The sequence below is a fragment of the Oryx dammah genome, unplaced genomic scaffold (assembly GCF_014754425.2).
Source record: "Oryx dammah isolate SB20612 unplaced genomic scaffold, SCBI_Odam_1.1 HiC_scaffold_22, whole genome shotgun sequence".
In the NCBI taxonomy this organism is placed as follows: Eukaryota; Metazoa; Chordata; class Mammalia; order Artiodactyla; family Bovidae; genus Oryx; species Oryx dammah.
In genome coordinates, this window is record NW_024070206.1 from 49,094,278 (window position 1) to 49,153,073 (window position 58,796).

The window sequence follows — 58,796 nt, forward strand, 5'->3', positions numbered from 1 at the left end:
ACTGACTTTCAAAGTGTTTACTGATGTAGTTGCATTAGTATCTACCATATTTGTTACTGTAGTTTATTTGTTGCTCTTCTACATCTAATTTTTTGACACTCTTCCTGCCTTTTGTGATTTTACCTGAGCATTTTGTATGATGTCATTTTCTCCCTTTTATTAGCACATCACTTAAATATTCAGTTCTACTTTTTTTAGCGGTTTCCCTAGAGTTTGCATCATACATTTACAGCTAACCATTGGCCACTTTAAAATAATGTTGTAATTCAAAGAATTGATGCTTTTGAACTGTGGTGTTGGAGAAGACTCTTGAGAGTCCCTTGGACTGCAAGGAGATCCAACCAGTCCATTCAGAAGGAGATCAGCCCTGGGATTTCTTTGGAAGGAATGATGATAAAGCTGAAACTCCAGTACTTTGGCCACCTCATGCGAAGAGTTGACTCATTGGAAAAGACTTTGATGCTGGGCGGGATTGGCGGCAGGAGGAGAAGGGGACAACCGAGGATGAGATGGCTGGATGGCATCACTGACTCTATGGACGTGAATCTGCGTGAACTCCGGTAGTTAGTGATGGACAGGGAGGCCTGGCATACTGCGATTCATGGGGTCACAAAGAGTTGGACACGACTGAGCAACCGAAATGAACTGAACTGAACTGATAAATACCTTAAAATAATAAAACAATCCTTGTCCCTTCAATCCCTCGAATCTTTGCTGTCAATTTTAAAATTTATATACAAGCATGTTTTTGTTGTTGTTTAGTCACTAAATCATATCCGACTATTTGTGACCCCATGGACTGTAGCCTGCTAGGCTCCTCTGTCCATGGGATTTCCCAGGCAAGAATACTGGAGCAGGTTGCCATTTCCTTCATCAGGGGATCTTCCTGACCCAGGGATCGAACCTACATCTCCTGCTTTGGCAGGCAGATTCTTTACTGCTGAGTCACCTGGGAAGCCCATATACAAGCATCAGTTCAGTTAAGTTCAGTCACTCAGTTGTGTCTGACTCTTTGCGACCCCATGAATCGCAGCACACCAGGCCTCCCTGTTCATCACCATCTCCCGGAGTTCACTCAGACTCACATTCATCGAGTCTGTGATGCTATCCAGCCATCTCATCCTGGGTCGTCCCCTTCTCCTCCTGCCCCCCAATCCCTCCCAGCATCAGAGTCTTTTCCAATGAGTCAACTCTTTTCATGAGGTGGCCAAAGTACTGGAGTTTCAGCTTCAGCACCATTCCTTCCAAAGAAATCCCAGGGCTGATCTCCTTCTGAATGGATTGGTTGGATCTCCTTGCAGTCCAAGGGACTCTCAAGAGTCTTCTCCAACACCACAGTTCAAAAGCATCAATTCTTTGGCACTCAGCCTTCTTCACAGTCCAACTCCCACATCCATACATGACCACAGGAAAAACCTTAGCCTTGATTAGATGGACCTTAGTCGGCAAAGTATTGTCTCTGCTTTTGAATATACTATCTAGGTTGGTCATAACTCTTCTTCCAAGGAGTAAGCGTCTTTTAATTTCATGGCTGCAGTCACCATCTGCAGTGATTCTGGAGCCCCCCAAAATAAAATCTGACACTGTTTCCACTGTTTCCCCATCTATTTCCCATGAAGTGATGGGACCGGATGCCATGATCTTCGTTTTCTGAATGTTGAGCTTTAAGCCAACTCTTTCACTCTACTCTTTCACTTTCATCAAGAGGCTTTTTATCTCCTCTTCACTTTCTGCCATAAGGGTGGTGTCATCTGCATATCTGAGGTTATTGATATTTCTCCCAGCGATCTTTATTCCAGCTTGTGCTTCTTCCAGTCCAGCGTTTCTCATGATGTACTCTGCATAGAAGTTAAATAAGCAGGGTGACAATATACAGCCTTGACGTACTCCTTTTCCTATTTGGAACCAGTCTGTTGTTCCATGTCCAGTTCTAACTGTTGCTTCCTGACCTGCATACAGATTTCTCAAGAGGCAGGTCAGGTGGTCTGGTAGTCCCATCTCTTTCAGAATTTTCCACAGTTTATTGTGATCCACACAGTCAAAGGCTTTGGCATAGTCAATAAAGCAGAAATAGATGTTTTTCTGGAACTCTCTTGCTTTTTCCATGATCCTGTGGATGTTGGCATGATCTCTGGTTCCTCTGCTTTTTCTAAAACCAGCTTGAACATCAGGGAGTTCACAGTTCACGTATTGCTGAAGCCTGGCTTGGAGAATTTTGAGCATTACTTTACTAGCATGTGAGATGAGTGCAATTGTGCAGTATACACAAGTATATATAAGTATATAATATATGCTCAGATAATTGAATATATTATTGGTAGTCTTATTTAACAAAATATTATCTGATAGATACATGAGAACTAAGAAAAATAAAAGTTTATTTTTGACTTCACTTATTCTTTCCTCAATGTTCTTTCTTCCTTTATGTAGGCCTGAGTTTCTGACGTTCTCTCTAAACAACTTTTTCCTTCTATCTAAACAATTTATTATTTTCCTTCTATCTAAACAATTTATTATTTTCCTTCTATCTAAATAATTTATTATTTTCCTTCTCTAAACAACTTACTTTTACCATTTCTGCCAAGGCAATGAATTCACTCAGTTTTTGTGTGTCTGAAAAAGTCTACACTTCTCCTTCATCTTTGATAGACAATTTTGCAGGATATAGAATTCTAAGTTGGTCATTTTTTTCTCAACACTAAATATTGGACTCTCTTCTTGCTTTCATGGATTCTGAGAAATGAAATGTAATCCTTAGCTTTGTTCCTCTAGGGTGTTAGAGAATGATTAAAGAAAATTCAGGAAATACAAACAAACTTTAACCCTTCATGAAGCAAAAAGTCTCCATTTGGAAAATTGCAAAATGCAGGAGAAGGCAAGAAGCTTTTCTAAGAAAGAATGAAGAACAAAATGGAGATGAATAGAAAATTTCTGATTGGCTGGGCAACATAGTTAATCTTGTTTAGATGAAAAGGAGAAGGTAATAAGTGTAGAGCCCAGAACTAGCTTGGCCTTTGGGGATTGACTGACTGGATATGCAGTGTTTCTGGTCAAGAGGAACATGTCCAGAGACACAAAAATCATGTAGTTTCAATTTGCTGCCATGGCACCCTAGGCAGGAGCAGCTCCACCTTGGACCTAGGAAGTTATTTCAGCACCAGACAAGTTGCTTTGTTTTTGTTTCCCCCGCTCTGGTGTCTCTCAGGATTTCTTGTTTGTCTTTGGTCTTATGTAGGTTGAGCATAAAATTCCAGCCAATATTGTTTCATAACCCTAAAAACGAGGATGTCATACAAATGCTGCACTCAGTGTGCCAGCAAATTTGGAAAATTCAGCAGTGGCCATAGAGGTGGAAAAGGTCAGCTTTCACTCAAATCCCAAAGAAAGGCAATGCCAAAGAATGTTCAAACTACTGGACAACTGTTTATTTCACATGCTAGCAAGCTAATCCTCAAACTCCTTCAAGCTGGGCTTCAGCAGTATGTAAACCAATAAATTCCAGATGTACAAGCTGAATTTAGAAAAGGCAGAGGAGCCAGAGGTCAAATTGTTAGCATCTATAGGATCATAGAAAAAGAAAGAGAATTCCAGAAAAACATCTACTTCTGTTTCATTAACTATGCTAAAGCCTTTGATTGTATGAATAATAACAAACTGTGGAAAGTTCTTGAAGAGATAGGAATATAAGACCATCTTACCTGCCTCCTGAGAGACTTTCATGCAGGTCAAGAAGCAGCAGTTAGAACCAGACATGAAACAGTGAACTGGTTCCTAATTGGGAAAGGAGTATATCAAGGCTGGATATTGTCACCCTAGTTATTTAACTTATATGCAGAGTACATCATGTGAAATGCTGTACTGGATGAGTCACAAACTGGAATTAAGATTACTAGGAGAAATATTAGCAGTCTCAGATATGCAGATGATACCATTCTAATGGCATAAAGCAAAGAGAAACTAAAGAGCATCTTGATGGAGAGTGAAAGAGAAGAATGAGAAAAGCTGGCTTAAAACTCAACATTCAAAACTCACCATTTCATGGTTACTGCACCTTGAAAATTAAAAGACATTTGCTCCTTGAAAGAAAAACTATGACAAAGCTAGCCAGTATATTAAAAAGTAGAGACATCTCTTTGCTGACAGGGCTGCATCTAGTCAAGCTATGGGTTTTCCAGTAGTTTTATATGGATGTGAGAGTTGGACCATAAAGAAGGCTGAGCACTGAATGAGTGATGCTTTCAAACTGTGGTGCTAGAGAAGACTCTTGAGAGTCCCTTGGACAGCAAACAGATCAAGCCAGTCAATCCTGAAGGAAATCAGCCTTGAGTATTCACTGGAAGGACTGATGCTGGAGCTCCAATACTTTGGTCACCTGATGCAAAGGGCCAGCTCATTAGAAAAGACCCTGATACTGGGAAAGATTGAAGGCAGGAGAAGAAGGGATAACAAAGGTGGTCGGATGGCATCAGTGACTGAGTGAACATGAGTTTGAGCAAGAGAAACTCCTGCACCATCCAGGAGACGGTGAAAGACAGGAAAGTTGTTGTCCATGGGATTCCAAAGAGTCAGACACGACTTAGTGACTGAACAATGATAAATTATTTCATATATTTCATTTGTTTCTTTCTCTCTGCTCCTTCGGTTCGGCTCTGATGATCCCCAGGTGGGTTAGGTTCTCATTCCTGCTGCTGCTGCTGCTGCTGCTAAGTCGCTTCAGTCACGTCCGACTCTGTGTGACCCCATAGAAGGCAGCCCACGAGGCTCCCCCGTCCCTGGGATTCTCCAGGCAAGAATACTGGAGTGGGTTGCCATTTCCATCTCCAATGCATGTAAGTGAAAAGTGAAAGTGAAGTCACTCAGTCGTGTCCAAATCTTAGCGACCCCATGGACTGCAGCCTACCAGGCTCCTCCGTCCATGGGTTTTTCCAGGCAAGAGTACTGGAGTGGGGTGCCATTGCCTTCTCCATCTCATTCCTAGGATTCCCCAAGTGCAGCCTTATTAAGAAGAACAGAGTGCTCTCTCTGTTGAAGCATAAAGAGTTTTCTCACTGATATTTTATGTGAGGAGCTGGTGACCTAGTTGAGCTCCTCAGGGAAAACCCTACAATCTTGTAAGTGTCACCCCCCATCATTACATCCCTTCTGGATATTTTAACACAGGTTGTCTCTCCTGAGCCTCTGGCAACTCATAAATTACAGTTAAGGCTTTCCTGCCCCAGCACTGGCTCCTGTGGTAATTTCCACTTGTGGAGTCTCCACTCCAGATGTTTTGTTCTCCCATGTGGGATGCAGGAGGGAAACAAAGGTGGGTAGTTCCGGGCCCAGGGCAGCTAGGCAGAGAGGAAACCTGAGCAGGTTAGCCTGCGTAAAGTGGTTTCTCTTGAGGTCAGGTATGGTGAAGGCTGCAGCATTGGGGAAAAATGACACTCAAACATAAAAGTGTCGTGAAGAAGTCCTTAGACCTTATAAGCAAAAGCAACATTCTTTAGTGCCAATAAAAGGTGCACAGTAGGTTTTGATTTGATTCACTGATGATTGATCCTTGAATTGAGAAGATCCCGTGGAAAATGGAATGGCTACCCACTCCAGTATTCTTTCCTGGAGAATTCCATGGATAGAGGAGCCTGGTGGGCTACTGTCCACGTAGTAGCAAAGAGTTGCACGATTAAAGTGACTGGCACACTTTTAGTTCTTATCCAGTATAATGGAGCAAGATATCACCAGTGACACATTTTCAATGTCATTTATATTATAATAACATTTAAAGTTTGTGATGGACAGGGAGGCCTGGTGTGCTGCGATTCATGGGGTTGCAAAGAGTTGGACATGACTGAGCAACTGAGCTGAACTGAAAGTTTTGAAAATGCAGTTTTGTTAGTCAGACTTCATCCTCTCTACACTCAGAAACCACACGTTGTAAGTATAAACTGGGAGGACATTTGTACGAGTAATTCGAGGAAGCTTGAGAACGTGACTGTGTTGGCAGGTTGTGATGAACTCCGTGTCAGACAAGTGTGTGACTTGCAGATGAGATATTCAAGGCCACATAGAAAGTCAGTTCAGACACTGTCTTGACCGAGGCCTTCCCAACAGGGTGATTCCTAAATGACAGACTCTGAAGAATAAGTAGTTTGTTCCTTGGAACCACAGGAACGTCTGTCTCCTCATCAGATGTTTGTTTACATAACAAATCGTTGCCTGAGATACTGAACCATCCTGAATCCTTGACATACTGTTTTGGTGCAATATAGAAACTCACAAGTGTTTTCTTATGTGACTGTACAAGCCACCTAAAATATTTTAGCAGGTTCAAGGCAAATTCTGCTTTCACCTGACTCATTCATTTTGGAGAGAGAGATCTGTTTTTAAGGTAAAGTTTGAATGGTGCATGAGACCAGAATCTCTGTTTGTTTTTTTTTTTTTTAATTTCTTGGAGTATACTTGCCTTACAGTGTTCTGTTCATTTCTACTGTATAGCAAACATAAAAATTTGCAGATTTCAAAAACAGAGGGGATTAAAAATTAAAAAAAAAAGATATAGTTATACATACAGCTGAATGTATATGTATAACTATATCCCCTCTTTGTTTGGATTTACTTCTCATTTAGGTCACCAAGGGGGACAGAGAGGTGGGATGATTTGGGAGATTTGGATTGGCATATACACACTACTGATGCTAAGAATAAAATAGATAATTAATGAGAACCTATAGTACAGTACAGAATCTTTTAAAAATTTTTCTTTATTTGTTTATGGCTGTGCTGGGTCTTCATTGCTGGGTGGGCTTTTTTTCTAGCTGTGGTGCATTGTGGCTTCTCTTGTCATGGCTCCAGGGCTCCAGAGCACCAGCTCAATAGTTGTGGCACTGGCTGAGTTGCTCTACAGCATGTGGGATCTTCCTGGACCAGGGATCGAACTCATATCTCCTACACTGGCAGGTGGATTCTTTACCACAGAGCCACCAGAAAGCCCCCAGGATTGCTCTAGAACACTCTTCTCTTGGCCTTTAACACACTCTGGCAATCAGATTGATAGACTGTTTAAATAAATTTGTTTCTTTTTCTTTGAGTAGGGAAAGTTGATACTGCTTCAAATATCTTCTGAAGTTAGGCTTTAAATTTCACATTCGTATAGCCCAGGAGGTAGCCAGGACTTTCCGATATATGACAGTAAGGGTCAATCACATTTAAAGTCATGCTTAATCATAACATGCTTACATTGTGGAAATTTGCATAAATTATTAATTATAGCTCATTAAAATTTTACAAATAGCAACCCACACCAGTAGTCTTGCCTGGAGGGCTACAGTCCATGGGTTTGCAAAGAGTCAAACAGGACTAAGCGACTACACTTTCACTTTCTCAACTTTTCTCAAGGCAAAAAAAAAAATCTAGTTGTATTTTCTCCATACTCTCATAAATTCGGAGTGTCTTGCTAAGATCTGTTGGGATGTACCTTGGTCTTCATGGTCTGAATTTCTGCAGCTTCTTCTCAAAATGCCTCCAGCTGTCACCAAAGCTACTCTTGGTCTCTACTCAAAACTTGCCTCCTCCAGTTTTAGCAGGAGTGAGCATACAGCTTTAAAGTTAAAGGGTCCAGAGACCTCAAGCCAGGCCCCTCAAGAAGTTTATAGCTGGTTTTTCGGGGGCCATAAACCTAATTCCAGAACACCAACAAAGATGACGACACATCCAGGAGACAACTTCTCCAGAAGACCCAGGAAGCAAGCTCCCAATATCAGAGGTGAGTTGTCCTATTCCAGTCTGCTCTCCCGAGTTCTCTGCTTGCACCCTCACTTTCTTCTGCATTTACTTAAGAATCTAGATTATTAACAGATGCTCAAACCTCTTATTTACAAAGTGTATGTGTTTCCCATCTTTAATTTTTCTGTAATGCTTTGAATCACTACTTTGTGTGTCTATTGATTAAGGTGCACATTCAGGATAATGTTTTTACTTGTGTTCCTTTCGATGACAACCAGGTTTATTTGATTCTAGTTCATTGCAGTAAGAAAGGTGGTTTCCTGTGTAATTGGAATCAAGCAATAAGTGCTTTGTAAATGACAAAACACTGGGTCAAGTGGCCAGAAAAATAAAACTCCCATCAAACCTAGACATGAAGATGTCTGCCTAAACAATAACAACACTTGGCAACTTTGTAGCCCATGTTTCACAGAAATAGAGCTTGGGAACCCTTCCAGTTCAGTTCAGTTCAGTTACTCAGTCGTGTCAGACTATTTGCAACCCCATGAATCGCAGCACGTCAGGCCTCCCTGTCCATCGCCATCTCCCAGAGTTCACTCAGACTCACGTCCATCGAGTCCATGATGCCATCCAGCCATCTCATCCTCTGTTGTCCCCTTCTCCTTCTGCCCCCAATCCAGCCCAGCATCAGAGTCTTTTCCAATGAGTTAACTCTTCGCATGAGGTGTCCAAAGTACTGGAGTTTCAGCTTTAGCATCATTCCTTCCAAAGAAATCCCAGGGTTGATCTCCTTCAGAATGGACTGGTTGGATCTCCTTACAGTCCAGGGAACTCTCAAGAGTCTTCTCCAACATCACAGTTCAAACGCATCAATTCTTCGGCGCTCAGCCTTCTTCACAGTCCAACTCTCACATCCATACATGACCACAGGAAAAACCATACATAGCCTTGACTAGACGGACTTTAGTCAGCAAAGTAATGTCTCTGCTTTTGAATATACTATCTAGGTTGGTCATAACTTTTCTTCCAAGGAGTAAGCGTCTTTTAATTTCACGGCTGCAGTCACCATCTGCAGTGATTTTGGAGACCAAACACATAAAGTCTGACACTGTTTCTACTGTTTCCCCATCTATTTTCCATGAAGTGATGGGACCAGATGCCATGATCTTTGTTTTCTGAATGTTGAGCTTTAAGCCAACTTTTTCATGCTCCTCTTTCACTTTCATCAAGAGGCTTTTTAGTTCCTCTTCAGTTTCTGCCATAAGGGTGGTGTCATCTGCATATCTGAGGTGATTGATATTTCTCCCGGCAGGCTTGATTTCAGCTTGTGTTTCTTCCAGTCCAGCATTTCTCATGATGTACTCTGCATATAAGTTAAATAAGCAGGGTGGCAATATACAGCCTTGATGTACTCCTTTTCCTATTTGGAACCAGTCTGTTGTTCCATGTCCAGTTCTAACTGCTGCTTCCTGACCTGCATATAGCTTTCTCAAGAGGCATTCCCATCTCTTTCAGAATTTTCCATAGTTTATTGTGGTCTGGTATTCCCATCTCTTTCAGAATTTTCCAAAGTTTCTTGTGATCCACACAGTCAAAGGCTTTGGCATAGTCAAGAAAGCAGAAATAGATGTTTATCTGGAACTCTTGCTTTTTCGATGATCCAGCGGATGTTGGCTATTTGATCTCTGGTTCCTCTGCCCTTTCTAAAACCAGTTTGAACATCAGGAAGTTCACAGTTTACGTATTGCTGAAGTCTGGCTTGGAGACTTTTGAACATTACTAGCATGTGAGATGAGTGCAATTGTGCAGTAGTTTGAGCATTCTGTGGCATTGCCTTTCTTTGGGATTGGAATGAAAACTGACCTTTTCCAGTCCTGTGGCCACTGCTGAGTTTTCCAAATTTGCTGGCATATTGAGTGCAGCACTTTCACAGCATCATCTTTCAGGATTTGAAACAGCTCAACTGGAATTGCATCACCTCCACTAGCTTTGTTCATTGTGATGCTTTCTAAGGCCCACTTGACTTCACATTCCAAGATGTCTGGCTCTAGATTAGTAATCACATCATCGTGATTAACTGGGTCGTGAAGATCTTTTTTGTACAGTTCTTCCGTGTATTCTTGCCACCTCTTCTGTGTATTCTTGCCACCTCTTCTTAATATCTTCTGCTTCTGTTAGGTCCATACAATTTCTGTCCTTTATCGAGCCCATCTTTGCATGAAATGTTCCCTTGGTATCCCTAATTTTCTTGAAGAGATCTCTAGTCTTTCCCATTCTGTTCTTTTCCTCTATCTCTTTGCATCGATTGCTGAAGAAGGCTTTCTTATCTCTTCTTGCTATTCTTTGGAACTCTGTATTCAGATGCTTATATCTTTCCTTTTCTCCTTTGCTTTTCACTTCCCTTCTTTTCACAGCTATTTGTAAGGCCTGTCTAGACAGCCATTTTGCTTTTTTGCATTTCTTTTCCATGGGGATGGTCTTGATCCCTGTCTCCTGTACAATGTCACAAACCTCATTCCATAGTTCATCAGGCACTCTATCTATCAGATCTAGATCCTTAAATCTATTTCTCACTTCCACTGTATAAATGGGCTTCCCTGGTGGCTCAGACGGTAAAGCGTCTGCCTGCAATGCGGGAGACCCAGGTTCAAATCCTGGGTCGGGAAGCTCCCCCGGAGAAGGAAATGGCAATCCACTCCAGCACTCTTGCCTGGAAAATCCCATGGACTGAGGAGCCTGATGGGCTACAGTCCATGGGGTCACAAAGAGTCGGACATGACTGAGTGACTTAAGACCTAAGACCACTGTATAATCATAAAGAATTTGATTTAGGTCATACCTGAATGGTCTAGCGGTTTTCCCTACTTTCTTCAATTTAAGTCTGAATTTGGCAATAAGGAGTTCATGATCTCAGCCACAGTCAGCTCCTGGTCTTGTTTTTGTTGACTGTATAGAGCTTCTCTATCTTTGGCTGCAGAGAATATAATCAATCTGATTTTGGTGTTGACCATCTGGTGATGTCCATGTGTAGAGTCTTCTCTTGTGTTGTTGGAAGAGGGTGTTTGCTATGACCAGTGCATTTTCTTGGCAAAACTCTATTAGTCTTTGCCCTGCTTCATTTAGCATTCCAAGGCCAAATTTGCCTGTTACTCCAGGTGTTTCTTGACTTCCTACTTTTGCATTCCAGTCCCCTATAATGAAAAGGACATCTTTTTTGGGTGTTAGTTCTAAAAGATCTTCTGGTCTTCATAAAACCATTGAACTTCAGTTTCTTCAGCGTTACTGGTTGGGGCATAGACTTGGATTACTGTGATATTGAATGGTTTGCCTTGGAGATGAACAGAGATCATTCTGTCATTTTTGAGATTGCATCCAAGTACTGCATTTTGGACTCTTCTGTTGACCATGATGGCTACTCCATTTCTTCTGAGGGATTCCTGCCTGCAGTAGTAGATGTAATGGTCATCTGAGTTAAATTCACCCATTCCAGTCCATTTTAGTTCGCTGATTCCTAGAATGTCGACATTCACCTTTGCCATCTCTTGTTTGACCACTTCCCATTTGCCTTGATTCATGGACCTGACATTCCAGGTTCCTATGCAATATTGCTCTTTACAGTATCCGACCTTGCTTCTATCACCAGTCACATCCACAACTGGGTATTGTTTTTGCTTTGGCTCCATCCCTTCATTCTTTCTGGAGTTATTTCTCCACTGATCTCCAGTAGCATATTGGGCACCTAATGACCTGGGGAGGTCCTCTTTTGGTATCCTATCATTTTGCCTTTTCCTACCGTTCATGGGGTTCTCAAGGCAAGAATACTGAAGTGGCTTGCCATTCCCTTTTCCAGTGGACCACATTCTGTCAGGCCTCTCCACCATGACCCACCCGTCTTGGGTTGCCCCGCAGGCATGGCTTGGTTTCATTGAGTTAGACAAGGCTGTGGTCCTAGTGTGATTAGATTGACTAGTTTTCTGTGAGTATGGTTTCAATGTGTCTGCTCTCTGATGCCCTCTTGCAACACTTACCATCTTACTTGGGTTTCTCTTACCTTGGCATGGGGTATCTCTTCACAGCTGCTCCAGCAAAGCACAGCCGCTGTTCCCTACCTTGGACGAGGGGTATCTCCTCACTGCCACCGTTCCTCACCTTCAATGTGGTATAGCTCCTCTAGGCCCTCCTTTGCCTGCCCAGCCACCACTCCTTGGGTTGCTCCTCCCAGCCACTGGCCCTGGCCTCCGGCGTGGGAGACTCCTCCCAGCTGCAGCCCCTGGCCTCGGGCTCCGGGTTGCTCCTCAACGTCACCAGCCCTGACCTTGGGCGCCAGGTGGCTTCTCCTGGCCGCCCCTGATCTTGGACGCGGGGTGTCTCCTCCTGGCCACCACTGGCCTCAGACGTGGGGTAGCTCCTCCTGGCCTCCACCCTGACCTCTGACACCGGGTGTCTCCTCCCGGCCGCCACTGACCTCAGACGCAGGGTAGCTCCTCTCAGCCGCCGCCCCTGACCTCAGACACAGGGTTGCTCCTCTTGGCCGTTCCTGCACCGTCGCAGCCTGGCACTCTAGGCCACTGCCCCTGACCTCGGACGTGGATTAGCTCCTCTCAGCCATGCTTAACTCCCAGAGTTTATCCAAACTCATGTCCATTGAGTCGGTGATGCCATCCAACCATCTCATCGTCTGTCGTCCCCTTCTCCTCCCGCCCTCAATCTTTCCTAGCATCGGGGTCTTTTCAAATGAATCAGCTCTTTGCATCAGGTCGCCAAACTATTGGAGTTTCAGCTTCAACATGAGTCCTTCCAATGAACACCCAGGACTGATCTCCTTTAGGATGGACTGGTTGGATCTCTTTGCAGTCCAAGGGACTCTCAAGAGTCTTCTTCAACACCAATTGTTCAAAAACCATTCTTCAGCACTCAGCTTTCTTCACAGTCCAACCCTCACATCCATACAAAGCTATTGGAAAAAGCATAGCTTTGACTAGACAGACTGTTAGGAGCCAAACTTCGGCCATGACAGGCTCAGCAAGGTATATTAGGCTCAAGACCTGAGTCATGTTTCCCTAACAGAGCATTCCTTGACCAAATTAGGAAAACTCCTCACACACCAACCAAAAAGAGACAGGATGTGTGTTCATCCTGCCTAGCCAATCATGGGACACCAGCTACCCCTGTAACTGAGACAAAGAACTGCCTGAATATAAACAGCCATGCTCCTTTGTTCGGGGCTCTTGTCGGATTCCACTGTGTGGGATGAGACTTGGGCCCTAGCGCGCTAGAAATAAATTCCCTTCTTGCCTTTGCATTACTGTGGTGGACTTGTTCTCTCGGTCAGTTTGGAGATACGGACGCGGTGCATAACACAGGCCTTTGTTGACAAAGTAATGTCTCTGCTTTTGAATATGCTATCTAGGTTGGTCATAACTTTCCTTCCAAAGAGTAAGTGTCTTTTAATTTCATGGCTACAATCACCATCCCCAGTAATTTGGACCCCCAAAAAACAAAGTCATCCACTGTTTCCCCATCTATTTGCCATGAAATGATGGAACCAGATGCCATGATCTTAGTTTGCTGAATGTTGAGCTTTAAGCCAACTTTTCACTCTCCTCTTGCACTTTCATCAAAAGGCTCTTTAGTTCCTCTTCACTTTCTGCCATAAGGGTGGTGTCATCTGCATATCTGAGGTGATTGATATTTCTCCCCGCAATCTGGATTTCAGGTTGTGCTTCTTCCAGTACAGTGTTTCTCATGATGTACTCTACATATAAGTTAAATAAGCAGGGTGACAATATACAGCCTTGACATACTCCTTTTCCTATTTGGAACCAGTCTGTTGTTCCATGTCCAGTTCTAACTGTTGCTTCCTGACCTGCATATAGGTTTCTCAAGAGGCAGGTCAGGTGGTCTGGTATTCCTATCTCTTTCAGAATTTTCCACAGTTTATTGTGATCCACACAGTCAAAGGCTTTGGCATAGTCAACAAAGCAGAAATAGATGTTTTTCTGGAACTCTGTTGCTTTTTCTGTGATCCAGCAAATGTTGGCAATTTGATCTCTGGTTCCTCTGCCTTTTCTAAAACATTTCAGTGTGATTTTATATTGGAATATAAGTGATTTCTGATTTTATGTGCGTTTCAGTTGTACAGGAACTTGATACATTTATAAATGAACATTTATCTATTCTCTTTCAAGTTCTTATTCCCATCTAGGTGATCACAGTGTGTTCAGTAAACTTCCACCTGCTATTCAGTACGTCGTTTTGGATCATCTATTGGATATATATGTGTGTCTACGTTAATTCAAATCTCTTCATTTACTTCACCTGTACTGAAGATTGAGGGCTCCTGCAGAGGGCAAGAGATACTCCAGGAACATTGTGGGATCATATTGCCTGCCACATCCTCCCAGAACCCTGAGCCCTAAAGCAATCAATCCAGCCTGGGACTCAAGCCTACCCAGTCTCCAGAGATATGATACCAGCCAAGGTAACTATGGGATGAGGGGAATAGAGTCAGCATATGTTTCTATATTTATTGTGTTTTTCTAGTTATTTGAACTTGAGTGTATAGGTGAATTACAAGCCAGTTTGTTTTTTTTAATTCGTAGTCACTTGATTCACTAACACATTGATGTCTATATGCTGTATTTCAGGGACTGGTCCTGTATAGATTATGACAGATAGTGGAGTATTATTCCTAGTGTTACCCAGTAGGTCTTTGGGGCTTATTTTCTAAACAGTAGTGTACACGTTAGACAAGTAGCGTATTTCTATATGCCCAACCCCTTTCTTCTCTGCTAACAGTAAGAGAGATGAGTTTTTTCTAAGTCTGTGAACTGTTTATCTTGGCTCAAAGAGCTCCTATGTATCCATTTTTAGATTCTACTTATAAGTGAGATCATGTTCTATTTGTCGCTCCCTGTCTCTCTTACTTCACTTGCTATGATCACCTCTACCTTCTTGCTGGTGCCTGAACATGGTATTGTTTCATTCTTCCTGTTTGCTGATTCCTATACCATTATGTGTATAGAACCCATTTTCTTTATTCATTTCTGTGTCCTTGTCCACTTAGGTTGCAGCTGTGGCCTTCCTTTGGAAACTGATCCAATGGGGATGGCATGGGTACCCTTGTCTTCGAAAACCTTTCTTTTTCCTGATTGTATGACCAGGTATGCAATTGCTGTTTCCTCAGGCACTTCCATGTTTCATCTTTTAAAGGTCCTCTATATTGTGCTTTCTAGTGGATGAACCAATGGAAATTTTTTAGTAATCCAATCCAAATTAATTTCTTGATGGGAGTTTCTATTCCTAAACTTTTCCCACTTTTATTTTTGCAAACCTTCACTCTTGATTATTTCTTGTATTTGTAGCCATCCATCCACTCTTTCTTTTTCAAATGAGGTACAGTTGATTCACATTACTCTATTTGCTTTGGGGTACAAGAGCATGATTCAATATTTTCATGGCTATATACTACTTAAAGTTACTGCAAAATCTTGGCTGTATTTCTCTCTGCTGCACGTGGTATTCTATTATTTTTCTTAAATTATATATAGTGATTTTTATTTCTTAATTTCTACTTCAATCTGGCAAGACAGCACAACCAAATCCCCATAGGCATCTTTTGTGTGTGTGTATGTTAGTCACTTAGTCATGTCTGACTCTGTGACCCCATGGAATGTAGTCCACCAGGCTCCTCTGTCCCTGGGATTCTCCAGTCAAGAATACTGGAGTGAATTGTCATTTCCTTCTCCAGGGTATCTTCCTTACCCAGGGATCGAACCTGAATTTCCCACACTGCAGGCAGAATCTTTACCATCTGAGATATAAGGAAGTCCACACACAGGCATCTGTTTGTTTCTGGATTTATGGGTCTCTCTCTTTCATAGATAAGTCCATTTGTGTCTTATTTTAGATGGAAATTAAATGTGATTTTCTATGGCAGTTTTCTCTGAGTTTCTGACAACTTCATAGACACTCTTGCCTCTTGCTGGGCCATGGGGGACCCTGGGGCACAGCCTTCTGCATGCCCCTTCAAGAGTAGGTACTCTGCCTCTTGCTGGGCCATGGGGGACCCTGGGGTCACTCCTCCCCCATGCCTCAGCAAGAGTAGTCAGTCATCATAATAAAAAAGCACCATTTTCAATTGTGTAAATTTAAAGGAATTTCCTATTAGATCAGGTGCAAGACAATGAAGTCCATTCTCACCATTTTGTTTCAGAAGAGTTTTGGAAGTTCTAGTCATGGCAATCAGAGAAGAAAAAGGAATAAAAAGAGTCCAAATTGAAAAATAATAAGTAAAACTATCACTGTATGTAAATGACATGATATTATACATGTGTGTATACTAGATCACTTCAGTCATGTCTGACTTTTTATGACCCCGTGGACTGTATCCCGCCAGTCTCCCACATCCATGGGATTCTCCAAGCAAAATATTGGTGTGGATTACTAAACCCTTCTCCAAGGGATGTTCCCAACATAGGTACTGAACCATCTCTCTTATATCACCTACACTGGCAGGCAGGCTCTTTAGCACTAGCACCACAGGGGAAACTTAATACCATACGTAGAAAATTCTAAAGACACTTTCATAAAACTAAAAGAGCTAATCAATGAATTTAGTAAAGTTTCAGGATACAGAATTAATACAAAGATTTTTCTTGCATTCCTATCCACTAAAAATGAAAAATCAGAACAAAATTAAGGTAACTATTCTATTTGCTATCACATCCAAAAGAAAAAAAAATACCTAGGAAAACCTTATCTAATGAGGCAAAAGATTGATACTCAGAAAATTCTAAGATACTGATGAAAGAAATCAAAAATGATACAGATGGAAAAATATAACATGATTTTTAATTAGAAGAATCAATACTGTCAAAATGATTGTACTACCCAAAGTAATCTACAGATTCAAAGAGATCTCTACCAAATTACTAATGAGATTTTTTTTCAAAACTAGAACAAATTTTTTTAACAATTTGTTTTAAAATAAAAAAGACCTCAAGTAAACAAATCAATATTGAGAGAGAAAAATGGGCTGAAGGAATCAAGCTTGCTGACTTCCAACTATGCTACAAAGCCAGAGTAATCAAAACTATATAACACTGGCACAAAAACAAACATATAGATCAATAACACAGGATGGGAACCCAGAAATAAACCCACATACTTATTGCCAATTAATCTATGACAAAGAAGGCAAGACTATACAGTGGATAAAAGACAGTATCATCAACAAGTGGTGCTGGGAAAACTGGACAACTGTATGTAAAAGAAAAAAATTAGAATATTCTCTAATATCATATATAAAAATAAATTCAAATTAGATCAAAGATCTATGTATAAGGCTATATACAATAAAGCTCTTAGAGTAAAACATAGGTAGAATATACATTGCAGCAATATATACATTTATATATGTCTCCTAGAGTAATGAAAATAAAAGAAAAAAGAAAACAGGCAAATGGGACCTAATTAAATTTAAAATCTTTTGCAAAGCAAAGGAAATCATAAACAAATTGAAAAAACAAACCAGAGAGTGCTAGAAAATATTTGTAAATAAAGTGATTGATAAGATATTAATTTCTAACACATACAAAGAGTACATGTAGGGCAAAAAAGGACTGATGATCTAAATAAACATTCCTCAAAAGAAGACATATAGATGGCCACTAAAAATATGTAAAGATGCTCAATATCACTAATTTTTCAACAGTTCAGTTGCTCAGTCAGGTCCAACTCTTTGCGACCCCAGGGACTGCAGCAAGCCAGGCTTCCCTGTCCATCACCAACTCTCAGAGCTTGCTGAAACTCATGTCCTTCGAGGCAGTGATGCCATCCAACCGTCTCATTCTCCGTCATCCCCTTCTCCTTCAGTCTTCAATCTTTCCCAACATCAAGTTCTCTTACAATGAGTCAGTTCTTCGCATCAGGTGGCCAAAGTACTGGAGCCTCAGCTTCGGCATCAGTCCTTCCCATGAATGTTCAGAGTTGATTTCCTTTAGGATTGACTTGTTTTATCATACAGTCCAAGGGACTCTCAGGAGTCTTCTCCAACATTACAGTTCAAAAGCATCCATTCTTCAACACTCAGGCTTCTTTATCATCCAGTTCTGACATCCACACATGACTACTGGTAAAAGCATAGCTTTGACTATATGAACCTTTATAAGCCACATATGTCTTTGCTTTTTAATATGCTGTCTAGGTTTGTCAGAGCTTTTCTTTCAAGGAGCAAGTTTTCTTTTAAGTTCATGGCTGCAGTCAATACCTGCAGTGATTTTGGAACCCAAGGAGATAAAGTCTGTCACTATTTCCATTGTTTCTGATCTATTTGCAGTGATGTGATGGTGTGTATGCCATGATCTTCATTTTTAGAATGTTAAGTTTTAAGCCAAATTTTTCACTCATCTCTTTCACCTTCATTAAGAGGCTCCTTAGTACCTCTTTTCTTTTCACCATAAGGGTGGTTTCATCTGCATATATAAGGTTATTGATATTTCTCCCAGAAAAATTCTAGCGTTGACTGTACGGAACTTTGTTGGCAAAGAGATGTCTCTGTTTATTAATATGCTGTCTACATTCCTCATAGCTTTCGTTCATGGAAACATTTTTTAAATTTAATGTCAGCATTTTTAATGTTGTTAGGCTTTTGCCCAGCTGTTTCACTCCTTGTGGAGCTAAAAGTAATTGCCCTCTGCTCTTCCCAAGTAGTATATTGGACACTATCTGATCTGAGGGACTCGTCTTCCAGTGTCATATATTTTTGCTTTTTCATACTGCTTATGGGGTTCTGGCAGCAAGATTGCTACTGCTACTGCTGCTAAGTCACTTCAGTTGTGTCTGACTCTGTGTGACCCCATAGACAACAGCCTACCAGGCTCCCACATCCCTGGGATTCTCCAGGCAAGAACAGTAGAGTGGGTTGCCATTTCCTTCTCCAATGCATGAAAGTGGAAAGTGAAAAGTGAAAGTGAAGTTGCTCAGTCATGTCCAACTCTTCGAGACCCTATGGACTGCAGCCCACCAGGCTCCTCCGTGCATGGGATTTGCCAGGCAAGCGTACTGTAGTGGGCTGCCATCGCCTTCTCCATTGGCATGGTTTCCCATTTCCTCCTTCAGTGGGTCACATTTTGCCAGAACATTTCAAATGACCTGTCCATTTTGGGTGGCCCTGCATGTCGTGGCTCATAGTTCCACTAAGTTATGCAAGACCCATTTCCACGACAAGGCTATGACCCATGAAGGGGCAGGAAGGCCTTAGAATTACCTTCTTTTTAATGCATTCTATTTATTCCCCTCAGCTAAATTCTAAGTGTAATTTGTCTTTTTTTATTCACTGATATATTTTGTACATGTAGAATAGCGACTTTTATTTCTAAAAGATTCACAATAATTCTTTATATATTGTCTTTTATATAATAAATATTTACTATATAAAGAATTTAATATTTATTTATATAATATTATTTATATATATTTATAAATAAATAATTCCTTTATATATTGATATGATATATCATGTCTAAATCATTATGACAGTGATGATTTTTTAATAATTTTCAGAATTCACAAAATGACTAATTATTTACTGTAGAGTACTTATAATTAAAAGAAATATCTGCCAATTATGTTCTTTATGATCTCCTCAACTTTCTGTCTATGGTAATTCCAGAAAAGTGCAAAATTTTATCTCAGCATTTCATATTACATTTCTTCCTTGTGTATAAGTCAATAATATGTGAACTCAGCCAACTACACAAACTGTTCAGTCATCCAAGTACTTATCAGGTGCCCGATACTGCAGTAGGCCTGATGGAACACAACATATGTGCATCACACAGCAACACACTAAATATTTCTGATACACATAAAAGGAATGAATTGAAAAATATTGATATAAAGGAAATGGTAAATTTTTGAAATTTATAAAAGATTTTGCATTATCAAATATAGATGTCAGTTTCTATAAGCTCCACATATAAAAATGAAGAACAGTAGGCTACAGAGAGAAGAAATATATAAACATTAAAATCATCTAATGAATGTTATCTGGCATTATAAAAAAATACCTCCTGGGCACTAAAGCAATATGCTCACTTTTCATAAACTCCTAAAAATTAAAAGCTTAAACAGAATTCACAAACGTTAAACCAGACTAATCAAAACAAACAAAAAAAAAAAAATGGAGGAGGGCCCATAGAATATAATCAGTAATGGAAGAGGAGAAGGTAAAACAGATTACACAGAAATTCAGTGGACTATAGAGACCACTGCAATGAACTACACACCAATCAAATAGAAAGTCTAGAAGAAATGGAAAAATTCTTAGAAATGTGTAATACCCCAGTACTAAAGCAATAAGAAATAGAAAACATGAACAGACAAATTACCAGTAAGGAAACTGAATCAATAATTTTAAAACTCCCCCAAAAATAAAAGTCCAGGGCAAGTTGGTTTCATAGGTGAATTCTACCAATTTAGAGAAGAGTTAATACCAATATTTCTGAAATGACTCCAAAAATTTGCCATTGAAGGGATACTTCCAAACTCAATCTAAATGCCACCATCACCTTGATATCAAAATTGCAGAAGTTACCCCCTAAAAGAAATTACAGTCTAATAACTGTGATGAACATAAACACAGAAACCTCAACAAAATACTAGAAAACCAAATCCAACAATACATTAAAAGGAACAGACACCATGATCAAGTGGTCTTTATCTTAGGGACACAAGGCTTTTTCTCTACCTACAAATCAAACATTGTGATACAACACATTAACAAATTGAAGGATAAAAGCAGTGTGATTATCTGAGTAGATGAGAAAAAAAGAGCTTTTTGACAACATTCAGCAACCTTTTAAGATAAAAACAGAACAGAACAAACTGCTCCAATAAGTGGACATAGATAGAACTTACCTAAACATGATTAAGCTCATATACAACAAACTCAAAGCAAGCATCATTCTCAATGGTGAAAATTTAAAGGAATTTCCTTTAAGATCAGAAACAGGACAATGATGTCCATTCTCACCATTTTTATTCAGCATAGTTTTGGAAGATCTAGTCATGGCAATCAGAGAAGAAAAAGAAATAAAAAGAAACTAAATTGAAAAATCATAAGTAAAACTATCACTGTTTGTAGATGATATGATTTTATGCATGTGTGTGTACTAGGTCACTTCAGTTCAGTCGCTCAGTCGTGTCCGACTCTTTGCAACCCCATGGATCACAGCACACCAGGCCTCCCTGTCCATCACCAACTCCCGGAGTTCACCCAAACTCATGTGCATTGAGTCGGTGATGCCATCCAGCCATCTCGTCCTCTGTCCTCCCCTTCTCCTGCTGCCCCCAATCCCTCCCAGCATCAGATTCAACTTGCATGAGGTGGCCAAAGTACTGGAGTTTCAGCTTTAGCATCATTCCTTCCAAAGAACACCCAGGGCTGATCTCCTTCAGAATGGACTGGTTGGATCTCGTTGCAGTCCAAGGGACCCACAAGAGTCTTCTCCAACACCACAGTTCAAAAGCATTAATTCTTCTGTGCTCAGCTTTCTTTATAGTCCTACTCTCACATCCATACATGACCACTGGAAAAACCATAGCCTTGACTAGACGGACCTTTGTTGGCAAAGTAATGTCTCTGCTTTTTAATATGCTGTCTAGGTTGGTCATAACTTTCCTTCCAAGGAGCAAGCATCTTTTAATTTCCTGGCTGCAGTCACCATCTGCAGTGATTTTGGAGCCCCAAAAATAAAGTCTGACACTGTTTCCACTGTTTCCCCATCTATTTCTCATGAAGCGATGGGACCAGATGCCATGATCTTCGTTTTCTGAATGTTGAGCTTTAAGCTAACTTTTCACTCTCCTCTTTCACTTTCATCAAGAGGCTTTTTAGTTTCTCTTCACTTTCTGCCATAAGGGTGGTGTCATCTGCATATCTGAGGTGATTGATATTTCTCCCTGCAATCTTGATTCCAGCTTGTGCTTCTTCCAGCCCAGCGTTTCTCATGATGTACTCTGCATATAAGTTAAATAAGCAGGGTGACAATATACAGCCTTGACGTATTCCTTTTCCTGTTTGGAACCAGTCTGTTGTTCCATGTCCAGTTCTAACTGTTGCTTCCTGACCTGCATATAGGTTTCTCAAGAGGCAGGTCAGGTGGTCTGGTAGTCCCATCTCTTTCAGAATTTTCCACAGTTTATTGTGATCCACACAGTCAAAGGCTTTGGCATAGTCAATAAAGCAGAAATAGATGTTTTTCTGGAACTCTGTTGCTTTTTCTGTGATCCAGCAGATGTTGGCAATTTGATCTCTGGTTCCTCTGCCTTTTCTAAAACCAGCTTGAATATCTGGAAGTTCATGGTTCATGTATTGCTGAAGCCTGGCATGGAGAATTTTGAGCATTACTTTACCAGCGTGTGAGATGAGTGCGATTGTGTGGCAGGTCACTTCAGTCATGTCTAAAGCATTATGACTCTATGGACTTTAAATTGTATACTTTATTGTTTACTTTAAATTAGATAATGCTTGCAAATTGCTTTGTACAGTGAACACACATGGTAGATACTCAACAACTGTCACTATGGTGTTATTATTGTTGTTAATTGAATCAAACCTTGTGCTCTTTTTACTGAAAAAAGTTACTGTCTCTATATAAGTACAAAACTAGGGGAGCACATTTGAGGTGGTTACAATGGCCCAGCATTGTTGGAAGAGGGCTGCAGGCATAGGGAGGAGGAAGGAAGAAATGAAACAGTTCCTAGAGGGTGCACAGAGAAGGTGCTGGAATGGAGGTGCAAAAATTGTGGAGGATAGCTTTGCGTAGTTGGAGGGCTTGAGTCAGTATGTTGAAAAATAACTCCATGGAATTGAATTCACTCAGCATTCACTGAAGGACTGCTTAACTCAAAGCAAAGATAAATCTGATTTTACGGTAAGGTCATTGCCCAGAGAACAAGACATGTAAATTATACCTGTTTGAATTTGGAGTGAAGAATCCAGGTGTGTGTGGTGAGGAGTTAGGGGACACTCTCATCCCAGGAAGTGGTATAAAATATCAAAATGAAGCAGCGGGAAGAACTAGAAGTCAGGTGGGACAATCTGTATATATAAAATAAATAAATAAAACATTAAAAGTGAAATTTAAGAATTGCCAGAGCAAACAAAGGGTAAAAACAAGTATGAAAACTGGAATATGGAACCAGAAACTGGGAATGTGGGAGGTATAAATATGTTTAAACAAGTTGGGAGGAACTGGGTGGGGTGGGATAGGGAGAGGCAAATATTTTGCACAGTTCTTTGTGCTCATAGAAGAACTTTATGACAAATAGCATCACACTTTTTAATTAATACAATGTACCTTTTCATTATAAGTTGACTTTTAAATTTATGTTTTTTTATTGAATAAAGTGGATAAATTTGATGAAAGATTTATTACTGAATGATTGTTCACAATCTCCCACCCCTGCTTCCTTCTCTTTCTTTGCTTCTGTTATGTGGGGAGGTTTCCTGCTTCTTGGAATGTCTTCCAGGTAGGGAAAGTTGACTAATGCATATCACAAAGAGGAAATGACAAGAAGCCAAAGGGTAAATTAACTGATACAATCAAGGGCTAAGAAAAGGGAGGGAGAGAGAAAGCAAGATGAATTGCAGAGTGAGGAGTTCCAAAGTCTGAGAGGGGTGTGAGTAGAGAGAGACTGGGAACAGATGAGCAAAGTCCAGAGTGAGAGGGAGATGCTGAGGGTAGGGTTGGGTTCCCAACTGGAAACCCTTTAGTGTTCTTCCAAGAGACAAAAGTAAAATATGGAATTGCTTTTTGATTATTTCTGGTTGCTGCCTGTCTGGACAAAAATACACTATAGGCTACGTGTGTCTTTTATACATATAGAACTCAGGTGGGCTTTATCTGCGTGATACTGATAAATGGAATAGTTCCTACCGTGAGTTCAGTCGCTCAGTTGTGTCCAACTCTTTGCAACCCCATGGACTTCAGTACACCAGGCTTACCTGTCCATGACCAACTCCCAGAGCTTGCTCAAATGCTTGTCCATTGAGTTGGTGATGCCATCCAACCATCTCTTATCAGTAAACAAAGTATATCACAATCATCAGTGATTGTAGCTACCAGGGAAGGTGCGCTGGTGCCGGCAACTCGGGGATGAGAAAATACAGAATTCTGGCCCCAAACAGCTGAGACGCATATCAAATAAATGATTTCAGTGAGCCCAGGCTCTTGCATCTTCCCACATACAGAAAAGTGCTAAACTCCTTAACTTGGGATATATAGTTTTCTTTAATTTACCGTAATCTTTTAGCATTCAAACTACCTTTTGTTGCAAAACCTCTATATAATCTGTACCCCCTGCCGCCCGGGGGGGGCGCCCCCCCGCCCCCCCCCCCCCCCCCCGCCCCCGCCGCCGCCCCTGGTCCCATGCCTCCTCACCTCCTCAGAGCAGTTCTTCCTGGGTTACTTAAGATGCTGCCTCCCCGGCTCGAAGTCCTAAAAATTCCTGACTAATAAAAAGTAACTGTCAACTTTTATGTTGTGAATACTCTTTTAATTTCACAATACCATTCACTTTTACTTCCATTTCTTCTTTTGCTATGCAATCATTTAAAGGAACCATAAAAAAAAAAAAAAGACGTGTTAGACATTTTCTTCAAAATGGTCTGTGTCAAATAGCTTTCCTTAGAATGAGTATGCTTCCTACCACGTACACATTTGCTGGGCCTGCATTCCAAAAATGTTGCAAGAATACGTGCACAGCTGGGTTGCCCCATGACACAGCAGCTGCCTGATGTGTTGCCATTATGAATCTGCAGGAAATGGGCTTTGCATGTGGAGTGGTCTTCCTGTCTTTCCTCGTGAGCAGAAACATATCATTAGGGAGGAGCTGCTGGGTCAGCACTCAGGGTGGATGTGGTGATGACTAGAGGTTCTGGAGCTCTTTTCCTGGAGCAGGGCTGGAGGGTGGGAGCAAAGGTACAGGGGTGCCAACAACTAAGTCTTCAGCACAGATCTCTGTTAAAGGAGTGGGGTCTGGGGACATATGGTGCTGAGCCTTTTGTACCTCCAGAGATCCTCAACTAGTGTTTGTTTGGTTGGAGGTGAGCAGCTAGAGGGCTAGCCCTGCTCAGGCAGATATTTATATAACAGGGAAGAGCCAATTCTGACTCCTTGTTTGATCTGTTTCTTTGACTTTAAACGTTGCTTTTTGTTGCTTTTGTTATTATAATCATACATAATGGCCTGAAGCATCAAAGAATTGATGCATTCAAACTGTGTTGCTGAAGAAGACTCTTAAAATCCCTTGGACTGCAAGGAGATCAAACCAGTCAATCCTAAAGAAAATCAACCCTAAATCAACTGAATTATTTTGTCCACCTGATGTGAAGAGCCTATGCATTGGAAAAGTCCCTGAAGCTTGGGAAGATTGAGGGCAGGAGAGAAGGGGGCGACAGAGGATGAGATGGTTGGATGGCATCACTAACTCAATGGACATGAGTTGGGGCAAACTGTGGGAAATAGTTAAGATCAGAGAAGACTGGCGTGTGGCAGTCTACAGGGTCACAAAGAGTCAGACATGACTTAGAGACTGAGCAACAACAAATAATGGCCTTTCTCAGGGAACCCTGCCCCTCTGCCTGACTGCGGCTTTGTTCAGCTCACACAGAGACAATCTCATTCTGTCCACCTGTGAATGACTGCAGGAAAGAAGATATTAACACATCCTCTCCTAGTTTACAAAATAAACGGCCTTTATACTTTGTTTCCTCACCTCCTTTCCCCTCCCATCTCTGTTCTATAAAAGAAACTGGCATCCAGACCCTGATAAGATGGTTATTTTGAGACGTGGGTCTGCTGTCTTATGGGTCTGCCAGCTTTCAGAATTATTCCAATAAGTCTGTAGACTTAATGGCCTGATGTACGATGAGCAGAGCAAACTTGGACTTGGTAGCGTTCAGGCATGCTGAGGGAGGGCTCAGGTTTTGCCCTGACTGCATCATCAAAAATTTAGGTAAGGTTTTTAGGGGCTTCCCTGGTGGCTCAGTCGTAAAGAATCTACCTGCCAATGCAAGAGACATGGGTTCAGTCCTTGATTCTGGAAGATCCCACATGCCATGGACCAACTAAACCTGTGTAAGACAAATATTGAGCCTGTGCCCTAAAGCCTGGTAGCTGCAACTACTGAGCCCACATGCCATAGAGCCTGTGCTCTGCAAGGGAGAAGCCCCTGTAGTGAGAAGCCCACACACGGCAACTAGAGAGTAGCCCCTTGCCTGCAACTAAAGAAAAGTCCATGTAGCAGCAAAGACCCAACGCAGCTGAAAAATACATAAATCAATAACATTATTTTTTTAATTAGATTAGGTTTTTACATCAAGTCTACCAAGAAATTTGATTCAATCAGCCTGTAAATGGAAGAGGAAATGTGAAAAACTGGACTTTACTGGAGAGGAGGTTAGGGGTTTCCTTATAAGATAGCAGGTCCTATTTTCTAGAGGAAGGTGAACCAGCTAAGGCTGAGCTGAAGGATGGAGGCTGGATCTCTTAATTTGAAAATTTCCTGCTATAATCCTTCTCTGCTTAGGTTTCATTAGAGTTTAAGAACTATGGAGAAAGCCACCTGCATTATTAATAGGTTGCATGCGTGCATGCTAAGTCACTTCAGTTGAGTCCAACTCTTTGCAACCCTATGGACTGTAGCCTGTCAGGTTCCTCTATCCATGGGATTTTCCAGGCAAGAATACTGGAGTGGGTTGCCACGCCTTCCTCCAAGGGATCTTCCCATTCAGTTCAGTTCAGTTCAGTCACTCAGTTCAGTTTGAGACACCGTGGACTGCAGCACGGCAGGCCTCCCTATCCATCACCAACTCCCAGAGTTTACTCAAACTCATGTCCATTGAGTCAATGATGCCATCCAACCATCTCATTCCCTGTTGTCTCCTTCTTCTCCCTCCTTCAATCTTTCCCAGCATCAGGGTCTTTTCAAATGAGTCAGTTCTTCATATCAGGTGGCCAAAATACTGGAGTTTCAGCTTCAACATCAGTCTTTCCAATGAATATTTAGGACTGATTTCCTTTAGGATGGACTGGTTGTATCTCCTTGCAGTCCAAGGGACTCTGAAGGGTCTTCTCCAACATCTCGGTTCAAAAGTATCAATTCTTTGGCATTTAGCTTTCTTTTTACAGTCCAACTCTTACATCCATACACGACTACTGGAAAAGCCATAGCTTTAACTAGAGGAACCTTTGTTGGCAAAGAAATATCTCTCCTTTTTAATGTGCTGTCTATCTTGGTCATAACTTTTCTTCCCAGGAGTAACCGTCTTTTAATTTCCTGGCTGCAGTCATCATCTGCACTGATTTTGAGCCCCCAAAATAAAGTTTGCCACTGTTTCCATTATTTCCCCATCTATTTGCCATGAAGTGATGGGACCAGATGCCATGATCTTCGTTTTCTGAATGTTGAGCTTTAAGCCAAGTCTGAATTTGGCAGTAAGGAGTTCATGATCTGAGCCACAGTCAGCTCCCAGTCTTGTTTTTGCTGACTGTATAGAGCTTCTCCATCTCTGGCTACAAAGAATATAGTCAATCTGATATCCATATTAACCATCTGGTGATGTCCATGTGTAGAGTCTTCTCTCGTGTTGTTGGAAGAGGGTGTTTGCTGTGATCAACATGTTCTCTTGGAGAAACTCTGTTAGCCTTTGACCTGCTTCCTTTTTTACTCCAAGGCGAAATTTGTCTGTTACTCCAGGAAGCTCTTTACTTCCTACTTTTGCATTCCAGTCCCCTATAATGAAGAAGACATCTTTTTTGGTTGTTAATTCTAAAAGGTCTTCACAGAGCCATTCAGTTTCTTCAGCATTACTGGTTGGGGCATAGACTTGGATTACTGTGATATTGAATGGTTTGCCTTGAATGGTTTGCGATCATTCTGTAGTTTTTGAGATTTCATCCAACTATTGCATTTTGGACCCTTTTGTTGACTATGAGAGCTACTCCATTTTTTCTAAGGGATTCTTGCCCATAGTAGTAGATATAATGGTCATCTGAGTTAAATTTACCCATTCCAGTTCATTCTAGTTCACTAATTCCTAAAATGTCTATGTTCCCTCTTACCATCTACTGTTTGACAACTTCCAATTTGCCTTTATTCATGGACCTAACATTCCAGGTTTCTATGCAATATTGCTCTTAACAGCATAGGACTTTACTTCCATCACCCATCACATCCACAACTGGATGTTGTTTTTGCTTTGGCACCATTTCTTCATTCTTTCTGGAGTTATTGCTCCAATCTTCTCCAGTAGCATATTAGGCACCTACTGACCTGGGGAGTTCATCTTACAGTGTCATATCTTTTTTCCTTTTCATACTGTTCATGAGGTTCTCAAGGCAAGAATTCTGAAGTGGTTTGTCATTCCCTTTTCTAGTGGATCACATCTTGTCAGAACTCTCTGCCATGACCCATCCATCTTGAGTGGCCCTACGTGGCATGGCTCATAGTCTTATTGAGCTAGACCAACCAGACTGTGGTCCATGTGATCAGTTTTATTAGTTTTCTGTGATTGTGGTTTTCATTCTGTCTGCCCTCTGATGGATAAGAATAAGAGGGTTATGGAAGTTTTCTGACAGCATCTAATGTAGAGCTACTCCAGCCATATGTAGGTTAGGATGTTAGATAATGCATTGCCAGAGGTCACTTATCCTGGGAGTGTCCAGTTTAACCTATTGATTGAAGACTTCTCATTTGCTAATGACTTTGCCAGGTTCTGGGGAGGTCAAGAAAGAATACTACATTGTCTGATGCTGGTGGTCCTGATAGCTCCTTAAATAATCACAGAAATATAGACTCATACATTTCAAAAGTGGAAAGAGCATTGACCTAAAACATTTAGATTTAATTTAATTTTGACCATTCATTAACTATGAGGCACATCCTTTGACTGCTCTTTTATCCTGTTTCCTCAGCTGTAAAGCAATGATTTATCCTGGTTAAACAGTCATTGAACATATTTAATAAGACAATGTGTATTAATGGGACTTCCTCGGTGGCCCAGATGGTAAAGAAGCTGTGTGTAATGTGGAGACCCAGGTTCTATCCCTGGAAGGGGAAGTTTCCCTGGAGAAGAAATTGGCAATACCATTTCAGTATTCTTGCCAGGAGAGTTCCATGGACAGAGAAGCCTAGTGGGCTACAATCCATGGAGTTGCAAAGAGTCAGGCACAACTGAGCAACTAACACAATGTACCTTAAAATATTTTTTAGTTTGTATGGGACCACCACAATGTGGAAGAGACAGCCTAAAATGACACAGCCAACTATTATCAGATGTCAATATAATGCTCAAGTGTTATCATTAAGAGATAATTATATCTTAATTATATCTCTTAATATCTTAAGAGATAATTACTAATAATACTCTAATAATAATAATGTGCTCAGTTGCAGCCAACTCTTTGAAACTCTGTAGCCCACCAGGCTCCTCTGTTCATGGAATTTTCCAGGCAACAATACTGGAGTGGGTTGCCATTTCCTTCTCCAATAATAAAAATATTGAGTGCTTATTATGATTAGACATTCTGTTCATGCTTCACCTGCATAATTTCATTTATAACAACAGTAGTTTTGAATACAGAACATGCAACTATTTTCAAATTGCTCCTACTTTATAACTTTATCCAAAGCTGTTAGAACTCCCGAGTATTATCATATTTTAGATAGCTGTATCAAATATTGCAAATGCAGGATACGTGGGCAAATTTTCACACTGATATGATAAGAAGGAAGAGGATCTTGTTTCAAGTTTATGATGCCATAAACCTATAATACTTAAATTATACTCATGAGGTCCATATTAGAAAGTCATGCAAAATGATTTCAATATGAGTCATAGATTCAGGCTAAGAAGTCATGACTGTCTGACAATTATGATGACCAAAGGTTCTTCCTTGATGGTGGAGTTCTCCAAAAACTTCTTATAATCCGCTTTAGTTACAAACTCTTATTCCATAACCCATTTCTGTTTGCCTGGGCAAGTCTAAGAATTGGTTATGAAATAAGAGTTTGTAACTACTATAGAAAAGTTAAATTATTATAGTCAATCTCATGTCCTGCCAAAGTGTGGACAGATAAACCAACACTTTCAAACAGGTTTGGCCAAGAATTTGGCTTGTGTTTTTCCATAACCCAAACGTACTTCTTGGCAAACTCAATATTAAGGCAACAAGCTTGTGGGACAAATATGGAAATTACCAAGAAATAGGATTAAAATAGTGTTGGAAGGGTGATAAGAGCAAAATTCACTGAGACACAATATACTTTGGGGAATATTCATTCCTTTGATTCAGACTTCAGATCAGTCAGAGCTCCAAATGAATAGATTATATAACTAGAAGCAAATGTCAGGGGGAAAAAAAAAGTTATCACAAGTCCAGACCTGATGGAAATCTGAGATGTTCTGATCTTTGTATGATTTCATTAGCTTATTCACTTCAGTGTCATTCACATAAATCATTTATTTCTTTCAGTGAGACTAATAGTCTTGCCAATCTCACATAATCTATAACCTAAAAAGTGGTGTTTAGCAACATCTTTAAAAATTCCTTTTTCAATTAAAAGTTTTACTCACTTCTGTTTGGAGTCAAGTGTCCAAAACTAAACTTGGAAAATGAAGGCAGATGGAGTAATCTTCTTCCCCTGTAAAGTCCACTTTCTGTGGCTGTGACCCTTATCATCTTTTAGTTCTTTGCCTCTTTCCTTAGTACTTATACTTCCTCACTGCTTAGAACTCTTGGGGTCCCAGCTTCACTCAAACTCTGGAGTAGAGGAGATGATTCCCCTTCCACAGTCCTGATACCCTCCATGCTTGGTGTCCAAGATGAATGGGGTCTGTTCCTTTGCCTACCTGCCCCTGAATTTCCCTGAGCTCCCAGACCCAGAATCCCAGCATTCACCTCATATCCAGTTCATGGGACCCACTCTTAACTATTCTCTGTCCTGGAAGGTTGGGTTTTTGAGAAATGGAGTATTTGCTGCCATATCAGTTAAAAAAAAAAAAAAGGACATCACAGTCATCAGAGATTGCAGTCACCACAAATGGTGAGCTGGTGAGCCCTGAGGAAACTCGGGATGTGAAAACAGAATCCGGGCCCTAGACAGCTGAGGTACATTCCAAAGGAATGATTTCAGTTAGCCCAGACTTTTGCATCTTCCCACATATCGAAAAGCGTTAAATTCCTTAACTGGGGATACTGATTTTCTTTAATTTACAATAATATTTTGACATTCAAACTATCTCCCTTTTGTTGCAAAACTTCTATATAACTTGGCTTTCCCCCATCACCTTGTTTGGAACAGTTCTCTCAGGGTTACTTTAGATGCTGCCTCCTGGGAAATTCCCACCAAATAAAATGCAACTCTCAACTTTTAGGTTGTGGGTTTTTTTCTTTTCTTTTTTTTTTTTTTTTTTTTCAGTTGACATTTTCTATCCTCATAGAGAAGGGGAAAGAAGAAAAAACCACATTCTGGGTAATTCAGTAATTCTACAGAAGATCAGCATTGAGACACAAAAGTTCACTTTCAGTTTAGTTCAAAAAACAGTAAGTAGGTATCCACAATGAGCACATATTATACCAAATTACAAAATGATACATCCAATTTCTTCCCTGAAAGAGACTTGGGGGGAAACAAATATGCAAAGATAGCACTTTGGTATAATTTCTAAGTATATAATAGAGGTGATAGTAATCAGTGAATGATTAATCAATGAATGTAATAGTAATCATTAATTTTGAGTACTTACTATGTGCCAGCTATTGGGTTTCCATAATATGTTATGGAAAACCAAAAAAACCTTTTGACCAACTCAATATTATGCTAAAAACTTATCTAGAAGTCTTTAATGTGATTGGAGAGGAAGGAATGGGCTAGATAATAAATGGTCTTGGACTCATGTAAACCCAGTTAGGACTTTGAGTGTGTGTGTGCTTAGTTGTGTCTGATTCTTTGTGACAGTTTTGGACTGTAGACCACTAGATTCTTTTTTCTATGGGATTTCCCAGGCAACAGTGTTGGAGTGGGTTGCATTTCCTTCTTCAGGGGATCTTCCCAACCCAGGGATCAAAGCCATATGCCCTGTGTCTCCTGCATTTCAGGTATATTCTTTACCACCTGAGCCACCAGGGAAGCCTTACTTGACAGGTAGCATAATGGAGACTCATTGAAGAATTTGAAGAAGAGTCAAGGTGGGTCAGATTTACACTGTAAATACAACAAGCTGTGGCTTAAAGGACAAGACATGGAAGACAGATCAGGGCAGAGATGATTAAGATCTGAGCCAGGGCAATAGTTTAAGAGGAAAAAAAAAGAGAAGCTTGTCAACTCAACATATCTTAAAACTAAAATTAGTGAGATCTGTTAAATGATAGATGTGACAGTAGATAAAAATAAAGGCATCAAGGATGTGGCTTTGATTTTGGCTTCTTAGTAGATGGGGAGTATATGAGGAGAAACATGTCTGGGAGAATGATGGGGAGATGACGTGTCCAGTTTTGGACACGCTGAATCCAGAGTGGCCATGGTCAAACAGTGGAGATGTCCGTAAGAAGTTGGATTTGGCATTTCAAGGTCTGGGAGAGGCAAAGGCTGGAGATTGACTTGTAAAAGTCTATGTTGTTTCCTTTCCCTCCTCCTCCTAGTCATCCACGCATCGCACTCACAACCCCATATTGCTGTCGATAATTGTGACTAATGGACAGGAAGAACTGAGCAACAGTTTCCTCCCCCTCCTCCTCATTTGACACAAGCCTAAATAAGGCTATCATAATTTGAAGATAACCTGGATTCTCTGGTTCAATCCTGTGATAAAACACATCCCTGCCTCACACTTCATCTAACTTTTCTCTGCCATGTCCTTCCTTCCCCCTAATCATTTCGTATGAGATCAAATCTGAATCTGTATGTGAATCAGGCATGTAACTTAGTAGTGAATGTCAATTGGTCTCAGGTCTTTTATCTACTGAAAGGAAAAAGAAATACAGAAATTCATAGAAGTGTAAAACAAAAGTATTGATACCTCCATTTGGAGTACCTTAAATGATTATTTAAACACCTTAAATAATTAAGTGATTATTTATCATCTATGTATGTTTTATGAAGGTTGAAACTAAAATGTGTTCCTTTTACTAGGCATACACCATTGACTGAGATGTAGTAGGAACACACTAGATAAGAGAGAGAGTAAATTAAGGCATGTTACGTGATATAATAATCCATTTATAGGAAAATGATCACAAGGGTAATAGAGGGTTGAGTGATGCATGCAACTGTGGCTACAGGAGTCCAAGAATATATCACTAGATCCTTGAAGGAAATGCATCATTGTAAGTGCAGAGTTTCACCTGGGGTGTATGGTGAGTGAATTCGTGATTCATGATGCATTCTGAGGCTGCTTTGAAAAAGGAGTCTCTTTGCATGCTTTTGTCATGACAAGTTTTAGGAAGGTTGTTGACTTTCTCAAACAGCTGAGCCACAGAACCCTGGATATATGTTCCCACAGTCTTCCAACCACAGCCTCCATGTTGGGTTTATCACTTGGCAACAAGATAAATACTCTGATGAGGTGTTACACTCCCTAACAAAGCTCGTTTCATGTACAAACTTTCTCACACTCATGGCTAGCCCAGGGCAACTTCTCAAAATAGCTGAGGTTTGCTTTCTGTTGTCCTGGATTCTGGAACTGTCACTCTCTGTGGCCTAGCCTCAATCTCATTAAAAACCTTCTCATTCTCTTGCTTATCTTCTTCACACACCCCGAAACTCCTTCCCTGACCGTGTCTCCTTCCACTCCATCAAAATCCTCTCTGCAGGAATTTGAAAACATGTATTATCTCTCCAGGAGACATTAACATGTTATATTTTATTTTTATTGCTAATTGTAAAAGGAGATGTTTATTCTCTTGTAAAGATACTTCAGGGAAAGTATGTTGGAGGATGTTTTAGTCAAGGTGACCCCAAATTCACACTACAGGGCTAACTACTTTCATATACACTTGGTCCTGCTCCCAGAAACAACTATTTAAATTTCTAGAGTGACTCATGCTATTTAAATACACAGGTTAATTTGTTCTAATGATCTTTGTTATAAAAACAGTGTTGTAATATATTTAACTGAAAGTCTTTTATAAAATAAGATTACTATATGGAGTTTTGTGTGTTTTTTTTAACAATTTATTCTCCTTACAATGTTATGGGTTGTCTGGATTTTTTTCTTTTTTCATTTTGTTCCAGTGATATTTGTTGGAATAATCTGATATTTGTTGGAAATGTCTGAGTTCAGCTGGTATTTAAGTTGGGGTGTTCTCCATAGCTTTTCTCTCTCTTGATGATGTCTTATCTTTAAGGGCTGTTTTATTTTTTTGGCTATCCCTTGCATGAGGGATCTTATTTCCTGGACCAGGGATCAAGCCTGTGCCCTCTAAAGTGGAAGTTCAGAGTCCTAACCACTGGATTACCAAGGAAGTCCCACTATATGGACTTTTGTGTCAAACGGGACTTCCTTTTTGACCTACATTTACATTATCTTTTGGATAACTTCATTAATGACATTACTGCTGGAGGAGATACATCTTTCTAAATTGTACAGTCCCCAATTACCAGCAAATCACATGGAAAGGGTAATTAGGAAGAGTTAGTGTTTGTTCACTCAGCATGGAGAGAACAGAAAGACATCACAATGTGTTGAGGATGAATAAGTCATTTAACAAGCATTTAGTGGGAAACAATCTGAGCCAAGTGTCTATCCTGGCCATCAGGAAAGATGATTGTGGTTGTGGAACTCATGATGTTTACCCATCTGGCAGGAAGACAGACACTGAATAGTTAACTACAAGTGCCATTCAATCAAAGTTGAATGTGTATTTTGAAAAAAAGGACACTGTATGTCATCTCTAAATTAGAATATTAGAACCTTATTCATAAAGTTGTTTTCTAATTTGGGGTATTATTTCTATGTATTTTTCTACTTTATGCACAATTATAGTGCTACTGGAAAGAAAATGAACACTTCAATATACTATGATAATATATTTCTGATTTTGAAATAAATGCATACCAATTATAGTACATGTGAAAATTTCTGAAATAAATGAAAAAATGACAAATATCTATAAAGCCATAACCCAGAGAGATCACTGTTTACATTTTGACATATTTCCTTCAAATCATATTTCTGCACATATTAAAAATATATATAGTTGATGTCATACTGTATATTTAATTTTATATCCTTCCTTTTTCCACTTAAGATAACTGCATATACATTTCCTAGAAGATAAGAAAATAAGGTGAAAGATATTATGCTCATTTTATTCTTCACTTCTATAGAAATGATCTGTCCTATAACTGTTACATGTACTATTTCAGGGTCACTAATCTTACCATAAGACCTAATTAAACATATTTTACAACAGTAAGGAACACTTTGTAGAAGTTGTACTTTTCAAACTGGTATCCTAAGATGTGTCTCATCCTTTGGGTTCTTTCTCCTCCAGACTTCTCAGATTTTTCTTGGTAAAACACCACTTTTTACAAGTTACTTCCCCTCTCCAGGGTGTGCAGTAGGCTGCCTTTAGATTGGGTTTCTCTGGTGACTTAGTAGTAAAGAAACTGCCTGCCAATGCAAGACACATAGGAGATGAGGGTTTGATCCCTAGGTCAGGAAGATTCCCTGGAGAAGGAAACAGCAATCCACTCCAGTTTTCTTGCCTAGAAAATTCTGTGGACAGATGAGCATGGTGGACTATAGTCCATGGAGTTGCAAACAGCTGGACAAGACTTAGCAACTGAGCACCCAAGCATACCTTTAGATTAGCTCTCAACTCCATCTAGCTTTAAAGGGCCCTCTGTAAGATGCTGTCTTCTTTCCTCTCTCCAGCTCCTGGACACTGACTGCTCCAGGCAGACCTCAGTCAGCCAGTCAGTGTGCTCCCCACTTTGTAGTTTTAGTGTCTTTCTTTTTCCATCTCCATTTTTAAAAATTTATCTCAACTGTTTCCTTGAGGTCCTCACACACAGTTTTAATGCTTTCCTCTCCTCCCTATAACACTTCCTACCTTTGACCCTATTCAATTTGGCTCTGAATCATATATTGCTTTTTACAACTTTCTCTAATTGCTTGATTTGTGAATGTCTTTTTTTCGGATGTTGAGCTTATCAAATTGCTTTAATCTAGGCAGGGAGGCGACTTCCACACCTGGACACCATCAATCACTCTGTTATACCAGCTAACACCATGAGGCACTTGCCATGTGAAGAATAATATGTTAAGTACTTGACAGACAGTAACTCATTCATTCTTCACAAAAGTCTGTGTCTTTAGGAATGCTTTTGGCTGCTAATGAGGACCTGAGCTGGCTCACAATGCCTAAACAATACAGATTTATTTATAATCTATTATGACAGTAACAACAAGAACAAAAATTGAATGTAGGTGGTTTCCAGCATTGGCTAGGAACTCTGATGTCAGGGTTCTGGTTTGGCATCTCTACAAGTCTTTCCAGCTTCCCGTGGTTGCGATATGGCTATAGCATTTCCCCATATCATATCTTCACACAAGTCTGCTCAAGGTTGGGCAGGAGGTGTGATGTAGGGCAGGGGGTTCTCTTTGCATATCTCCCTCTTATCAGGAGAGAAAAATTTCCCCAGATTTTCCCCAGCAGACTTCTCCCACATCTCATTGACTAGAACTGGGTTGTCTCTCCACCCTCTAGATGGGCAACTAGGTCCTTCTTCCCAAGATCAAGAAAGCTCTGAATAATACTGAAAATCAGGAAGAAAGATGTGAAAAATGAACTGCTCTTGCATTGGCAATGAAATGCTCCAGCTGTGGAGCATGTTAGGAAATGTAAGCTTAGAGAACCTGAGGTATTTGCACAAGATTACCCACTCCAGTATTCTTGCCTGGAGAATCCCTATGGATAGAGGAGCCTGATGGGCTACAGTCCATGGAGGTGCAAAGAGTCAAATGCAACGAAGCGACTAAGCACAATGATAGGACATACAACTAGTAAATAGCATCCTTGTTGTTGTTTAGTTACTAAGTCGTGTCCGATTCTTTTGTAACCCCATTGACTGTAGCCCACCAGGCTCCTCCATCGATGGGCTTTCCCGGGCAAGAATACTGAAGTGGGTTGCTATTTGTTACTCCAGGGGATCATCCTGATCCAGGAATCAAACCCGCTTCTCCTGCACAGGAAGGTGGATTCTTTACTGTCTGAGCTACCAGGGCTTCCCACTAAATGGCATGAAGATGTTTCAAATCAGACTTTTGGAGTCTCTCAAAATCCACATCTTTGCTCACCACACTATAAGGTCTTTCTAGAGAGTTTTAGCATCTTATTCAGTTCATCAAAAAAAATTCAGTGTCCATTTGATGCTCAGCACTGTTCTTACTGCTGAAAAGGAATGAAGTATATAACCTAGTTAGTGACAGAATCTCAACCCAGGTGAAACAGCTGGAACACACAAGGTTAATTAATTAATAATCATACATTTTTATGTTGCAAGTTCAACTTGAAAGGGTATGGTTCTATATCGCAGGAATTCACCGAGTTTGGTAGAAGTCAGACTGGACACTATGGAGTGTGAATCAAATCATACAGATTTGATTCAGTGGGAATAAATTGGCTTAGGAGACTGTTGTGCTGCCTATGTGTGGTTAAAAAACAGTTGAACAAATTGAAAGAGGAGAGACCTAGACCACTAAGCAATAGCACCCACTAAAAGTTCACTGAGGCAGAGAAGTGGCTGTGAAATTTTATGAAAGGGTCAGTGGTTGCCTGCAAGTTTTCTGTGGTCTAATGGAGAAACCGAGGATTTGAAAGATCACTCTGGAAGTGAAATTTCAGCTCTTTTTCTTTATGTGACTTGACATCTTCCAGAAATTATTAAACCGAATAATTTGGCTTTTGATGGCCAGATACAGATTCTGAAGAACACACCTATCTCATTGTCCCTTTAATAATAACGAGGGGTTTGAGTTAATTCTGGTGGTTCAGGTGGTAAAGAATCATCCTGCAGTGCAGGGAACCTGGGTTCGATCCCTGGGTGGGAAAATCCCCTGAGAAGGGAATGGCTCTCCTCTCCAGTATTCTTGCCTGGAGAATCCCATATACAGAGAAACCTGGAGGTCTACAGTCCATAGGGTCACAAAGAGTCGGACACAACTGAGCGACTAACACTTTGGGTTAAGTCAACCTCCTCCTTTTTGACCAGAGACTCACATTAGCAAGAAGAGCTAAAGATAAGTCTGGCTCTGTGGACCACAGTCAAGCTAAGAAGCTCACACTAGGCTCAAACTCACAGGCTTGGTTTCGAGGACACCCCAGATTGTCAACTCAGCTCTTCAAGTGGAGATATGGGGCTTGCTACACCAGCAGAGAAGAAGCAAGGTGCTTTTACTTCTTTTCATCCCTATTGCTTTGGGGATTTCCTATGCATAAAAGTTAAGTGTGCCACTAGAGATTATCTTACTAGGTGAGGTAGATCAGAAAGAGAAGGACAAATATGTAATATCACTTATATGTAGAATCTAAAATGTGAAGTGAGTGAACATCTGTGGAACAGATTGAGACCTAGTGATCAGACTTGTAGTTGGCAAGGGGGAGAGAGGAGAGGAAGTGGGATAGACTGGGATTTGGGGGCTGGTAGATGCAAACTATTCCATTTAGAATAGGTATATAACCAGGCCTTACTGTATAGCACAGAGAAAGTATATCCAATCTCCTGGGATAAGCCATAATGGTGTTTGTGTATGCTCAGTCATCTCTGACTCTTTGTGGTCCTATGGACTGTAGCCTACCTGGTTCCTCTGTCCACAGGATTTTCCAGGCAAGAATACTGGAGTAGAGTGCAATTTCCTACTCCAGGGGATCTTTCTGATCCAGGGATCGAGTCTGCCTCTCTTAGTCTCCTGCATTGGCAGGAGGATTCTTTACCTCTAGTGACATCTGGGAAGCCCATGATAGCAGAATATAAAAAAACAAACAAAAAAACTATTTATATTTGTAAAGCTGAGTCACTTTGCTGTGAAGTTTAAATCAACTATGCTTCAATAAAGAAACAAAGTGAAGAGAAGAAAAGCTATCTTTACAATGTGTTGTAAACACTTTTCAATAAGCTCTAACAATATGAACATTTTAAAACTCAGCTTCTCTTTCATTACGCATATCTTTTATCTATTTTTACTCTTCGGATTCCTTTGGTTGTATCTAAAAATCTAGTAATTTTCAGAATCATATTTTCGACATCACAAATTCCAATTAACACCTTAAAATAATTTACCCACTTAAAAGTTAACTTAAAGTGCACAGTGGATTTTCACTGTTTAGTTAAAGATAAGATTTATGTTCTAAAAAATGGCAAATGAAACATTCTTTGGGTGTGGTTTGTGACAGGAGATTAGGGTGGAACCCAGAATTATTTCAGAAATTATAGCTTGAGAAAATGTAAGAGGGTTTAAAATAGAGAATTTATAAGGAAGAAAAGTGTTTTTGTTTTTTGTTTTTTTTTTCTGTTCCCAAAGAATTGCTTGTGGGCTGTCTAGATTCAAAAGACAAAGGATTCCATTACTTTTAAGTATTGCAAAACGCTCCCAGGCCATTCTTGTCAAAAGATAGAAGAGATATTATAGAATTTCTTACTAGGAGAGCAAGTTATAGCGGGGACTGTTGAAACTAGGGCTGACAGATTTTAGCTAATTTTAACAGGCATGTGTAAGTATTGCCAAATTCTTAAGTTTCTGAATGATGTCATCTTTCCAACAAATTTCTTAAATGATGCCTTAGCAAACAAGCATTTCTATTCTAATGATGTCTGAGTAAAATGTTGAATCACTCAAAGGATACAGATAGAGAGAAAAAAAAATGCCATGTGGGAGGGGCAGAGCTTTATAAAACCAGTCATTGCCATGTCTGAACTCTAACAACACTCAGAACACCGTTTCCTGTCAGCCAGAGAAGAACCAGGTATTTCAGTCATTTCTTTATCTCTGCCTATGAAATAGGGTTTTATTTTGCATACTCGTATTATTAATATAATGAAAATTAAACTGTGGGATGTTTTTAGAGGATGAGTAAAAATTTAATGGTGTTTTCTTGTTTAGTTGCTTGTTTGAGAATATTTTGGTTCAAGATTTGAATTAAATTAACTTAGACCTGATCTTAAATCTCAGAGACCAGCAAATGCCTATGTAACATTCATCAAACCAAAATGTATGTTCTGGTTGTGATGTCAGTTTTACCAAATAGCTCAGAATGTGTGTATCCTTTACTAGTTAGTATTTGGCACTGAATTTAATGAAAATAGCCAGACCAATTAAAAAGGATTATTTTAGTAACTGAAAGTAATTTATAAATTGTGTATAAATATGATAAAGACAAAAAAAGGACTCAGTTTTCATCTTAACCAGGAATTAAGCAAAATCTGGGTGGTTCAATTCAATACCAGAATATACTTACTGAATTTAGTTTGATAATTGGTCTGTTTAGTGAAAGAGAAAGAACAGCCCAGTTAGTTGCTGGATCGGACTGAAGTAATAGTTCAATAAATAATTTAATATCCCATAAACAAATAACTTCATTATGAACAGAATCAAATACAGAAAAGGTTTTTAATTTTGTGAGGGCAAAAGTTGGTAATTTGGAATAGGAAATTTCCTTGAAGTATTGTTTCTTCTGTGTCATTAATTTTTCTGGTCAATTTCAAAATATTTACACTGTGTTACTGCAAAAAAATTCATTTAAAAATACTACAGCAAACTCAAATCTAACATTCGATGCCAGTGAGCAGAAGGACTGTGGTTGTGGGTCTGAGCTCTTTGTCGTCTGTGCCAAGTTTCATTGGCACGTCTGTCAACTTGTGCTGCAGGAAGTGACACAAACATCATAGAGACCAGCCCCACAAATGCTTTTCATCTGTTTATTCCTCTAAAGATGATATTAAACGTTAGTTAGGAGCATAATCTCTAGAAATTGTTGAAGTTGTGTAGCTCACTCTAGTGTTAAGAAATTCACAACAGGTGTTTCCTGTTCTGAGAGATTCTGATGTCACTCAGTGACTTCGATTTTACATGGTCTTAGGCAGATTCCCAATTAAATGCAGGGTGGATGTGTGGTAGAGTCAGAAGACACACACACACACACACACACACGTTATGTATATATATGGAGAATCCCAGGGACAGAGGAGCCTGGTGGGCTGCCATCTATGGGGTCGCACAGAGTCAGACACGACTGAAGCGACTTAGCAGCAGCAGTAGCAGCTTATAAAATATATTCATAGATTTCTACAAATATAAACTTCTCAAACATTTGAAACATCTGTAGGAACAGCACTAGAGCTGGGATCAGAAGCTAGTCTAGGCTTTGAAACTAGCTGTGATATGGACATCATATTCTCACTGGTATAACAGGAATTACTAGCTTTATCAGACAAGTAATTATGCAAGTTAAATAAAACAGTAAGGCTGAAGGAATTTGGTAACTGTGATATAGACATAACACATTATTTTTTATGTTAAATGCAGTTAATTGCACCTATCTTTAAATGTTTTTAAAACAAGTAAATATATCTGGGGTGATTTAATTTTGTCCTTACTCATTTTTTAATTTTTTATAAAAATAGTCACAGTCAACTGAAATTCTAACTTGGCATTAAAAGCCCTTACTGTTTTGACACTTAAATTTTGTTAGTGTCAAAGTGACTGACTATTCAGGTCATTATAAAGAATTGGGTATAGGAGGGGCCTACATTAATTAATTAATTAATTAATTAGTCACACGGTGCAGACTGTGAGATCTTAGTTCACTGACCAAGGATTGAGCCCATGCCCTCAGCAATGAAAGTTCAGAGTTTTAGCCACTGCACCATTAGGGAATTCCCAGGCTTAAATTTATTTTTCTAGCTCTGATTCTTTATTTTTTCATACACAATAGAGCAATATTTATACTATTAATTCTCTGTTTCTGAAATGTTTTTGAGACAATTTGCAAAAAAAGATCTACCCAGGAATAATTCATTATAAAGATGATTTAAAATGTAGAAGGCAGAGGAAACAAATTTCTGTCACCCAGGTTAATCCGATCTCAGTGACGAAGCAAGCAAAAAAGAAACTGACTTTTAATAACCTTAATAGACCTTCTAGAAGTATCAAAAACTGGCTTCCTTCCTCTTTTTATTTCCTTTTTCTAGCATTTCTCAAACCAGTAACTGGGTGAAACTCTTACACATAGTAATTAAACTTCAGCAGGTAAAGTGTAAGTGACATTGGATAGAGTGGGTTTCTGAAGCTTGAATCCCTGCACCATTACATACAAACTCTGTGAACTTTTATAAGTTACTTAACCTCTCTGGGCATCAGGATGTAACCTCTACATACCTCACGCTGATCCTGTGAATATCAAATATTAAAGGAGACAAGACATGAGGGAGTTTCAGTGACAAATTTTATTGAATTTACTATTTTGTCTTGATAAAATACAATTGGGTGGTAACTCACATGAGAAATTTTGATACAAATGGCAATCACTTTTTTCACAAGAAATGTTCATGAACCAAATGTTCACATAAGACACCCATGGACTAGGGAGCCAGGAGCCTGGAGACCCTCCTGAGGGAGCCCAGGGCTATAGAGCACCTCCTACAGAGCTGCTCCCAGCAGCTCTCCCACCGTCCCCAGAAGGCTTCCTGTGGAGTGAGGAGTGTCAGCGTCACTTGGTATATTTATAGATTTTGGTAAGTACAGGGTGTGTTTGAAGCCATTATGAAAACATAAGATACAATCTGTTGGCTAGAACCAGCAGGTACCCACCCACACCCAGGTGTGTCCAAGCATTTGACTGCATGTGAGTCTTAGGTCATGGAAATGTATCTGTCATTTATCTTCAGATGGTGGATGGTGTGTGTGTGTGAGTTCCATATATCCAGGACCACCCTTGAAGGGGGACCTGGTGTTGACTGCCCTGCTAGGGGTGGTGGGAGGAGGGGGCCTTTCCAGCACTCCCAGTAATGAACTGCTCAGCACAGAGGAGCTTTGGAGGGGCTGTGGTGTGTGAGTGAGGGAGGGGGCCCAGGAATGGGAGATAGGGTGATGTGAAATGCCCACTCTTGAACGGTGAGTCTAGGTCACTTCTAGAAAGGAGTTTGACCATCTCCACTGGGGGCAACAAGAGCATGAGTGCACGTGGCATGCATTTAAATATGTGTGTATTTGCCTCTAGTGTGTATGATGGTGATGGTTTAGTCACTAAGTCGTGTCCACAGACTCTTGTGACCCTGTGGACTGTAGCCTACTAGGCTTCTCTGTCCATGAGATTTCCCAGGCAAGAACACTGGAGTGGGTTGCTATTTCCTTCTCCAGGGGATCTTCCCAACCTGGGCATCGAATCTGAGTTTCCTGCATTGCAGATGGTGTTCTGCATTTCAGGTGGATTCTTCACTAACTGAGCCACCAGGGAAGGCCCTCGTGTGTGTATCTGTGTGTCTGTATGTGTGATGTGTGTTTGTAGGTACAACACTGAGGTTGAGAGTATGACCCTGGAGGTACCCACCCACCTTCAATATCCAGGCCTGTCCCTTATAGTTGAGTGACATGGGTCACTTTTCTGATTCTCTCTGGGCCGTAGATTTTTCCTTTGTAAGCACAAGAATAGCAGTGCCTTTCTCACAGGGCTTGTGTAAGGATTACCTGGTTAGTACAGGTGAAATGTTGAACACAGCATCTGTTGTACAGTTAAGAATTCAATCAGGGCTATTTATTGTTATTGCTGTTATTAGCATTATTATGAGGTGGAGGGTCACCACGCATCAAAGGACTGTTCCCTCTATCTCAGGATCAGCTGTGTAATTTGCAGGATCCAGTGCAAAAGGGAAATGTGGGCAGGATCCTTTGTATAAAATCCTTAAGGAATTGCCAGGTTGTGACAGCAGCTCATTGCACAGAGAGTGGAACATTTTGTGGCTGCACAGGTCCCAGGGTCACGAAGCTGCTGACCCTACTCAGTGAAGGAAGAACAGAGAGGGAACCCCTGCCCTGTGCAGAGTACAGCCTGTACTATGCTGCTGACATCCCTCAAAATGTTGACTCATCTTTTAGAGCTGTTGCTTTTCCTCGTTTTCTTTCCAGATTGAGACAATGGAAGAACTTAATGTGGCAAATACAATCTTTGCCCTCAATTTCTTCAAGCACCTGGCAAATACAAGCGCCAACACCCAGAATATCTTCTTCTGTCCCTGGAGCATCTCCTCCACCATGGCCATGGTCTACCTGGGCGCCCGGGGAAATACTGCAGACCAGATAGCCCAAGTAAGTTTCTGTTCAAGTTCCCAATTGGGACTGAAGGATTCCTGAACTGAATTGCAGAACTGATCTGATTATATGCTTGTGGTATCTGGACTAAAACAAAGTCAGTGGCTTGTGGAATCTTACTTCCTCCACAAGGGATTGAACCAATGTCATCAGCAATCATCACAAACCATGACAGCATGTGTTACTTAGATTCAAATCTATAAAAGAGCCAAACCACAAAAACCCTCAATGGTTGATATAGCAGGAGGATTATCAGAGTTTCCTACAATGTTAGAAATAGTTAATAGTGACCATATCTGACATCTGATAATGTTTATATTTTTCAAAGGATTTGTGTGCTTTATCTCTTATGGGTTTTAAGACAAGTGTCACTGACGGATGAGCAGTGGGACTGAAGCACCTTTCCCAGGGGTTCCTCTGGTTTCTGTTCTGTCATCTCAGGCTCCTTCCATTTATGTAAAGAATTCCTCTTAGTGGTTTTGAGAGTTCTATGAAGAGGAAAAAAAAACTGTCCCAGAGCTCGGTCTCTGCACTCTGAGGGAGGCACAGAGAGCACCATGACTTCAGAGGGCCTCAGCCAACATTCTCCACCCTGTGAGCTCATGTCAACAAAATGGGGCTGACGGGATGGCCAATCCTCAATGTCAAGGTGGTCAGGGGTGGGACAGCACTGTGGTGGATTTCTGTCAGGGCCACTGGCCTCCTTCCTTGGTGAACAGACACCAGGTCAGTCAGGAGACCCTTTCACTGAGTCTGGGACTGTGGAAACACGTTGAACTAGTTTGCCTGTACACAGCAATCCACCTATGGGATGAATGCAGGGCTATTAAAATTCACATGATCCTTCATGTCAATGTAGGGCAAAAGCCACTACAATATTCTTAAGTAATTAGCCTTCAATTAAAATAAATAAATTAATTAAAAATAATTCACAGGATCCTGTCTTCCCTGGGTCCATGACCAGACAAGGTAATTATACCATTAAAATTCTTTCCTAGTCCCGTTTATATAGACATTAGCACTGAATGCTATGAGTACAAGCTCTGGTTTCCCACAAGCAGGGATGCTGCTTTCAGTCACACCAGAATGCCACTGGCTACTGTTGAGTTTCTCGTAAGAATCGCACCCAAGTGTGTGAATACAGATAGTTGGATACAGTCATCCAGGTACATGGTGACCCATTTAAAGCAGGACTTGTTTGGTGTGGCTCACACAGAGTGTTAGCCGATCTCACCGCAGGAGGAAAAAGGATGGGAGCTTTGCTCTCTGTGTTTGTGGCAGTTTAAACATGAAGACTTAAGACAAAGCCCCATTGCTCAACTCTCTGATACCAGCCAGATTTTGTAAAACACCTTTCCCTTTATTTTCTTTGCCTTGAAAAAAAATAAATAAAGGCAGTGAACTCCATTAAAAACTTTAGAAAACATCAAGGACTTCATTTTTTATTTAGTTTTTGGCCATACTGTGAGGCATGTGGAATGTTAGTTCCCTGCCCAGGGCTCGAACCCATGCCCCCTGCATTGGAAGCATGGAGTCTTAACCACTGGACCACCAGGGAAATCTTTTACAAAGTGCTCTAGGTGCTACAAGTAAAAACCTTGATTTTGATACCAGAGGAAAAGTAACTTATTGGTCACTCAGGTACAACACAGTTTTTCTGTGTTTGGAAAGTATTTTCTACACATGGAACAAGGATTTTATATGCAATAGTTTTCTTGTAACTCTGCTACATGGGAAGAAGGTGAAAGCCTGGACTTTGGGGACAGACCTGCCTGTCTTTGGTTGATGGCTTTGCTACTTACTAGGTGTGTAAGTGAAGACATTTAAACGCTCTGAGCCTCAGCTTTCTTATTATTTTATTTTATTTTTTAAGAACAGCTTTGCTGATTTATAATTCACATTTCATAAAATTCACCCATTTAAAGTTTATAATTCAGTAGTTCTTAGTATATTCACAAGAATTGTACAGCCATCATCGCAATCTAATTTTAGAATATCTTCATCTCCCCTAAAAGAAACTCTGTACGGTCTATGCCTATACCACCCTGGACCTTCCTGATCTTGGATGCTAAACAGGGCTGGGCCTGGTTAGTACTTGGATGGAAGACTTTCTGTACCTATGAACTATATTAATTTGATCATACGTAATGTGGATGATTAACCACATATTTTGTACATTGGTTACAGACCTCTCAAACACCATTTGATAACTTAGAAGAGTCTAGTGGTAACTGTCTTATTTTTAAAATGTAAGTGAAAATGTGTATTGGGCAAGATGGGTATGAAGATTACAGTTAACTGGAGAGGTACATGGTGGAGCTAATTGTTTTCTTAGCTGATACTTACAATGTCCCATCCAGGCATCTGAATGTTTTAGGAATTTATCCACAGAATACAAAATCCTATGAGGTAGGTGCTCTGATTACCATACTCACTTTACAGATGAGAAAATCAGGGCAGGAAGAAGCCACACAAAGTTTGGAACAGGTGTAGTTGGTAAGGCTGGAGCAGTTGTAATGGAAAAAAAGGGTAAATAGAATAAATATATACCCTCTTACAGAGCACAATGTGAGATTTGCAGGAGTATTTTTACCCAGCTCTTATCTTTAGGATAAGACCATAGACCGGCCCAGGGCAGGCCACCTCTCTGGGCAGGGTGCCTGCCTCAGCCTGGCTCAGGATCATTTCACATGCCCCACCTGCAAGGACTCTTGCCGTGACTCTAAAGGGCTTCAGTGCTGCCCAGAGACCCTGACTTATGGGTCAACTTCCTTAAAAGGTAGGCCAACCAGAGAAGCTCTTACACAAAATAGTCCCCCTTGTGCAGCGGCAGTCAGACCGCTTCTTTTCAGAGAGTATTAGGTAGGAACTTATAACATATGATCTGAAGAGCAGAGAAAGATCCCAGAAATCCTAACACCTCTCCTTCCAGACTAGAAATTCACCCACCATCTGCTGGACAAACTTGCATTCCTTCACTTGGCAGAACCTCCACCATCAACGCATTTACCAATAAGCTCCTCCCTGCCTGGGGCCCTCTAGGGCTGGGACCCAAGAGATGCTGGAGGTGGGGATGGGTGGGTGGCAGCAGGGCCAAGCTGAGGAATCTACAATATTGGAGAGGGGACCTGAGTACCTTCCAGGGCAAGTCTGCACCTGCCAGCTTCACTGTTAGCTGGATCTGCCACTTACAACATAAAGAAATTCACATTGGAACTTCCTGGTGGTCCAGTGACTAAGACTCTGTGCTCCCAATGCAAGAGGCCCTGGGTTTGACCCCTGGTCGGGGAACATGTGGAAACTAAAGATCCTGCATGCCTCAACTAAAGATTCTGTCTGCCTCAACCAGGGGCAGCTAAATACATCCATAAATGAAAATAAATATTTTTAAAAAGAAATTCATATTTTCATCTCACTCCTGCCATCTGCCCCCAACTTGGACAGAAGTGAGGGATTTCTTCACATGTGGAAATGTTTAAATGATTCCTGGTAATACTGAGCAACCTGTTTTTGTGCTTAAGATAGCTGTGGCTGCTAATTTTTGACAGATTAGAAGGGTATAAAGGGCTCCCCTTGTAGCTAAGTCAGTAAAGAATTTGCCTGAAATGCAGGAGTCCCTGGTTCGATCCCTGGGCTGAAAAGATCCTCTGGAGAAGGAAATGGCAACCCACTCCAGTATTCTTGCCTGGAGAATCCCATGGACAGAGGAGCCTGGCAGGCTACAGTCCATGGGGATACAAGAGTCAGACACAACTTAGCGTCTAAACCACCACAGAAGGGTATATCATGTAAGGCCACTGAATAGGGAGTTGAAAGGTCAGGAGTTAACCTTAATACTTCTTTCAAGGCAATTTATGAGTTGGGTGATAATTTAATTAAAATGTTATAAATCATCTCATAATAAAAAAATTATTGTCAAAATGGCCAGTATTTGAATTAGTATAAAATAACTCATGCTAATTCCTATGAAGGGAATCTCATTGACTTTTTGCCCAGACACAAAGGCAGGGAACTAGACGTAGGACCACTAAGAGGTACCTGACAACTGTTGGTTTAAAAGCTAAATAATGCAGCAAAAAAAATGTACCCAATTTTCTCGAATTCCAATTGTAGGTGCTTCAGTTTAACCAAGTTGGAGTCCACAAAGGCACCCCAGTGACCCCACAGAGTCTCACCAGTTGTGATTTCATGCAGCAGATCCAGAGGGACACCTATCCTGATGCTATTTTGCAGGTATCTGACTCATCCGTTCCTAGTTCTTTTGGGTTTTGCTTCCAGAAACTTCTTGTTATAAAGTCACAATATTTATGAAGAAATCTAGTACAACGTCAATTTTTCACAGTAGAAAACTAAGACTCACAGTCCTTGAGTGAATATCTTATGGTCACTCTGATAAGGAAGGGCAGAGCTGGGGTAGAATCCAGGTTTTATGACTTCCAGGTCAAGACTGTTTCTAAATTCTGTCACATCACTCTGCCATTAGTTGGGTATGTATAATTTATTCTAAAGCCATTGTAGAGACTCCTAGAATACATGTGTGAATGTAGATTCCCAGAGTCAGCAGTGACAAGTAATTGAGGAATGGAGATGGCCAGGCTTGGTGACTTCAGGAGACGTCTCTGACCTTCACATATCCTTTATCTCCTCTCTATCTATCTATCCAGGGCTTTCCTGATGGCTTAGTGGTAAAGAATCCGCCTGCAGTGCAGGAGACGCAGGACATGTGGGTTCAGTCCCTGGGTGGGAAGATCCCCTGGAGCAGGAAATGGCAATCCACTGCAGTCTTCTTGCTAGAAAAATCCCATGGTCAGAGGAACCTGGTGGGCTACAGTCCAAAGAGTCTCAAAGAGCTGCACACAACCAAGCAACTGAGCATGAGCACACATTTATCTATTATCATCATTATGATCATCATCTACTATCTATCAGTATCTATCTCTCTCTCTCCCTATGGGCTGATCTATCTTCATCACAATTAGCAACTGAACAATAGCAATCTATCTACCTATTTATCATCATTATCACGATCATCATCTACTGTCTATCTATCATCCATTCATCTAATCTATCTCAGGTTAATAATATCTTTTCCCAGTAATTCATTTCCGTAAACACCAGCCATCCAGCTACATTATAAGAACCTGGAGTAGACGGGCTCCTGTTGGTAAACAACTTCCACTATCACACCCCTGAGTTAGGTCATGGGGAGATATCTCTCATGGTATCTCCTTCCTGGGAACGCTGATGCTCCACCTGCCTGTCCTGGTATCTCTTCCTTCCTGGGAACGCTAATGCTCCACCTGCCTGTCACCCAGGGAATTACAGACTCAAGATGGAGAGAGGGCCTCTTCAATATGGCAATTCTGCCAGGTGTGGGTGGACAGCGGGTGGTTCATCTTCAGGGCTCTGACCTCAACTTCACCCAGCCGTTTCTGTGACTAAGCCCTGTGTCTGTCATCGTGCTTGCAAACTTCAGGTTGAGGATTGGAACTCCCCTCGATTTTATGTTTTCTAAACTCCAGATTTTCCATTGCACAGACTACCCCTTAATTATGCCATGGGACTTGTTGAAGTTAAATAAATATTTAAAGAACATTTCTAAGGTAACATTTTAATATAATAAAAATTGCTTAGTGACTTTATAGTTTAACTAAAGTATCAAAGGAGCCTGACTTTTTCTAGGATCTCAGTTCTGTCACAGTTAAATCCAATCCATAGGCAGAGCAAAGTCTGAAACAAGTAAAAAATTATCTGATAAATTTTAATGTACTACATCCATATCAACAGTATTTCCTCAGAGTTACCTTCAAAGTGACAGAAAAAAAATGTATATTTTAATACATCATTTTATTGATATCCTTGAAAAAAATACTATTGCTTCAGAAATATCGTGTTTAGGAGTCCTGAGTTATATAAAACGAAACCCTCCTTTTCTTTTAAGGCACAAGCTGCCGGGAAAATCCATTCATCCTTCCGTTCTCTCAGCAACGCCATCAACGCGTCCACGGGGGAGTATTTATTGGAAAGTGCCAATAAGCTATTTGGAGAGAAGTCTGCAAGATTCAAGGAAGTGAGTGAAACCTGCGATTTAAATGGCAGGGCCCCAAACTTGCAATTAGGTCACTTTCGAAGCTGTTTTCTCTGATTCATTCCCAGTGGGTCAGAATTCCACTCGGGCTCGCTAAGGCTCCCGGAGTCCATGGGACAAGATCCAACGCAGCTATGCTTACGCTCTCTCCATGGATGCTTCCTCTTTCTACTGTAGAAATCCCACCTGTAAAGTCACAAGTCGGGAGGTGGGCACAGCTATTCCCAGAATCGCTAACCCCACGCCCAACCTCTCCTTCTGTACTCTGTTCATAATGCACAGTATGCAGGAGAACACATGCAGTCTGGACTGGACTGGGGCGGGGGCGGTCAAGAGAGCGCATAATCAGCGCCCCAGCCACCCTGCTACCCCTTCTTCAGGCTCCCCAATCTTAACAGGAAACCTGTTATTTACAATTACACCACGGCTTGTGGGGTATCCAGGAGAAGGGCATGGCAACCCACTCTAGAATTCCTGCCTGGAGAAGTCCCTGGACAGACGGAGAGTGGTGGTCCACAGTCCTTGGAGTCACAGAGTGGGACCCGACTGAGCGACTAACACTTTCACTTTCACTTGTTTGGTGTATATTCTACGTACCCTTTGTCATTATTGTTTTCACTTTAAAGGAATACATGCAACTCTCCAAGAAATATTACTCTACAGAACCCCAGGCGGTGGACTTCCTAGAATGTGCAGAAGACACCAGAAAAGAGATTAATTCCTGGGTCAAGACCCAAACTAAAGGTAAAACCAAGGAAATAGTTTCTGCTCTTCTTTCCAGGTGGAAAACTCTGATTTTTTTTTTTTTTTTAAGTCCTTAAACTTAACCCTTACTCCCAACCTTAGTTATTTTGGCTAATGTAACCTGATACTTGTTGAGCTTTGTGGTGTTTTAAGTGAGAAAAAAAATAATGGAGGCATCCTAATAGAAAATATATATTCAGTACTTCAATAATCTGGTTTTGGCTTATTACCTTAGAATAGAATGTAAGAGGCAGATCTTTTCTAAGATAGGAAATATCAGTATTGAAATAATTGTGACTTTATGTTTACTATGAACAAAAGCAAAGAACAAAGGCACAGTTTTCAACTGAGTAATTGGTGTGAGAATATCAGCAATGGAAAAAGGAGAGATCATAAAATTTTAACTCTTTCTTCTACTGCACCATTCAGAGTCAGTATGTTCTCAATTTCTTTCAGTCCCTGCTTTATCTCTCATTGATCATCTAAGCTATTTCTACCTTGGTTACACATGTCCTCAGTTCTTAACTGACTCATCCAAGATGCCACCATCTGTTAGTGGTACATCTGGGGTTCCCTCTTCTTCTGAGCCTTAGTCTAATTCTGGAATTCTTCAATTTAATGCTCAAAGAGTTTGATAACTTAATGCAGAAAACATATTTTCACTTATCTCCTGTGTTGATTTATTTACTTTTAAAAACGTTTTTATTTGGCTGTGATGGGTCGCATTTGTGGCGTGTGAAATATAGTTCCCTCACCAGGGATTGAATCTGGGCCCCTGACATTGGGAGCATGGAATATTAGCCACTGGACTACTAGGGAAATCCCTACATCCTATGTTTAAAACATTATTTCATGCCATAGTATGCTATCCTGCTTTCTTAGCTACCATAATAGAAAAACTTGTATTAAGTTCTGTAGAATTGAAAAAAGGTATTATTGTACTTCAGTTCTTCATTTCTAGATTTTTAAATTACTGTTTTAAAAGATTTACACACCACTGACAAAAAGAAAGCAGAGAAAGTGAAGATTTAACAGAAATGAAAGTCAAAGTGGATTGCAAAATTAAAGAGACACATGAAAGCTTTGCTTTTTTGAGAACAGCAAAGATTTCTCTTCTTTCTAAGCATTTGTGGTGAATGACTATAAATCAATCAGTGGAATTGCAAAAATGCCAAATAGTCATTTGGACTGATTTTTATAGTAATTTGAGAAAATATTTCTTTTTTCCTTGTTATGATCAAATACTGTGTGTCACAAAGTTAAATAAAGTCCCAGCAGATTTCCAAGTGAAGTGAAGTGAAGTCGCTCAGTCGTGTTTGACTCTGTGTGACCCCATGGATTGTAGCCCAACAGCCTCCTCCATCCATGGAATTTTCTAAGCAAAAGTACTGGAGTGGGTTGCCATTTCCAAGTAGTAACCAGGAATTTTAATTGCTAGGGGATATATTGAATGAAGATATTGAATAACTATATTGAAACTAGTCAGACTACAGTGACCTGTTCGCTTGAGTCCCGTGTCTGTCAGTAGAAATGGAAGATGGTGGAATTCTGACTGGCTCTCAAGCACTGTGACCTTGGAAAGGTTATTAATATCTCACTATAGTGTCCATTTGTGTTGTTGTTCAGTTGCTAAGTCTTGTCCGACTCTGCCACCCCATGAATTTCAGGATGCCAGGCTTCCCTGTCCTTCACTATCTCCTGTAGTTTGCTCAAACTGATGTCCATTGAGCCAGTGATGCCATCTAACCATCTCATCCTCTGTTGCCACCTTCTCCTCTTGCTGTCAATCTTTCGAGCATCAGGGTCTTTTCCAATGAGTCAACTCTTCACATCAGGTGGCCAAAGTATTGGCGCTTCAGTTTCAGGATCAGTCCTTCCAAAGAATATTCAGCGTTGATTTCCTGCTTGTGTAAAACAACACTAATAATACTTCCTTACTAGAGTGGTTGTCAGGTTAAATAAAGTAATGTGGTTGAAATATTGCAGAGCAGGTATTCACTATAAATAGGCTGTTTCTTAAACTAACTTAAAAAAAATTTCACACTCAGATATTATTATTTCTGGGAACCTTTTTGGGCTCAATCATTCACTCCCTTCTCTGTGTTGTCACAGTTCTCTGCATTATTCAGCTCTCTTATAGAACTTACTGCACTTTTTTTTCTGCACTTTTTTTTTTCCTAAATGATTTAGAATGTCGCTCCAGTATTCTAAGCCTCCCCAGGACAATTCTTCCTTTCTTACTTAATGGAATCTGTGCCATGCCTTATGTAGGTCTAGCACAACTTCCAAAACATTTTTTTGGGTGAATCAATGAGGCCCATGGGCTCTCTAGATCAGATCTAGAAGAAGCCCTAGTGACTTACTGGGGAAATGCACTATTATATTCCTTGTTAGTGTTAGTCACTAGATTGTGTCCATCTCTTTGAGATCCCAGGGACTGCAGCCCACCAGGCTCCTCTGACCATGAAATTCTCCAGGCAAGAATACTGGAATGGGTTGCCATTTTCTTCTCCAGGGGATCTTCACCACCAAGGAACCAAACTCGGGGCTCCTGCATTGCTGGAATATTCTTTACCATCTGACCACCAGGGAAGCCCATTATATTCCTTGAGTCTCTTTTTCACTCCCATCTGAATGAACTAACTTCATATAACTACAAAACTTTGAGAAAACAGTATAAAAAGAATTTAAAATTTTCTGGGACTTTTCTGGTGGTCCAGGGGTTAAGACTCTGCACTCTCAAAGCAAGGGATGCAGGTTCAATTCCTGGTCAGGGAAATAAAATCCTGTGTGCAGCACAGTGTGGCCAAAGGAAATAAATTTTAAAAAGAAACTTTTAAGAAATTTTCCAAGTCTGATAGTAGTTCTAAATCATAATTATATTACTTCTTCATCTTCTCTTGAATTTTGTAAGCCTGAAAATTTTGGTCTCAGTTTTACTTATGATTTAAATAAATTAAGAGAAAAATTTGAAAATGACTGTCAGCATCTCTGCAGAGTATGATAAATGTGGATGCTGAGCTTGATGGTGACTCAAAAGACTCAAGAAATCATAATGACTTCATAATTGTTAATCATGAAACCTAAACATATATCATATTTTCTGTAGGCAAAATCCCAAACTTGCTACCTGAAGGTTCTGTTAATGTAGACACCATGATGGTCCTGGTGAATGCTGTCTACTTCAAAGGAAAGTGGAAGACTCCATTTCAGAAGAAATTAAAGGGACTTTATCCTTTCCGAGTGAACTCGGTATGAAACAGTGACAACAAATTGAATTTTCCTAACAGAGAGTTTAAGGCCTTTGACAAAATAGAGAAAGAATAATCCCTGGTGGCTCAGATGGTAAAGCGTCTGTCTACAATGCAGGAGACCCGGGTTCGATCCCTGGGTTGGGAAGATCCCCTGGAGAAGGAAATGGCAATCCACTCCAGGACTATTGCCTGGAAAATCCCATGGACAGAGGAGCCTGGTAGGCTACAGTCCATGGGGTCACAAAGAGTCGGACATGACTGAGAGACTTCACTTTCACTTTCATTGATACCCATACATGATTTGCTATTAATAGTTATAAGTTATGCACACTGGATAGTTTATTGACTCAGGTTACTGAATAGCACTCAGTAATTTTCTGAGAGGCCTTATGAGTAGTGGTGAAGACCATGAGCTTTATAATTACACAATCTGGACTCACATTTAGGCTCTACTACTGACCAACTGTGATGTTACTTCTGGTTCATGCATTCCATTTTTTGATTTGTGAAACTAGTATGATAATTTCCAACCCAAAAGGTTGTTATAAAGATTCAGTGAGATTTTGCAGAGTTCTTGACCGCTAGTAGGTACTGAACAAATGTTTTAGTGTTATTATAACTGTCCCTCTTATTACTAATGGGTACTACCTTGAAAATAACAAAATAGATCAGAATCACTGTAAGAATATGCAAATAATAAATTTTTATTTTTAAAACATATTTTGACATTTCTAAACAAATTTTAAAACAAATTTTTAATTTTTGAAAAACATATTTCTTTAGCATAAAAGCATAACCCATTCTCTTTTATGTCTGATTGTAAATCTTTTGACATCTTACTATCAACTTTCATATTTTACTTTTTAATTACTTTAGACTCAGTGCAAATCAGTAGAGATGATGTTCCTGAATGAAAAGCTAAACATTGGATACATAGCAGACCTGAAGGTCCAGATTCTAGAACTCCCATACGCTGGCGATGTCAGTATGTTCCTGCTGCTCCCAGATGGAATTGCTGAATCCTCTACAGGCTTGGAGTTGGTAAGAATTCCACCTTCCATTGTTTTAAACTTCTGGGGCCAAACTCACCTTTGCACATGTCTGCTGCTGTTGCTATTTAGTCGCTAAGTCAGGTCCAACACTTTGAGACCCCCTGGATTATAGCCCACCATGCTCCTCTGTCCATGGGATTTCCCAGTCAAGATTACTGAAGTGGGTGCCATTTCCTTCTCCAGGGGAATCTTCCCTATTCAATCCACATGCGTTGGCAGGTGGATTCTTTATCACTGAGCCATCTGCGAAGCACTTGCATATACCTACAACTTCAGGAGTTGGTGATGGACAGGGAGGCCTGGCGTGCTGCGATTCATGGGGTCTCAAAGAGTTGGACACGACTGAGCGACTGAACTGAACTGAACTGAACACCTGAGGAAACGGTGTGCAGTTTGAATATGTGAACTGGTTTGAGAGGAACTGTGCCAGGTTTCCCACTGTTGTTCATCAGTCTTAAACACGTTATACATGCTATCTTCTTGCAAAATTTTTACCAAGCTGTTAAATTTTAATATTACCTAAAATATAGGGAAGTCATTGGTTGTCAACATTAGAGGTTGTTGCCCTTCTCTGCTAAGCATTCATTGGTTTTTTTAATGTTTTGGATTCGTAGCTGGAAAGTGAAATCACCTATGACAAACTCAACAAGTGGCTCAGTGAAGACACCATGGCCGAGGATGACGTGGTGGTGTACATCCCTGAGTTCAAATTAGAAGAGCATTATGAACTCAAGACCATTCTTACAAGCATGGGCATGGGCGATGCCTTTGGCCAGGGCCAAGCCAATTTCTCAGGCATGTCGGGAAAGAATGACCTGTTTCTGTCTGAAGTGTTCCATCAGGCTTCAGTGGAAGTGAACGAGGAGGGCACTGAGGCTGCTGCTGGCACTGGGGCCATCATGACAGGGAGAACAGGCCATGGAGGCCCACAGTTTGTGGCAGACCATCCTTTCCTCTTCCTTATCATGCACAAGATAACCAAGAGCATCCTCTTTTTGGGCAGATTTGCCTCACCCTAAATTGAAAGTTTCTGTTTCTGCACAGGAATTTGTAAAATGAGTGTAAGCCTCAGGATTTATGCAAGTGCCAAAACTTCTCTGCATGTTTTTGTTTTTCTGAAAAACTTTTATTACATACTACCTAGATAACAGACATAGCATGACATCTGTGAATCATAACATTACCCCCCTATTAATCATTTGGCCTCCTAAAATGGGATAATATCTCATTTAGTTCTTTCTTCCTCTTGGTTTATTTTATAGCATTAACTTTTACTGTATTATTTATTATTTTATATACTGTTTTTTTAAATTATGGTCACTGTCTAGTATAGTTGATACATTTACAAAAGCCAGTTATCACTTATTTTTCTTTCTAAGGAAAAATATGTACTTGTGGGCTTCCCTGGTGGCTCAGAGGATGGAGAATCCACCTGCAATGCAGGATACCCAAGTTCCATCCCTGGGTCAGGAAGATCCCCTGGAGAAGGAAATGGCTACCCACTTCAGTGTTCTTGCCTGGAAAATTCCATAGACAGAGGAGCCTAGCAGGCTACAGTCCATGGGGTTATAATAAGTCAGACATGACTTAGTGACTAAGCATGCATGCATATGTATATGTTCTTATAATGAAGGATAAGTAGGTGGCCTTCCATGACCTTTTGAAATAGAAACCTAGAAGAAAGCATTGAACAACAGGGAAATACACATTGTGTGCATTTCTAAACAATGTCTAACATCATGTATCACATACACGTGGCTGTAACTTATGTAAGGTTGCTAAAATATAGAAAATAAACCTATTTTCACAAACCATTTGCTTGTTTACATTCTACTAGGTCTTTAGGTTATAAGACCTCCTTATTTTGTTTCTCAGAAATCAGACATCACAGCTCATTTGTGAGACCCAAGCAAACAGAATAAAGGAGCCAAGGGAATAACTAACTGCTTTGCAAGGGGCCCCAGTGTTGGGGGTAGGGTGGAGTCGTGTAAAAAATTGATTAGAACTGCCTTCTCACAGCAGAAAAATGTATAAAAATTCAAAATGATAGTTTGGGTCAGAGTCCTTTGGGGACCCCTGTATTCAAATTAGGACATCAGGAATAAACACCAGGTCTAGTGGTTACAGACATAGCATCAAGGTCATAATCACTGAGTGAGTTGACAGAGTTCAGAGGGGTAGAGCTGAGCTGGGCACAAGGGTGGAAGGAAAACATAAGTTGACTTATTTTAAGTGTGTTTGCTTCAAATAGCACTGAACACTTTTGAGTGGAGCAGCAGCAGAGAAGAACATAATTTAAGTCTTGAGAACTAAGGAAGATCTGAGGATTAGGGAGTCTGACCTGGCTGCAGAGTGTGGCTGGATCCTGAAAATGCATTCCAGGCTTTGACCTCTTTATGATGAAAGCTAGGGATGGGTGACCCACTGGAGCATGGTGGCTAAAGAGGTAGCCTCATGACTTTGACTTAATTGCACCCAAATCCCAGTTCAAACACTTATGTGTCCTCTTAATTATAAGCTGGGAATGATGCTTCTTCATGCTTCAGTTTTCTTTCATTGTAAACTAGGGAAAGCAGTACTTTTCTCATAAGTTTGCTCTGATGGTGGAATGAATTCATATCTAACAAGAAATTAAACAAATGCTTAGTATATAAATACTAGTGGTTATAGTTATTTTCTTAGTTGGCAATAAAACTGTCTCACGGTCAGATGATCAAGCATAGCATCCCAGAAAATTATTCAGTTAATTTTTTAAGGCTTGAATTATGGTTTATTTCCTCAAAATCAGATATTCTTAAAAATTATAGGTTCTTCCTTGCATTCTCCTACTTACTTTTAGATTCATTAAAAAAATGTATATTATCAATTCATTCAGCAAGGTAATAAGTAGTAACTTTCTGAATCATTTTGAGGTTCTGAGTCTTAAGATATATATCACCTTCATTACTGAATTAGAGCATGAGCACAGAATTCTAGGTTCAAAGTATTCTTCACACTTTGTTGTTGTTCAGTTGCTAAGTTGTGATCAGTTGTGTCCGACTCTTTCCTACTCCATGGACTGCAGCATGCCAGGCTTCCCTGTCCTTCACCATCTCCCTGAGTATGCTCAAACTCATGTCCATCCAGTAGGTGATGCCATCCATCTTATCTTCTGTTGCCCTCTTTTCCTGCTCTTCGCTCTTTCCCAGCATCAGGGTCTTTTCCAGTGAGTCAGCTCTTCTCATCAAGTGGCCAAAGTATTGGAGCTTCAGCTTCAGCATCAGTCCTTCCAATGAATATTCAGGGTTGATTTTCCTTATGATTGATGATTGGCTTAATCTCCTTGCAGTCCAAGGGACTCTCAAGAGTCTTCTCCAGCACCTCAATTCAAAAGCATCAATTCTTCAGCGCTCAACCTTCTTTATGGTCCAACTCTCACATCCACACATGACTACTGGAAAAACCATAGCTTTGACTTTAGGGACATTTGTGGACAAAGTGATGTCTCTGGAGTTTTGCTTCTTGTAGTTTTAATAATTTTATTTTTGCTTTTGATGCTGTTCTTAATATTTCATCACATTATGAGTGCTTTAAAA

The 58,796-nt window shown here is 40.4% G+C and overlaps 1 protein-coding gene across 2 annotated transcripts; it reads left to right on the forward strand.

Annotated features, from left to right (window-relative positions):
• Positions 1-14,776: 14,776 nt before the first annotated feature.
• On the forward strand, positions 14,777-57,035 carry LOC120880914 (plasminogen activator inhibitor 2-like). 2 transcript variants are annotated; one of them, XM_040264331.1, is made up of 8 exons: positions 14,777-14,867; positions 43,901-44,080; positions 48,197-48,316; positions 50,025-50,153; positions 50,798-50,915; positions 54,025-54,167; positions 55,046-55,210; positions 55,836-57,035. In XM_040264331.1, the coding sequence occupies exons 2-8, from the start codon at positions 43,910-43,912 to the stop codon at positions 56,238-56,240; spliced, it is 1,251 nt and encodes a 416-aa protein (XP_040120265.1). In that variant the 5' UTR covers positions 14,777-14,867; positions 43,901-43,909; the 3' UTR covers positions 56,241-57,035. The 2 variants fall into 2 exon arrangements, with proteins under 2 accessions (XP_040120265.1, XP_040120264.1); XM_040264330.1 differs by lacking the exon at positions 14,777-14,867 and adding an exon at positions 39,710-39,743.
• Positions 57,036-58,796: the final 1,761 nt, after the last annotated feature.

What these genes read in the sequence shown, in the direction of transcription:
- LOC120880914 (XM_040264331.1), top strand. Translation starts at nt 43,910, where the DNA reads ATGGAAGAACTTAATGTGGCAAATACAATCTTTGCCCTCAATTTCTTC. An exon ending in CTGCAGACCAGATAGCCCAA is followed by an intron (nt 44,081 to 48,196) that starts GTAAGTTTCTGT and finishes TTCCAATTGTAG; the next exon opens with GTGCTTCAGTTTAACCAAGT. An exon ending in ATCCTGATGCTATTTTGCAG is followed by an intron (nt 48,317 to 50,024) that starts GTATCTGACTCA and finishes TTTTCTTTTAAG; the next exon opens with GCACAAGCTGCCGGGAAAAT.